This window comes from Moschus berezovskii, chromosome 20, assembly GCF_049115385.1.
Source record: "Moschus berezovskii isolate FMDL1 chromosome 20, NW_MosBer_1.0, whole genome shotgun sequence".
Taxonomy (NCBI): Eukaryota; Metazoa; Chordata; class Mammalia; order Artiodactyla; family Moschidae; genus Moschus; species Moschus berezovskii.
Window position 1 is genome coordinate 16,615,463 of NC_142479.1, and position 72,089 is coordinate 16,687,551.

The following is a 72,089-nucleotide window of genomic DNA, read 5'->3' on the forward strand; positions in this document are numbered from 1 at the left end:
AGTTTCTTGGCTCCTAGTACTCTCTGAAGGCCACATCAACATATGCTTTCGTAACCTACACCGACGCTGACCTGAGAAGCTTCGAGCAACAATTCTCCACTTGTCCATATAGCCAGGGGAGTAAGAGAGGGGAAGGAAGGGGGAAAGAAGGGAACCAAGGAGTTAAAGGGAATATCAGATGATACTGTGCCAGACTTGTTCTATTTCTGTAGAAAGGAGGCTTTTCTTAGGCTATCCCATGCTTGGAAATGGTTTTATTCAGTTATACAGATCAAAGGGACCAAGCAGAAAACGGAAACGGCAATGGCAATGGGAAGCTCCCAGAATGTTTAAAAAGATAAGGACTCTTGCCTTAATAGTGACATATGAACAACTGTCAGCTGAGAGGCCCTGAATCTTACGGACTGTAATATTCCCTAACAGTAAGAAGTGACTAACCCAGCATGAACTGTGCGATGAGAGCTGCCTGAAATCAGGAGAAACCCATCCATAAAAAGAACAGTGAGAGAAGAAAAGTCAGATAGGGCCACAACAAGCACTTTAACTCTTCTTTAGTAAAGAGGCTAAGAAACTAACCTTAGAATCACATCTTAAAAAATAAACGTACAAAACGATGTTGTATAGAATTTAACTTGTTTCATAGATATATAGGTATGCTTCAAAAATAAGTTTTGCTGATTGAATATATATTTTATAACTCCAAAAAAATACACAATGGAGTATTATTCAGCCATTAAAAAGAATACATTTGAATCAGTTCTAATGAGGTGGATGAAACTGGAGCCTATTATACAGAGTGAAGTAAGCCAGAAAGAAAAACACCAATACAGTATACTAACGCATATATATGGAATTTAGAAAGATGCAAATGATAACCCTGTATACGGGACAGCAAAAGAGACACAGATGTATAGAACAGTCTTTGGGACTCTATCGGAGAGGGTGAGGGTGGGATGATTTGGGAGAATGGCATTGAAACACGTATGTTGTCATATGTGAAACGAATCACTAGTTCAGGGTCAATGCATGTTATAGGATGCTCAGGGCTGGCATGCGGGGATGATCCAGAGGGAGGATAAAGGGAGGAGGGAGGTGGGAGGGGGGTTCAGGAGGGGGAACTTATGTAAACCCCGGGCGAATTCATGTCAATGTATGGCAAAACCAACCAATATAATATTGTAAAATAATTTGCTTCCAATAAAAAATAAATTAATTACCAAAAAAAAAGAAAAGAATCTGACCTGTAATATCAACTAGCAATATCAGTATGAAATCAAAAGTCGCTGATAGTCAAATGTCTGGTGTCCAGAACAGGCAAAGGAAGCAGCCCCATCGCTCTCACAGAACTGTGTCACCATCAGCTGTTTTCTATCTAGTTCTGCCACGTTTCATTCTTACTGTGAAACGTGCTTCTAACTCGTCTTTCCACATATTGTGAGTAGAAACTATTAGAATTTGGATTTTCAAATCATGGATGTTCATGGGGGTAGGGGTGTGACAAGAGAATTCTTTCTTAAAAAAAAAAAACAAACCCTAAACTCGAAGTTCTACAAGTGAGAAGGAAAGAGCTCTCAGAAAGAAACACTCACTAAAAGAGAAGGGATAACTGTCCAAGGGTGAGTTGGCCTTTGATGAGCACATCCCATTTTTAATCCTGACACCAGCCATACGCATTCCCTGAAGACATTGCGTTGTTGAGAAAGACTAGAATTTTTAAATGTGGCCTGATTAAAATAAAGGAATTAATAAAACACAAACAAAGAGGGCACTGAAATGTAAAAACGGAATCATCACATTCAACAATGAATAGGCTTAGAATCCCATTATAGCTAGTTTAACAGGCATGATACTATATACGGAGTATTAATAAAAACATTTAATCAGAACTAAACTGGCTTTTGAACTGTGGTGTTGGAGAAGACTCTTGAAAGTCCCTTGGACTGCAAGGAGATCCAACCAGTCCATCCTAAAGGAGATCAGTCCTGGGTGTTCATTGGAAGAACTGATGTTGAAGCTGAAACTCCAATACTTTGGCCAGCTGATGTGAAGAGCTGACTCATTTGAAAAGACCCTGATGCTAGCAAAGATTGAGGGCAGGAAGAGAAGGGGACAACAGAGGATGAGATTGTTGGATGGCATCACCGACTCGATGGACATGGGCTTGGGTGGACTCCGGGAGTTGGTGATGCACAGGGAGGCCTGGCGTGCTATGGTTCATGGGATCTCAAAGAGTCGGACACGACTGAGCGACTGAACTGAACTGAAACTGGCTTTGCTATTATTAGCTATGCAGCATTGGAAATTTTTATTTCCATAAACATAATTTTCCACCTTTAAAAAGAGATGACAGTATTTTTTTTTCATGTTGTATTATGTGGCTCAGTCTCCCAGCAATAGCTAAATGATCCAGAGGTTTACATTTGACACAAGATGGGCTAATCAAATGCTCTGTTCTGAGAATCTGGATATTTTTAACTGAGAGAGAGAGACTGAAAGACTTTGGAATGGAGTGACATTGGTACCATCGTTCAGGAGAAAATACCATACAACCCTGCATCTGCGATACTAGGGTCTCTTTTTCTCCTTGCTCTTCCGTAGGTACACTGAACTCATCATTTGACCCTGTTAGACCCCCAGTGATCCTTCCAGCAATTGTCTGTGGGTTTGTAGTGTTTTTTATGGGTTTGTTGTGTTTTTTATGTGTGGCCTTAGTGGCCATAACTTGCTTTCTGTGTCTTGTAAACAGAAGAATTTTTAATCAAAAAGAAATAGGTATTAGGAAGGAGAATGGTACAAGTAAAAATTTCTGAAGTGAGGAATTGGTCTAAAGTGGGGTCTAAATTGGTCTAGAGCTGGGAAGCCTATAGTGTAATGCACAGCAATTGATTCAACAATCCCTGGTTATCCCAGTCCATGTGGTGTGGGTGGTATGTGACCCAGGCTAGCCAACTGAATCATTAAAACCTAGAGACTCATTCAGTTCAGTTTAGTTCAGTTCAGTCGCTCAGTCGTGTCCGACTCTTTGCGACTCCATGAATCACAGCACGCCAGGCCTCCCTATCCAACACCAATTCCAGGAGTTCACACAAACTCATGTCCATCGAGTCGGTGATGCCATTAAGTGATTCTATTTCTGTGTGAAAAGGCCCATTTACCTAGAAGGAAAAGAATCTTTCTAATTCCCACCCCTGAAATTAGAAGCTTTGTTTCTAATCCCACTGATACACAGATATATGGCCTAAATGCTTCAAACATAGGAGCCAATAAATTCTCTTTGGCTCAAATACCAATTTGAATTGCATTTTCTATAACTTGCTACCAAAAAAGTCTAGACTAATACAGTCCCTGACCCACAGGTAGGCTTATCTAGTCTTGCAGACATAGACAAGCCTGGTAAAATCTGCTCTCTCATCCTGAGTCCTTTGCTGATGAGTCTCATATGTTCTATTCTCACAAAACAATACAGTATAATCAAGTGTTCACTGGAGGTAAGTTTATAAGTATATAAAGTTACATTTATAAGGTCATTCCAAATGAATATAAATATCAATTAGTTTGTTGCTGTGTTATTGTTCAGTTGCTAAGTTGTGTCCAACTCTTTGTGACCCTGTGGACTACATAATGCCAGGCTTCCTTGTCCTTCACTATCTCTTGGAGTTTGCTCAGACTTAAGTCCATGGGGTCAGTGGTGCTACCTAACCATCTCACCCTGTGCTGCCTCCTTCTTTTGCCTTCAGTCTTTCCCAGCATCAGGGTCTTTTCTAAGGAGTCAGTTCTTTGAATCAGGTGGCCAAAGTTTTGGAGTTCCAGCTTCAGCATCAGTCCTTCCAATGAATATTCAGGGTTGATTTCCTTTAAGATTGATTGGTTGGATCTCCTTGCAGTCCAAGAGACTCTCAAGAGTCTTCTCCAACACCACAGTTCAAAAGCATCAATTCTTTGGTGCTCAGCTTTCTTTATGGTCTGACTCTCACATCCGTACATGACTACTGGCAAAACCACAGCTTTGACCATACATACTTTTGTCGGCAAAGTAATGTCTCTGCTTTTTAACATGTTGTTTAACTTTGTCATAGCTTTCCTTCCAAGGAGAAAATGTCTTTTAATTTCATGGCTGGGGTCACCACCCACAGTGATTTTGGAGCCCAAGAAAATAAAACCTGTCGCTGTTTCCACTTGTTCCCCATCTATTTGCCATGAAGTGATGGAAGCAGACGCCATGATCTTAGTTTTCTGAATGTTGAGTTTCAAGCCACTTTGATTAGTTTAAATATTTTTATAAACTATTCCATGAAGAGTACCTGTTTAACAGTGGGAGTCATACACCAGTATTTTTTTAATTTATTTATTTTAATTGGAGGCTAATTACTTTACAATATTGTATTGGTTTTGCCACACACTGACATGAATCAGCCACGGGTGTACATGTGTTCCCCATCCTGAACCCCCCTCTCACCTCCCTCCCCATCCCCTCCCTCTGGGTCATCCCAGTGCACCAGCCCTGAGCACCCTGTCTCATGCATTGAACCTGGACTGGTGATCTGTTGCATATATGATAATATACATGTTTCAATGCTATTCTCTCAAATCATCCCACCCTTGCCTTCTCCCACAGAGTCCAAAAGACTGTTCTATACATCTGCATACACTAGTATTTTTAATGCCCAATCCCTAGTAAAATATGTTAGGCATACTAGTTGCACAAAACGATGAAGTTAAATGGAATTAGAAAAATTCACTGGGGTAGGAGGATTTGAAGTGAGTTTTTGCCAGTACAGAGTCCCTGTAAGCTATGTAAAAATGTTGAATGAGAAAAATCTCCTTTTATAAGAAAGAATAAAAAGCACAATTATATCAACAACACTGAGAAAATTTATGCCAAGGGCTGCAGGCAGTCTGATGCTCTGGGGAGAGTAGAATTGTCTGGACTGGATAAGGAGTGAAAGGAGAAAAGGTATCCACTCAGAAGTTACAGTTAAAGCACCCAGATGCCCTCAAACTGTGACAGTAATCCAGGCAGCGAGGAGGCCCAGTTCTGCCATGAGGTGGAGGCTAGTTTGTGTTCTTGGAGTCCACAGCAACCCCAGGACAGTCCGTGGGGCCCCCAGAGGGTGAACCCACCTCTCTCATGTTCTTCCTCATCACACACTCATGGATCTGGTTAAAGCAGGAAGGCAGAGGCTGGGAAAGACTTTTGAGTAAAACTTTGTCTTAGGAAAAAGCCCTAGTTCGGATATAGTCCCCAGGGGCAGATTTTTCCTAACTGAACTGAAATTTGATAGTCCCATATTTCCAAGTAGCCTAACTAACACAAAGAGCCTAGTTTCCCTATTGGAAAAGTAGACATAGCGCTACTTGCACTGTTTCCCTGGAGTTATTCTAAGACCCAGTGACAAAATTAACTCCTGGTACATGAAAATGCTTTGTAAATGTGAACACAGTTCGTGATTGCAAGTTTTATTTTTGCCCCTCCTTATGCCTGGACTTAGTGTCCCGGCTTTTAGAATCTGGCACTGTGTAAGTCGAGCACTGGTGCTGCATAATTAAGGTGGGCTAACTCTTGCAAGCCACAGACCCCAAATCTTGCTGGCTTATCGGGGCTCATCCCACCTGCTCACTCATGCCTCCTCCCATCATGTACCAGCAGGTGATTTTTCATCCCAGCTCCTTGTATCTCATGGCTCCACCCAACCCTAGGTTCCTGGAGCCCTCTCTTTTCCACCAGCAAATGAAGAAACAGAGTAGGGACAGTGTTTGAGAGAATTCTATGAACAGGTATGTCACACTTCCTTTCACATTCTGTTGTGTAGAACCCAATTACTTTGCCATAGCTAACTACAAAAGTGATCTGGAAATGGTAAGCTTTGGTATCCAGCAGGATGAACAGAACATGAACTGTTGGGAGCGCTAGACACAGACATTCAGCCAAGGCATAATGAATTTATACACTTCTTCAGTTTATATTACATGAAAAGATCCTCCCCATCTATGGACTCCCACAGCTTCTGGTGTGTGTGTGTTTGTGTGTGTGTGCCCTCAGTTGTTCAGCCATATCCGTCTCTTTGTGATGCCATGAACTGTAGCCTCACTAGGATCCTCTGTCCGTGGAATTTTCCAGGCAAACATATTGGAGCGGGTTACCATTTCCTTCTCCAGGGGATCTTCCTGATCCAGGAATCAAACTTGTATCTCTTGAGTTTCCTGTGTTGGAAGGCGAATTTTTTTTCTACTGTGCCACCTGGAAAGCCTCTCTGTAAAACCTAATTAAGTGCACTGTAAGTTTGAGTGAACTCTGGGATTTGGTGATGGACAGGGAGGCCTAGCGTGCTGTGATTCATGGGGTCGCAAAGAGGCGGACACGACTGAGCGACTGAACTGAACTGAACTGAACTGAAGTTACTTGAGTGCAGGAACTTTTTGTCACTTTATTCTCACAATGCTTAAATATAGTGGGTGCTCAAAATATGCTAGTTAAGTTAATAAAACTAGTCAGTTACATGATTCACATCCAAAATCAGCTATGTTTTCTTAAACACCTCCCACAGTGTCACATTGCTGCCAAGAAATGGTTGCCTCGTCAGAAGAGTTATTCCAAAACATAGGGCTTTCTACTCTTCTCTTTCAAACCCAGAGACATCCATGACTAAAACAGAACTTGGTACATAGTAAGCACTAATTATAAATGTGATGGGTGAGTGAGTGAGTGAGTGAATGAGTGAATAATTTACTAAGCTACAGATCCGGGAGTTTTAGAAATCAACTAATTTTGCTATTTGGTCATTCAAGCATTTGGAAATCAGTAACTTTAGCTCTTTTCTATCCTCTTATCTTCTTGCAGGTTTGGATCCCTGATCCATACAGGCCTAACTGACCCACAACGATCTGTTGCATCTAACAGCTAGTAACATTCTAACTTGGCAGACGAAAGACTTCAGTTTTAGTTCTCAATCAAACACTAACTCACTCTAAGCTTTTTATCCACCCAGTAGATCCCAGGCCTGCTCCTTCCTCCTTATTTGTCATTCATTTGGGGCTTTCTCACATACCAGCTGTACCAGCTTATCATCTTATATTAGTTACTGTCATATTTCAGATTATCTCATAACTCTTCATCTTGGAAGAGATTTTCTCCACAAATTAGTTGGGAACAATATGTGAATATGGCCCACATGTTCTTTGTTATTTCTATTTGAGAAGATTTTCCATGCACAAAACAGAAATAGATAAATAGTCCTGAGGTCCATGGATGAATCCCATATTCTATATTCAGCAGACACTTTACACCTGAGCATGTACCAGGTGTAACACAGAGCTATATTAAGTTATAGTCCTTGCCGCCAGGGAGCATCTAGTGGGGAAAGGAAGATGCTAAACAAATACCTACTGTGCATTGCCACAAGTTTATTAAAAAGTATAAAAGAAAAAAGGAGTACAGAAGAAAAATGAAGAAAATAAACTGCCAAGGTTTAAAAAAATCTCAGCTTTAACACTTATTGGCTGCAGGACTTTGACAAGCTACTTAACCTCCCTGACCCTCAGTTTCCTCATCTATAAAATTTTAATAATAACAATAGCCATGTCATAGGGTTGTAAAGAGGATTAAATGTGTTAATATACATAAAATGTTTAGAACTGTGCTTGATCGAAGTAAATTTCTAACAAATGTTATCTATAATTATTAATTATTTTATTGTCACTTTATCATAAAGTACAATAAAGATATGGTAAGTGATATGCCTGAATCAAAGTATATTTCAAATAAACATCTAGAAATAGTTCCTAAAAGCAATATGGTTCTGGAAGTGTTTTAAAAGGCACTGTATGTTTACAGGGCTTTCTGATAGCACAGCCTGCAAGGCAGGAGACCCCAGTTCAATTCCTGGGTTAGGAAGATACACTGCAGAAGGGATAGGTTACCCACTCCAGTATTCTCGGGCTTCCCTTGTGGCTCAGCTGGTAAACAAGCATTATTATTTGCCAAATTTTAATTCTGTTGTTCTGTTCTTATAACTAGAATGAATCCAGCATATACTTATCAAAACTCAGTTTGCACTGACCAAGTATATTACATTGTTCTGTCATTGAAATCGGTCTGATAAGTATCAGAATCACTACTTTTGTGAATTATTACTGTAAGATACTAACTCGTGAAACCTACCGGTTACCAGCAGAGCTTTACTGCTTTCTTTGCTGTGTCTTTGGGTTGCACAGATTCAACCCGAGATTCAGAACTGAGCTGTTTGTGAATCTGACAGGCTGGTAACACTGTTGGGGATCTGTTTATGTGATTTTATGGTGCAGGGTTGATGTGTGGGGGAAGAATTTCATACAGGGAGCCTTGCGTCAAATATAGAGGGGAGAATTAGATTTGGGAGGGAATTGCTAGACATCTGTCTCCCTGCTGGCCAGAAGGACAGGCTTCAAAGTCCTACAGAGAGAGAAAATAAGGCCAGAAACTATAAGTTAACGTCAGATAAGGGATATGTGAGATTCTGGGAACAAATTTTGCTTCTTCAGGACATGTTATGAAGTGAGACAGAATCAGAGTGAGAGCCACTTTTATCACACCTAGCCCATCCCCAAACCTGTGTTCCACTGCCGCACACCCGATACACTTTGACTCCTCCCCTCCCTGGAGGACAGCGAACCCCCAAAGCCCCACTGCCTGGGGGGAGTAGGGGGGCGCTGCCAAGCGCATCAAAAGCTCGACCAGAGAGCAGAGCAGAGCAACCCGCTCCAGCTTGTTGCTGCTCACATGTGTGCAGACGCCCCATATCTGAGGACTAGGAAAGGCTCTGAAAGAGACTGTGATTCTGTAAAATGGGAACTGACGGTCTACACTCACAGGGGAGAACACAGCGTCAGCAGCAGCAAACCATTTCACCACCTAGGAAGCCTCACGAGTGGATCCAAATGCACCTCTCTGCCCTAGGAGCCAGACCTTTTTCAGAATATCATTCTGCCAGCTTACTTCATATTGTGGCCACATCAGCATAATGGCTACTTATGGGGAAAGAAATAACAACAACAAAAAAAAAAAAGAATGGAATTGGAGACCTGCGTGTTACTCTAAACTGAATTACTGCAGCATCCACTATTTGTGCTGCATTCTGCGCATGCGTGCACACGCACACACTGCTTATTTTTTGTACCAGAGGAAGAATGCTCTAACCAACTCAGTTCAGTTCAGTCGCTCAGTTGTGTCCGACTCTGCGACCCCGTGGACTGCAGCACACGAGGCCTCCCTGCCCATCACCAACTCCTGGAGCTTACTCAAACTCATGTCCATCGAATTGCTAATGCCATCCAGCCATCTCATCTTCTGCCCTCCCCTTCTCCTCCTGCCTTCAATTTTTCCCAGCATCAGGGTCTTTTTAAATGAGTCAGTTCTTCCCATCAGGTGGCCAAAGTACTGGAGTTTCAGCTTCAAAATCAGTCCTTCCAATGAATATTCAGGACTGATTTCCTTTAGGATGGACTGGTTGGATCTCCTTGCAGTCCAAGGGGACTCTCAAGAGTCTTCTCCAACACCACAGTTCAAAAGCATCAATTCTTTGGCACTCAGCCTTCTTTATAGTCCAACTCTCACATCCATACATGACTACTGGAAAAACCATAGCCTTGACTAGACAGACCTTTGTTGACAAAGTAATGCCTCTGCTTTTTAGTATGCCATCTAGGTTGGTCATAACTTTCCTTCCAAGGAACAAGTGTCTTTTAATTTCATGGCTGCAGTCACCATCTGCAGTGATTTTGGGGCCCCAAAAATTAAAGTCTGTCACTGTTTCCACTGTTTCCCCATCTAATTTAACCAACTAATGTTTAGCAAAAAAATACCAGAGGATCATTTCCATGTTAACCACCCACTTGACCAAGAGATAGGCCAAGGAGTAAGGCACATTAGGACTGTGATTCCAGAAGTGGTGAAAAGATAGAAGCTGCATCTTACATGTGCCTCCGAATCAGAATTCTTCTATCTCCAAATGGTAGGAATGCTTAATTAAATCCATATTTTTCAAGCACTCCAATCTTTTTAGTGTCATTATTTTTCATCTTTTGCATCTGGGTAAATACTCCTATTTTGGCACAGAAAATGAGAAGGCAGACTCCAGAAACCATTTTGCTGCTAGGAGACCTAGAGGCCTGAAAATGAGTTTTTGACAAATTGGAGAGCCCATCCCCTTGCTCTGCATTTAGACAGCATGGGGCATTTTGTGAGGCGGCTTCCTTCCTTCCATCCCTGAGGCCAGCCCAGACAACATTGTTCAGAGCCCTCCTTGGAACCATGTGATGCCTGGAACCTTACTATTTCAACATGCCTTGGAATCACCCAGGATGGTTGCTGTGACCAAAGCAAGATTTTCAAATTGAAGTCCTTCCATTATTTGGGTTTGCCTACCTCCTAATGATCTATGCTGCTATGCTGCTGAGAGTGCTTTCTCTGCTTTATTCAGCATCATGCTTTTATGCTGACTATACATTCTATGAGTGAAAAGACTACTTTCAGATATGGCTCTGAACAGTTGATCTTAAAAGGCTTAGCCTTAACATTAAAAGGTTAAGTATTTCTATACACTCAGCCTTACTTTGGAATTATAGCTTCATTTGACTCCAGAGATTTTTTAAAGTTTCATGATTGTTAAAGCCTTCAGCTCTCCCATGTGTGCCAAATTAAGCCAAGAAGGGTTGCAATTTACCACCATACTGAATGAGATTTTCCCACTCTGGGTTCTCACAGCACTTCAAACTTCCTTCTAACTCTGCATTTACTAGGTGTCAAAGTCATTTATATCTTCCTTTCCCTCTAGCCAGTAAGTGCCTTAAAGACAATATATTTTAATTATCTTTTTATCCCCAAAATCTAACGAAGCACCTGGCAAGGACCCAATACTCAATATGTATGTTGTTGGCTTAAAATTTCACATGTTCATGACAACTATTTTAATACTCTTGGGCCATGCTCATACTAAAAATGGTATTTCTTCATTTACACCTCATGTCTGTGAACAACCACAGGCCTGCCTGAAACTATGAGAAGATAATAGTTCTAAAAGGGGGACAGAGAAGAATGTTTAGGAAGACAATGGATATCTTATCCATATCACGATTTCCCTGCTTCTTTACGTATACACCCCATCTTTTTTCATGTTTATTCAAGTTCAAATTCTCCATTATCTGCATTAATGAAGGAAAGCTCTAGTATACATGGTGACTCAGAAGGTAAAGAATCTGCCTGTAATGCAGGAGACCTGGGTATGATCCCTGGGTCAGGAAGATCCCCTGCAGAAGGGAACAGCTACCCACTCCAGTGTTCTTGCCTGAGAATTCCGTGGACAGAGGAGGCTGGTGGGCTACAGTCCACAGGGTCTCAAGGAGTCAGACATGACTGACACACACATAGTGTACATAGTTCCAAAGAGCAGATACTCTAAATTACCTCCTTGTCCTTCTGGAGAACGTGCCATACAGAAGCAAAAGTCTTAACTTTAGGGACATAAGACTGAAGTCACACTTCCTACCTACAAGGTGACCCTGGATGAGTCACTCACTGTTCTGAAACTCAGTTTCTTTACCTGCAACACTTACCTTTCCTAGCCATAGGACTCGTGTCTGGATGGCACAATTTGTACTGTATTTTGCAAATCAAAAAACCGGGTACATGTCTAAGATCATGTGAGTATTACATTTGGAATGGAATTTGATAGCAAGGAGTGATGAATAAGTTGACATAGAATTAATAGTCTCTTCCAAATAAATGTTAAAATAAGTTTATAGTTCTCAAGACTAAAACAAGTGACAATGAGGGTAGACAGTCCATTCACCTATTAGGTTCAGGGAGAACTGGCTGGGGTTATAAAAGAGCCATGACTGAACCATTATATGGTTGGTTCCTCTGCAGATAATCAAGAGTTGACTAATTCACAGCAAGGGCACAAGACAGCACCTTGCTCCGCCGTTACCCATATGGTGTAAAAACGAAGGTGGCTTGTGCCAAATGCAGATCCAATTAAAACTTGGAAAGGTTGCTCCATTATCACATTTGCAGTCATAATTAAATTTGTCGCTGAGAAGAGCTGCCAAGCTTGCCTCTCTGTTTTGGAAGGTGGGACATCTGTTAACATTAGCATGGACATGGAGCATGGGAGAAAGTCACAAAAATTCTGCTTCAAAATGAACATTCAAAGTAAACTATAGTTTCTTTTGAAGCTCTGACTACTAAGCCTTCTATTGTTCTATTGCGTCAGTTTCCTTGTTGCCTTTCCTAATTTGTGATTTCTTAATGTGAGTGAAAGTCGCTTAGTCGTGTCCGACTCTTTGCGACCCCATGGACTATAGAGTCCATGGAATTCTCCAGCCCAGAATGCTGGAGGGGGTAGCCTTTCCCTTCTCCAGGGCATTTTCCCAACCCAGGGATTTCTTACTATAAAGGACTTTTCCCTGATATTGCTCACTGCCAGAGTCAAAACTCTTAATGATTAGAATTCAGATCTGACTAAAAGTCAACGAGGAAGGTAATCTATGGTCAGAATTGAAAAGCTTTAAGAAGACTCCCCTTTGATACTTCCTACAGAGGAGCTACCTAGGAAATGCTGGGATTGTATGTGACTTGATTCAACTACATATAGGAGGCAGCAAAGCTGGAGGGCTCTGGAGCACACAGTTAAGTAATAAGAGCGATGTATGTGCATATATCTTACAGGCAACATAAGCTTTCACATTCACAAATTATTTTAAACCAGATGGCAATCTTATGTAGTAGATAGTTATCTTCTCATTTTGCAGAAAAGTAAATTAAAATTCTGAAACATTGAAATGCTGATGATCTCACAGCCAAATGGTAGAAAGGAGAAATGAAATGCAGGTTTTCTAAATCCTACAGCACATATTTGTACTTAATTTATAAGCTACATTAATTTATGTCAATAGAGCCCAACATGCCACATTGAGCTAAATGTTTTCATCTAAACAATTTTTAATATTATGGTACTGAAAGATTAAATTAAAATCCATTTTCCTGCCTACTAGGATGAAACATGAAATTGAACAATATGACCCAAAAGCAACACTCACTATATAGTCCTGACAAATCCTACAATGGACTGTGAAGCACCAGGGCCCTGAAATTTACAATACCAAGAAGGGGAAAGAGAAGAATGTCACAGAAAGAGCTCTGAGACTTGAGCTCTGGTGCTTGAAGCAAAACCTGGGCAAAACATTTCGTTCATTTCAGCATCATTTTGACAATAAGAGGACGAGATATGCAGAAGTCAGTTCTCCCTAAGATCCTTTCCAGGCTTAAAACTATGATTCCCATGAAGGACACTGAACTAGAATTGGATCTTATATTTTCCTGATGTATTATTGTCAGGTCTGAGTTTGAATGACTCTCAACTCATGCAGGTTTCACACTTACCAACCTTTTCCCTATAGCAATTCAGCTCCCAGACTCTCCAACAAATCACAGTGAGTCCTTAATGACAATACACCTGAGCAAGGGAGCAAAAAAATTAAGGTCTGCAATTAATGATGTGACAGTGAGAGAGATCTCAGAGCACCAATTTATGGAGGAGGATTCTCAGAAAAGAAAGCAGCCTGCTAGGCCTGAACAGTTAATCTTAAGTGGTCATTTAATTTTATATGAAAGGTAGCTTGATAAGAAGATGGTAAAAGAAAAATTAAAGCATTCTGTGAACGTATAACTAAATCCAGCCCTTTTGTATGTTTGCATACATATACAGTGAATTCTAGAATTATTATTTTTCATATAAAATAAGGAGATGGAAAACTGAAAATCAAGAGGAGTATGGAATATTTTGAAAGATCAGGATTTTCCAGAAAGGGATTAGTTTGGTATTCCTGACCCCCAAACAGAATGCAGCAAGCTTTTAGTCTATGAAGGACCTTTACACACATGGCTTTGATCCTCGCTGCAATCCTATAAAGAAGAAAGGATGTTATTTCCTCCAATTTAATAGATGGACGGGGTGCATTAATGGTTGTGACCAAAGTCACACATTAGGAAATCTGTTATTCATTTGAAGCCACCAGAAATTAAAATTCCACAAAATATATAATTTCTTCTCATATGCCTGTTTCAGATGACCACTGTAACTTACTAATTTAAGTAGCTCTATTCCCCACCCCAAAGGCAACCAGAGGAAACAACTAAACACTCAAGAACATACATATAAGTAGAGCTAGTATGCAGTATTTCTGAGTCTCTTACAAGTGGTGGGCAAGACAATGTAATATACTGTCCTTTCTGTCAGAGTTTAGCTTATTACAGACAAAATTGTTTTGAATCTACATGACACAATCAGACTACACATGGATAAAAGAATCCTTTATCCTTTAGGCATTTTCTTCTTTCAGTTTTTTATAATAACTACTATTATATACATGTTAGTAACATTACACTTGGATAGCCATTACAGTTCAGTTCAGTCTCTCAGTTGTGTCCAACTCTTTGCGACCCCATGGACTGCAGCATGCCAGGCCTCCCTGTCCATCACCAACTCCTTGAGTTTACGCAAGTTCATGTCCATCACATCAGTGATGCCATCCAACCATCTCATCCTCTGTTGTCCCCTTCTTCTCCTCCTGCCTTCAATCTTTCTCCGCATCAGGGTCTTTTCCAAAGAGTCAGTTCTTCGCATCAGGTGGCCAAAGTATTGGAGTTTCAGCTTCAGCATCAGTCCTTCCAATGAATATTCAGGACTGATTTTTTTTAGGATGGACTGGTTGGATCTCCTTGAAGTCCAAGGGGACTCTCAAGAGTCTTCTCCAATAGCACAGTTCAAAAGCATCAATTTTTCGATGTATTACAGTCGAGTACAATTTAAAAAGGAAAAATATTCCAATATCATATGAACTTAACTCTCTAATAAAGCCTTGTGATACATAATCTGTTGGCATTTCCACATTTGTTTAGTCAGCTCTTAAAAGGTATGAAAACTCAGCTGAATCCTGGAATCATTTTCTGACTTCCAAGTCTATGTTTCCGTCTTAATTACATTTGGTAATTTTTCCACTGGATTGAAAATTCCCTGAGGTTGAGGGCCTCTTTCTCATTGTATCCTTATCTCCTATCACTTGTTGTTCAGCCTAACTCTTTGTGATGCCATGGACTGCAGCACTCTAGGCTCCTCAGTCTTCCACTATCTCCCAAAGTTTGCTCAGATTCATGTGCATTGAGCCAGTGGTGCTATATAACCATCTCATCCTCTGTCTCCCCCACCTCCTTTTGCCTTCAATCTTTCCCAACATCAAGGTCTTTTCCAATGAGTCAACTCTTCCCATCAGGTGGCCAAAGTATTGGAGTTTCAGCAACAGTCCTTCCAAAAAATATTCAAGGTTGATTTCCTTTAGGATGGACTGGTTGGATCTCCTTGAAATCCAAGGGGCTCTGAAGAGTCTTCTCAGCACCACACTTTGGAAGCATCAATTCTTTGGCTCTCAGCTTTCCTCATGATCCAGCTCTCACATCCATACATGACTCATGGAAAAACCGTAACTTTGACTATATGGACCTTTGCCAGCAAAGTGATATCTTTGCTTTTTAATATGCTATCTAGGTTTGTCATAGTTTTCCTTCCAAGGAGGAAGTGCCTTTTAATTTCATGGCTGCAACCAACATCTCCAGTAATTTTGGAGACCAAGAAAAGAAAATCTGTCATTGCTTCCACTTTTTCTCCTTCTATTTGCCATGAAGTGATGGGACCAGGATGTCATAATCTTAGTTTTTTAATGTTGAGTTTCAAGTCAGCTTTTTCACTCTCCCCTTTCACCGTCATCAAGGGCTCTTTAGTTTCTCTTCACTTTCGGGCACTAGAATGGAGTTACCTGCATATCTGAGGTTGCTGATATTTCTCCTGGAAATCTTGATCCCAGCTTATAGTTCATCCAGGCCAGCATTCCGCATGATGTACCCTGCATAGAAGTTAAATTAAGCAGGGTGACAATATACAGCCTTGTCATACTCCTTTCCCAATTTTAAACTATTCTGTTGTTTCATGTCTGATTCTAACTGTTGCTTCTTCACCCACATACAGGTTTCTCAGGAGACAAGTAAAGTGGTTTAGTACTTCTGTCTCTTTAAGAATTTTCCACAGTTTGTTGTGGAACATCCACACCAGTCAAAAGGTTTTGGGGTAGTCAGTGAAGCACAAGTAGGTGTTTATTGGAACTCTCTTGTTTTCTCCATGATGCAGTGATTTTCATCTTTGGTCCCTCTGCCTTTTCTAAACCCAGCTTGTACATCTGAAAGTTATCAGTTCATGTACTGCAGAAACCTAGCTTGGAGGATTTTGAGCACAACCTTGCTAGCATGTGAAATGAGCACAACTGTATGGTACTTTGAACATTCTTTGGCATTGTCCTTCTTTGGGATTTGAGTGAAAACGGATCTTTCTCCAGTCCTGTGGCCATTGCTGAGTTTTAAAAATTTGCTGATATATTGAGTATTTTTTTTCTTTTTTTTTTATTCTTCCTTTTTTTTATTTTTTTTCCAAAAACAGTTTTAGGAATCTTTACCTAAAAACAACCTTTTTTTAAAATGGAGTAACTTTGGTTTTATGAGCAGCAAGCAAAGTACAGAAGCAAAAATGCATTACAGGAGCATTAAGTTCTACATTAGGTCACAGCGTCTAAACCGAAATCACACCCATAATATCATTTTTCAGGGTATCTGGGAAATAGTTATTTCCCAGGATGTCTGAACCATAGCTACTCTATTTTGACTTTTAATTGTAAAAAAAAAAATTTTTTTAATAGCCAAAGGAGATTTCACCATTAATGACGTCAGTGTTTTTCTAGGTATGAGAAGATGCAAGAATTGGAACTCATAAAACCTTTTTCTGAAAAGATCTAACTATCTGAAGGCCTGTTCTGCCAGTTTTTTTTTTTTTTTCACAGCACAGAGTGCCTCATTCCTGATTTTCACCCTGAACTTCTTTCAGGGGGTGTTGAAGGTCAGCAGCTTGCAATGGTCATGATGTAATCTTTGTAGAGGCAGCTGGCAAGTACCAACTTCCAGTCAGCAGGGTCCCTTCATAGTCACATATCTGACCATGTGACACCATTTCATGGCCATTGTGTCCTGCGGTGCTGGGAAGGCTCATTCCCAGGTCTAGGGAAGTGATGGGTCACTCAGTGTGCTAAAATTGGACCAGGCCTTGCAAGTAGCAAAAGTCTGTGGACCACTGTCTTACTAGCCTCCTGGTCCAGGAAAATATTTTCTCTTGTTGCTTTTTCCCATACCCAGAGTCACATTATTACAATTGAGTATTTTAACAGCATCAATTTTTTTTTAAGATTTTAAATAGTTCAGCTGGAATTCCATCACCTCTACTAGCTTTGTTTGTAGTTATGCTTCCTAAGCCTCACTTGACTTATATTCCAGGATGTCCAACTCTAGGTGAGTGACCATACCATCATGTTTATCTGAGTCATTAAGGCCTTTCTCCTATAGTTTCTCTGTGTATTCTTGCCACCTCTTCTTAATCTCTTCTGCTTCTGTTAGGTACTTACCATTTCTGTCCTTTGTCATGCCCATTCTTGCATGAAATAGTCCTTGGATATCTCCAATTTTCTTGAGATATTAAAGTCTTTCCCATTCTATTGTTTTCCTCTATTTCTTTGCATTGTTCATTGAAGAAGGCCTTCTTATCTCTCCTTGCTATTCTCTGGAACTCTGCATTTAATTGGTATATCTTTCCCTTTCTCCCTTCCCTTTCACTTCTCTTCTTTTCTCAGCTATTAGTAAGGCCTTTTAAGACAACCACTTTACCTCCTTGCATTTCTTTTTTTTTTTTTTCTTTTGAGATGGTTTTGGTCATTGCCTCCTATACAATGTTATGAACCTCTGTCCATAGTTCTTCAAGCACTCTGCTTACAAGATCTAATCTCTTGAATCTAATTATCATCTCCACTGTATAAATCCACTGTATAAATTCTAAATCATAAAGGATTTGATTTAGATGGAACCTGAATGGACTAATGGTTTCCCCTACTTTTTCAATTTAAGTATGAATTTTGCAATAAGGAGCTCATGACCTGAGTCACAGTCAGCTCCAGGTCTTGTTTTTACTAACGGTATAGAGCTTCTCCATCTTTGGCTGCAAAGAATATAATCAATCTGATTTCGGCATTGTCCATCTAGTGATGTCCATGTGTAGAGTTATCTTTTGGTTTGTTGGAGAAGGATATATTCTCTGAGCAACGTGTTCTCTTGACAAAATTCTGTTAGCCTTTGCCTTGATTCATTTTGTATTCCAAGGCCATACTTGTCTGTTACTTCAGGTATCCCTTGACCTCCTACTTTCACATTCCAATCCCCTATAATAAAGTCTTTTTTTTTTTGTTTTTTGGTGTTAGTTCTAGAAGGTATGGTAGGTCTTCATAGAACTGTTCAACTTCAGCTTCTTTGGCATTAGTGGTTGGGGCATGGAGTTGGATTACTGTGATGTTGAATGGTTTGCCTTGGAAATGAACCAAAAGCATTCTGTCATTTTTGAGACTGCACCCAAGGAGTGCACTCTGGACTCTTTTGTTTATGAGGACTACTCCATTTCTTCTAAGGGTTTCTTGCCCACAGTAGTAAATTTGCCCACTCCCATCCATTTTAGTTCACTGATTCCTAAGATATCGATGTTCAGTCTTGCCATCTCTTGCTTGATCACATCCAATTTACCTTTATTCATGGATAACATTCCAGGTTCCTATACAATATTGTTCTTTACAGCATTGGACTTTATTTTCACTACCAGATACATCCACAACTGAGCATCATTTCTGCTTTGGCCTAGTCACTTCACTCATTCCAGAGCTATTAGTAATTGCCCTCTGCTCTTCCCCAATAGCATATTCGACACCTTCCAACCTGGGGGCCTCATCTTCTGGTGTCATATCTTTTTGCCTTTTCATACTGCCCATGGGGTTCTCCAGGCAAGAATACTGGAATGGGTTGTTATTTCCTCGTCCAGTGAAACATTTTGTCAGAACTCTCCATTTTGACCCACCCATCTTGGGTAGCCCTGCAGGACATGGCTCATTAAGTTATGCACTTCATTAAGTTATGCAAGCCCTTTTGCTGTGACAAGCCTGTGGTCCATAAAGGGGAGGCTGTGATTCATGAAGGAGCTGTCACTTACAGGTGCTCAATAAGTGAGGCCGAACAGACAGATGAATGTAGGAATTGGAATCTATAGTCCAGGTAACATACTAGAAAATGTACATTTAACAAAACTCACTGCGTTATTATTTGAGCTGACTGGCCAACGTTGTAAAATGTTCAACCGAGTTTATATTTTGTGTTTAAATCAAATACAAACTGCTTTCTTGCTAGACAGAGACACTTAAAATCAAGGACTGGACAAACTCTTCAGGACAATCTGGTCCAACGTATGCCTACAGAAAAGTAAATAGGTGCCTAAATAACCCATGGCATTTTCTGTTTCATTTAAAACTTCATTTCTTTTCCCCCCTTAAAAGAGGAAAATAAAGAAGCTGCAAAGATCACCTTTGTAATACTTCGGTATCTATCTAGAAAAATCCTGCTCCCTAGCCCTGACCCTTGAGAAAACAGACTCCCAAGAGTCCCTGGAAATTGGCCACTTACATAAATCTGTCCCTGTTCAGACTTTCTTCTTCGTTCTTCTTCTGGTGCAGCCTCTTTCCTCTCTCACACACTTTCGACTGCAGAACAGAATGTCCATTTCACACTGTTCAAAATCTCTGTCTCATTTTTCAGTGCTAAAACGATACAGGGCCCTGCAGCTTTTCAGACACTCATTCTTTTAAAGACATTGGCTGCACCAAGTTCATTGGCTGTGGGTTTAATAAACTCTCCCAGTGCTGGTATCTTTCAGCCTGTCAATTTAAAAATCCTTTCCTGAGCACCATAGATCACTGCAGAGAGAGAAGTGCACTCACAAAGAGGAACAGCAGGAAAAGAGCAGAATGCAAAGACTGCAAATGAATGGCTCAAAGGCTGCCACTGATGAAGATAATGAATAGCCCAGATGTAAATCAAGTCACTTTAAAATGCAAAATGAGATACCCCCACTAGAAAAAGGTTGTTTATGTTCTTGCACCTTCAGGGGTAATGAATACAAGACATTAAGTATTACGCAGGTTGTCCACTTAAAAATTCTTAGATTTTCTACTCAGCATTCAACCCCCTGCCTAAAAGACAAACAACGCAAGCAGCTTTGTCGGTGGTCTTGTTCCTTATTTACTTATTTCATTTTACTCTCACATAAAATCAGGACCATTCTTAAATCCAAGCCCCCTTAAGGATAGATGGCCCATCTTATAAATCTGATCCCATTCTCTCCTTACACAACATGTTTTTCAACTTGTCCACATACTGCCTAGCATTGCCTTTTAATTGCATATGTTTAAATGTCTTGTCTCACCCAATAAAATCATAAACTTCTTGAGGGTAAGAATAATGACTTACATTTCTCTTGTCTAACCCACAACAGCTGGTAGAGTGAAAAGCACAGCACAGGTGCTCCATATAAACCCTCTGATATGAATAAAATGAGAAACTTGGAGGCTGAGAAAGTTTGATTCTGTCATTCCTTCTGGACTTAACAGAAATGCCATCTCAGCTTCTCAACTCATGCATTATTGATTTTTACAGGTGCCACCTTTTTATAAGGAGATATGGAGCACGAACAGCCAACCACAGTGTGTTACTCTAATCAGCAACAATTTCAGTCTTATCCTAATCAGAAACCATTGTGTAGGGAGGATGGGTCCTATAAATGACAATCATCTCACCATTGTTAAATGGTGAATGCACCATAATATCATCAAAGCACAAAACTGCCCCAAAGTGTTCTCTTAAGTAATCATACTGAAAGATTAGGCACCAGCAGGTAATTTGGCCTTATCTTTCTTCAGAAAAAGTTAGAAGGGATTTGAAGTAGAATAAATCACCATGAGCAATTGTAAGAACAAACTACACAGGGCTTTTTGAAATCTTCTGTCTTCACACATGTGGGGAAGATAATTTTATAGTCATAATTTTCATAGCATACTCTAGGCTCACAGTTCTGTTAGACTGAATAATACTCTCCTTCCTCCATCAAACACAGTGTACCTGCATTGATTCAGGCATAGGATTTCCCAGAAATAAAAGATATTGACACAGGATTAATTGTAACCTGAGACTAAACCTGTAAATATAGGTTTTGTCAGCCAAAAGGAGAGATCAGAGTATGATAAAAGACATTTTTAGAAAAAGATGGCAAAGTCAAGAACGGATTAGGTTTGGCTAGAGTGTTTCTGATTTTTTTTTAATAATTACTGTCATTCCTGGGAACTATATTATTTACTTATTCAATCTATACTCCTTAAGCATCTATATATTCAATCTATACTTATTCTATCTATACTCATTAAGCCTTTTCCTTCTCCAGGGAATCTTCCCAACCCAGGGATTGAACCCGGGTCTCCCACATTGCAGGAGGATTCTTTACCAGATGATCCACAAGGGAAGCCCAACAATACTGGAGTGGGTAGGCTATTGCTTCTCCAGCAGATCTTCCCGACCCAGGAATCGAACCAGGATCTCCTGCATTGCAGGCGTTTCTTTACCAACTGAGCTATCAGGGAAGCCCAATTAGGCATCTAGTACGTACAAATAATGGTGCTGAGAAATGGAAGGCATACAGAGACAAAGATCTGTCCTGAGCCCGAAGCAGTCTTGTAAGCTAGTAGAAAATAGCACATTATACACAAAGAACATTAAGGCACCATAGGCAATATGTGAGAAGAAACACCAGTGTCTTATATATGATTAGATGATGTTTCACACATCTGCCATAGAAATTCCATAGTTCCACAGAAATTAAGATGCCACAGACTTGTGATATACCAAAGAATCTGTATATATTTACAAAGTTTAGATGACTCATAATTAGTCAAATTTGAGAGAGCTCTAATTAGAGAGATTGTAGTTTAGTTGGTGAGTGAGACAGTTTATAAATAGAATGATCAGTACACGATTAGGAAAATCATAGCTATTCATTTGGTTTTGAGGAACAAAGAAGAGATAAATGTAGGTGTGGGGAACCTTTGCAAATAGAACAAGTTGAGCTAAGCACAAAGGCAGGAAGTCACGAAGTGTATCCAGGAGAGAGAAAAGTCAGTCAAGAGAGGGGATTAGCAGCCAGAAGAGAAGGGGTCTTGTATAAAGCAGAATACAGAGGGTCTTGATTGATAAGATGATGAGTGAGCTCTGGCTTTAATCACCAGGTACTAGGAAACAACTGATAATTTTTCAATACAATCAAAGTATCACTTATGAAAAATTATTTGGCAAACAAGATTTTACAAAATGGATTAATCAAATAATTGGAAGTTTAGAAACAAGGAAGTTGTTGTTTAGTCGCTAAGTCATGTCTGATTCTTTGCAGCCCCACGAACTGCAGCACGCCAGGCTCCCCTGTCCTTCACTATCTCCTGAAGTTTGCTCAAATTCATGTCCATTAAGTTGGTGATGTGAGAAACAAGGAAGAAGATATTGTAATAGCTTGGGTAAAAATGAGATACTGAGCTAAGATAGTGGCAGTGGAAAGTGGAGGCTCTAACAAAGGAGAACTTGGAATGAAAGAATTAGAAAACTTGGTTACTAATTGTACACGGAGGGAAAGGGAGAGGTAGAAAGATGATGAGGCATTGCTAAGCCAGGTAATGGAGGTTACTAAAAACGAAAGAATTCAGAAGTTAAGCTAGTTTGACAGGGCAGATAATGATTTTAATGTTAGATTTGTTGAGTTTAAAGGATTTGAAGAGTATCTGAGTGGAAATATCTGGTATAGACATGGGGGTCCAGGAAATGAGTGGAGCGGGCCACGGACAGAACAATCAAGAATCTTGCAGATACCTGGGATCTAGCGATTGTGCTCCTTCATATTCAGGGTTGGAAACTGAAGTCTGCACAACACACCTGCACACAAATGTTCACAGAAACTTTATTCAGAGCTGCCAGAACTTGGACACAATCAAGATGTCCTTCAGTAAGTGAATGGATAAACTGGTGTATATCCAGACAATGGGATATTATTCAACACAGAAAGGAAATGGATTAACAAGCCATGAAAAGACATGGAGGAAACTAAAATGCATATTACTAAGTGAAAGAAGTCAATCTGAAAGGGCTACATATTGTATGACTCACATACATATTGTGTGTGTGTGTGTGTGTGTATAATATTCTGGAAAATTCTGAAAACCATGAAAAGAGTAAAAAGATCAATGGTTGCCAGGGGCTGGAGAGAGGGAAGGATGAATGGATGGAACATAGAGGATTTTTAGAGTAGTGAAATTACTGTGTATAATACCATAATGGTGGACACATATTATTTTTATACATTTTCTCAGACCCATAGAATATCCAACACCAAACATGAACTCTCATGTAAACTGTGTACTTTGAATGATAAAGATGTAGGTTTATCAGTTGTAATACATATAGTCAGTCCTCTGTGAGGAATGTTGATAATGAGAGGCTATATATATGTGGGGGTAGGGGATATATGGGATTTCTCGTATCTTTCTCTCAACTTCTCTATGAACCTAAAACTGCTCTAAAAATTTAAATCTTTAAAAAAGACACGCACAATACTGATGCCTAAAATGTCAAAGATTCATTTTTCTTGTTACCATTGCCTTTGCTATCTTCACAAATGCAGATACTCATGTTCTTAATAAAGAGTACAAAAGAAAATGCAGAACGAGAAAGGTGAAGGGGCTAAAAAATTAGAGAATTTTCTGGAAAGGCAATAGGCAGGAGGGCAAGAGGCATCAATAAAGGGATCAACTTCCACAAAAAATTTCCCTAAGAAAAATACTTCCTTTACTATAATATAATAAATCCTAGTTACTGATGAAGCTGTGGAGTACTTAGGAAAGTGAAAGTTGCTCAGTTGTATCCAACTCTTTGTGACCCCATGGACTATAGAGTTTCTGGAATTCTCCAGGCCAGAATACTGGAGTGGGTAGCTTTTCCCTTCTCCAGGGGATCTTCCCAACCCAGGGATCGAACCCAGGTCTCCTGCATTGCAGGAGGATTCTTAAGTAGCTGAGCCACAAAGGAAGTCCAAGAACACTTCTAATTGCTGCTAGGAGTGTAAATGAATACAACTGTTTTAGAAAATTGGTTGATATTGTCTAAGGCTGAACTTATCGATCCACTGCTATGTGTGTGTGTAAGTGTGTGCTCAGTTGTGTCTGAGTCTTTGCGACCCCGTGGTCTGTAAACCCCCAGACTCCTCTTCCCATGGGATTTCCCAGGCAAGAACTCTGGAGTGGGTTACCATTTCATTCTCCAGGGGATCTTCCCGACCCAGGGATCGAATCAGAATCTCCTGCATTGGCAGGCAGATACTTTTACCACTGAGCCACCTGGGAAGCTGAACGTATGGATCCAGTTGAACATATGGATCCAGCTGAACATATGGATCCATCACCATGACTCAGCAATTCTATTCCTAGCTACACACCCAATAGAAATGCTATATGTACACACTAAAAAGTCATGTGGGAGAGTTCATTGCAACACTGCTTATACTAGTCAAAACTGGAACGTAAAAAAAATGCCTCCCAACAGTTGTTCAGTCTCTGTGTCATATCTGACTCTTTGCAACCCCATGGACTGCAGCATACCAGCCTTCCCTGTCCTTCACCGTCTCCTGGAGTTTGCTCAGACTCACTGTCCATTGAGTCAGTGATGCCATTCAACAATCTCATCCTCTGTTTATCTCATCTCTCAACAGTAGAATGCATAAACACATTGGGACTAGTAATAGATACTATATGGTAATAAGAAAAAATGAAATATCGCTACACACAACAACCTAAATGCATGTGACAGCATAATAGCAAATGAAAGAAGCCAGACGCAAAAGATTCCCTTAATATAAAGCTCAAAAACAGGTAAATCTATTCTGCAGTGATTCAGATCAGGAGGGTGGTTGATTTTTGGAGGAGGGCAGAGGATTTGAGCAGGAGGAGGACTTCCACAATGCTGTTAAAATTCTATTTCTTAGTCTGGGTAGTGATTACAAGAATAATCACTTTGTAATATGCATCAAGCTGCATATTTATGATTTGTTTCTTTATGTCAGGTATGCTCTAGTTTAGAAGCTTACTTAAAAATTGTATAGGACTGAAGATTAAGGCTGCTTTTCAGCTATGGGTGTCAGAAAATGTTCTCTAAGGTAACATGTAACCTGAGATTTGAAAGACTTCATTATTTACTCTGGAATACACATTTTAATATGTACCTTGATCTATGACATGATTAATTAAGATTTTATATTGATTAAGGAGAGAAGAAACATATTGTTACTGCACCAAAAAACAAAAAAAAGCTGCAGTAAATTGACTCTAATTTCAAAAAGGTAGAATCACCGTCTTTGATATTGAGTAGATCACTAGCTTAAAGCATGTTCTGAGGAGCAAAAGCTGAGACTAAAATAAAATACAAGAATAAGACTGGTCTAGATTTAATGGGTTGGGAATTAGGAAGGTTGGATTTCAGTGACAAATGAAAGCTATCTGCCAAAGGGAAGTAAGAAACACTAAATGTCAGCTCATTCCCTGGTGGATAAGGCTTGTTGATAAGGCTTGTTCAGTCACCCAGTCATGTCCAACTCTGAGACGCCAGGCCTCCCAGACCTCACCAGCTCTCAGAGTTTTCCCAAGTTCATGCTTGCATTGGTGATGCCATCCAGCCATCTCATCCTCTGATGCCCTCTTCTCTTTCTGCCCTCAATCTTGCCCAGCATCAGGGACTTTTCTAACGAGTCATCTGTTCTCATCAGTTGACCAAAATACTGGAGCTTCAGCATCAGTCCTTCCAGTGAATATTCAGGGTTGATTTCCCTGAAGATTGACTGGTTTGACTTCCTTGGGACTGTTCAAGGGACTTTCAGGAGTCTTCTCCAGCACCACAGTTTGAAGACATCAATTCTTTGGTGTTCTGCCTTCTTTACAGTCCAACTCTCACAACTGTGCCTGATCACTGGGAAGACCATAGCCTTGGCTATACAGACCTTTGTTGGCAGAGAAAGGTCTCTGCTCTTCAACACACTGTCTAGGTTTAGCATGGCTTCCCTGCCAAGAAGAAATGGTCTTCTGATTTCATGGCTGCAGTCACCATCCACAGTGATTTTGGAGCCCAAGAAGAGGAAATCTGTCTCTACTTCCACCTTTCCCCCTTCTATTTGCCATGAAGCAATGGGGCCAGGTGCCACGATCTTAGATTTTTTTAGTATTTAGTCTTAAGCTGGCTCTTTCAGTCTGCTCCTTCACCCTCATCAAGAGGCTCTTTAGTTCCTCTTTGATTTCTGCCATTAGAGTGGTATCATCTGCATATCTGAGGTTGTTGATGTTTCTCCCACCTATTCCAGCATGTAACTCATCCAGCCCGGCATTTCTCGTGATGTGCTCAGCATACAGGTTAAACAAATAGGGTGATAACAATCAGCCCTGTCATACACCTTTCTTGATCTTGAACCAATCAGTCATTCCATAAGGGATAAGACTTAGAGTCTGAAATACAGCAGCAGAATCTCCAAGAGGAGTTGCCCTCCCCAGCATTCAGGCTATCTGATAGACAAGAGATTTCACATGCGCCAACATAACATGGAGTAGAGATGAAAAATACCCTCTCCTCAACCCTCCTCCCACTCACACACACACCAAATTTTGGGTGACTGGCAGAGGCCATCTGGAGCACAGTGTCAAGTAAGATACTGAGGCAATGGGCAGCCTCAGCAGAAAGGAGTGCCAGGATGTCTCACCTGTCTATTCTGCCGCTAAGAGGAAGAAATATGAGGTGACCGACTCATCTCAGGCTCCCTGAGACTCTCCCAATTTTAGCACTGAAAGTCTAGGATGTCTGTCACTCTTCCAGGAAACAATTACCTGCCTTTGCCTTCCACGGTCTATTTCAAAGAGCCCAGTTTTTGCAGAAAAATAATCTGCTTAGTTCAGTACAGTTCAGTTCAGTTCAGTCGCTCAGTCATGTCAGACTCTCCGCGACCCCATGAATCACAGCACGCCAGGCCTCCCTGTCCATCACCAACTCCCAGAGTACACTCAAACTCATGTCCACAGAGTTGGTGATGCCATCCAGCCATCTCATTCTCCGTCGTCCCCTTCTCCTCCCGCCCCCAACCCTTCCCAGCATCAGAGTCTTTTCCAGTGAGTCAATTCGTCGCATGAGGTGGCCAAAGTATTGAAGTTTCAGCTTTAGCATCAGTCCCTCCAATGAACATCCAGGATTGATCTCCTTTAGAATGGACTGGTTGGATCTCCTTGCAGTATAAGGGACTCTCAAGAGTCTTCTCCAACACCTGCTTAGTTAAGGCTGCTTATCTCCTTTGTACAAGTAATTTATGATATATTTTGGAAACACCACTTTTTCTCTTAGAATCTCAAGTTCCTTGTATAAAGTGAGGAAAATAAAATCTACTGTATAGGGTTATGAAAGGATGAAAAGGGAACCATGATTATAAAATAAAGAGCATTGCAAGTCACATCATGGAATCTCAATGAAAAATACTAGTTCACTCTTCTTTCTGGAAGAGTCATTGAAATCACTGCTACAGCTAGCACCCTCAGTGAGGCCAAGTCTGTCATAGGATAAATGTATGTAAACAGTCCCGTCCAAATCAGTTTCCCAAATTTTATTCTATAATGCCTTATTAACACACATCAAAAATGGGCTCCAGAACAAAATACTTTCCAGATTCTCTGGGTTAAATAAAGTTAAACAGACTCTAAACTGAGTCTTTCCATCCAAGAGAGGGATGCAGGGAGTAGCTTCTCCAGCTACCTCCAAAATGTGTTTAACCAAGAAACTTCCCCCATCCACTCCCTGTCCCCAACATGAATTATCTCTTAAGACTAGAACTCTTAAAATACACCTCATAAAATGCTGATCCATCTCCACTAAAGGAAAAGCAACGCAGAGCCCAAGTCTGAATGATAAATGAGTCCAAAACCATTTGCTACTCAAGATAGAAAATTATGGGTTAAAGGAATTCAAAGGTTTGAGAGTCAGAGATCTGTGGACAGGTTCACATTTAGATCATTACTGAGGTCTAGGACTCTGTCCCCATCTGCACAATGCAGAGAATGGACTAGAAATTCTCCATATCGCTCTCAATGTTCATCTTTTTAAAAGTATTCCCTTGGAGGCAGCATGATTTAAACACTTTGATTTTATTTTATTTATTTATTTTTTTGGTGCTTTTTAAAAATTTTTTTTTTATTGGAGGCTAATTATTTTACAATATTATATTGGTTGGTTTTGCCATACATTGACATGAATCCACCCCAGGTGTTAAAAAGTTAACTACAGAAGCCTTTGCCATTTGGCTTTTTGCTCCTTGGTTATTATTATTAGTTGTTATCTTTATTTCCTTTTAGATTCTTCACCAGCACACTCCCTTTGTCATGTGACATATATAAATTATGCCACCAGTTTCTGCTACTGACAGTCATTTCTGCTCCTTTAAATAAATTCTCCCTCTTCCACATCTCATGGCATGCTTCTCCTAGCTGAGAACATGAGTTTTCATAAAGCACCTCCACGTACAGATTGCCTGAGCAAGAAAATAAACCTCACAGTTACAGGGACCAGTGGCTCCCATGGCCATGCAGATAATGCACTCCTGAATCTTTTTTTCTCTGGTAAAACTGCAACAAGGACAAAAAAAAAAAAAAAAATAGCATGATATGAATCAATTCTTATGACAGTAATTGTAATGAGGATGGGAAATGGTACAACTTGGGCATTTGACATCCGAAGCTCCACTTGGTAAAAATCTAATCTATTTTTCATTAGAGTTTCCTCACAGAAGATCCTATGGGACAGGTCAGAAGTCCCTGCCTTCCTTGCAATCAGATTAGTCCATCTGGCCTCCTGCCATCTCTAAATGCTGTTCTCTGAATAACAGTCACATGCAGATGGACACTCAAGTGACATTTTTTGGTTTTAGCCAGGGAAGAAAATATAGTCTATTGTGCTGAAAGGTCCTGTTAACAGTGCATGTGGAAAAGCTATTGCTTCCCTGAAAATTATGCAGTGAAATGTTGATGGTATCTAACTAGGGGGCCCAAGAATTCTCAAATCATGCCCCATTACCCTCTTACTAAGCAAGATTTCCAAAGGAGCATAACACAGAAGAAATTACAGCAAATGATTCATAAATTCTCTCTTTGTTTTTAGTTGAACTTTGCCAAATACTCCTTAAAGAAATAATATTTGGTTATATCAAGCAGTTTGGAGGCTTTCCTGATAGCTCAGTTGGTAAAGAATCTGCCTCCAATGCAGGAGACTCTGGTTCCATTCCCAGAGACCCCACGGAGACTGAGCCAGACCTGCCTTTGAGTGTCAGAGTGTCCACTGCGGAGGCAGGGGTCTCTGCCTGTGCCACTGGAGAAGTGTGGAGAAATAACTCCAAAAGAACGAAGAGACAGAACCAAAGCAAAAACAACAGTCAGTTGTGGATTTGACGGGTGATAGAAGTAAAGACTGATGCTGTAAAGAAGAGTATTGCATAGGAACCTGGAATATTAGGTAATGAATCAAGGTAAATTGGAAGTGGTCAAACAGGAGATGGAAAGAGTGAACGTAGACATTCTAGGAATCAGTGAACTAAAATGGACTGGAATGGGTGAATTTAGCTCAGATGACCATTATATCTACAACTGTGGGCAAGAATCCCTTAAAAGAAAGGGAGTAGCCCTCATAGTCAACAAAACAGTCCAAAATGCAGTACTTGTGTGCAATCTCAAAAATGACAGAAAGATCTCTGTTCATTTCCAATGCAAACCATTCAATATCACAGTAATCCAAGTCTATGCCCCAATCACTAATGCTGAAGAAGCTGAAGTTGAGTGGTTCTATAAAGACCTCAAGATCTTCTAGAACCAACACCCAAAAAAGACATCCTTCTCATCATATGGGACTGGAATACAAAGTAGGAAGTCAAGAGATACCTGGAGTAACAAGCAAGTTTGGCCTCGGAGTACAAAATGAATCAGGGCAAAGGCTAACAGAGTTCTGCCAAGAGAATGCACTGGTCATAGCAAACACCCTCTTGCAGCAACACAAGAGTCGACTCTACATATGGACATCACCAGATCGTGAATACCAAAATCAGACTCATTATATTCTTTGCATCCAAAGTTGGAGAAGCTCTATACAGTCAGCAAAAAAAAGACTGGGACCTCACTGTGGCTCAGATCATAAACTCCTTATTGTCAAATTCAGACTTAAGTTGAAGAAAGTAGGGAAAACCACTAGACCATTCAGGTATGACCTAAATCAAATCCCTAACGATTATACAGTGGAAGTGAGAAATAAATTCAAGGGACTAGATCTGATAGACAGAGTGCCTGATGAACTATGGACAGAGTTTCTTGACATTGTACAGGATCAAGACTATTCCTAAGAAAAAGAAATGCAAAAAAAGTAAAATGGTTGTCTGAGGATGCCTTACAAATAGCTGAGAAAAGAAGAGAAGCAAAAGGCAAAGGAGAAAAGGAAAGATATACCCATCTGGATGCAGAGTTCCAAAGAATAGCAAGGAGAGATAAGAAAGCCTTCCCCAGTGATCAGTGCAGAGAAGTAGAGGAAAACAATAGAATGGGGAAGACTAGAGATCACTTCAAGAAAATTAGAGACAACAGGGGAACATTTCATGCAAAGATGGGCACAATAAAGGACAGAAATGGTATGGACCTAACAGAAGCAAAAAAGATTTTTAAAAGTGGCAAGAATACACAGAAAACCTATACAAAAAAAGATCTTTATTATCGATAACCACGATGGTGTGATCACTCACCTAGAGCCAGACATCCTGGAATATGAAGTCAAGAGGGCCTTAGGAAGAATCACTATAAAGAAAGCCAGTGAAAGTGATGGAATTCCACTTGAGCTATTTCAAATCCTGAAAGATAATGCTGCTAAAGTGCTGCACTCAATATGCCCACAAATTTGGAAACTCAGCAGTGATCACAGGACTAGAAAAGGTCAGTTTTCACTCCAATCCCAAAGAAAGGGAATGTCAAAGAATGCTCAAACTACTCTACAATTGCACTCATCTCACACACTAGCAAAGTAATGCTCAAAATTCTCCCAGTCAGGCTTCAGTGGTATGTGAATCAAGAAATTCCAGATGTTCAAGCTGGATTTAGAAAAGGAAGAGGAACCAGAGATCAAATTGCCAACATCTGTTGGATCATTGAAAAAGCAAGAGAGTTCCAGAAAAACATCTACGTCTGCTTTATTGACTATGCCAAAAACTTTGACTGTGTGGATCACAATAAACTGTGGAAAATTCTTAAGGAGATGAGAATACCAGACCACCTGACTTGCCTCCTGAGGAATCTGTATGCAGATCATGAAGCAACAGTTAGAACTGGACATGGAACAATGGACTGTTTCCAAATTGAGAAAGGAGTATGCTAAAGCTGTATATTGTCACCATGCTTATTTAACTTATATGCAAAGTACATCATGAGAAACACTGGATTGGAGGAAGCACAAGATGGAATCAAGATTGCCAAGAGAGATATCAATAATCTGAGATATGCAGATGACACCACCCTTATGGCAAAAAGTGAAGAACTAAAGAGCCTCTTGATGAAAGTGAAAGAGGAAAGTGAAAAAGTTGGCTTAAAACTCAACATTCAGAAAACTAAGATCATGACATCTGGTCCCATCACTTCATAGCAAATAGATGGAGAAACAGTGGAAACAGTACCAGACTTTATTTTCTTGGGCTCCAAAATCACTGCAGATGGTGAGTGAAGCCATGAAATTAAAAGATGCTTACTCCTTGGAAGAAAAGCTATGACCAACCTAGACAGCATATTAAAAAGCAGAGACATTATTTTGCCAACAAAGGTCCATCTAGTCAAATCTATGATGTTTCCAGTAGTCATGTATGGATGTGAGAGTTGAACTATAAAGAAACCTTAGTGCCAAAGAATTGATGCTTTTGAACTGTGGTGTTGGAGGAGACTCTTGAGAGTCCCTTGGACTGCAAGGAGATCCAACCATTCCATCCTAAAGGAAATCAGTCCTGAATATTCATTGGAAGGACTTATAATGAAGCTGAAACTCCAACACTTTGGCCACCTGATGGGAAGAACTGATTCCTTAGAAAAGACCCTGACGCTGGGAAAGATTGAAGGCAGGAGAAGGGGATGACAGAGGATGAGATGGTTGGATGACATCACCAACTTGACGGACATGAGTTTGAGCAATCTCCAGGAGTTGGTGATGGACAGGGAGGCCTGCCGTGCTGCAGTTCATGGGGTCACAAAGAGTCAGGTATGACTGAGCAACTGAATTGAACTGAACTGACCAGTAGTGAACTTCTTATCAGTACTTTGGGCTTGAAGTCATGGGTGAGGAAACTATCGATTGCAGGTCATATCCAGTCCACCTCCTATTTGTCCTTATAAATAAAGTTTTATGTGAACACAGCTTTAAACAAAAACATGCTCATTTGCTTACATCTTATCTATGTCTACTTTGAGTCTATGACAGTAGAATTGAATAGTGGTTAAAAATATCATCTGACCTTCAAAGCCTGAAATATTAGCCTTTAGGCATTTATCAGAATGTCTGAGAAGCAAACTAATAATCAGGGGCACTTTCTTCTTGATCAACCAGCTCACTTCTGTTCATATTACCCCGTTGGGTTTAACAATCAAGCCTGTATTCAATCAGGGGAATAGCTGAGGTTCCCTTCATGGAACATTGGACATGCAGACATTCATGAGGTTTTGTTTACTCTTTCTCTCTCATAAAATGTTTTTACCATAAATTTTTTTACTTCTCTGATTTACCCTTGGGACATATACAAAGCCATGTGTCATAATACTAGTCATAATAATAGACAAAATTTGGGGGAAGAAAACTATATATGTAGCAATAGGAAAAGGGCAGAGCCACATAAAACAGCATTAAGTATTTTCAAAGAATAGATATTATTCATATTAAAATTCCAAATAAAACGTGAGACATAAAATTATGTTTTTAAAACTTTAAAAGCAAACACATATATGCAAGCACATATGTTCAAAGGTAGTTATTGTGTGATATGATTTCCTTCTCTTTTTCTTTTTTTGAACATTTCAGATTTTCCATCATAAGCATGAGTTACATTTAACATACTCAGATGGCTTTAAGACACTGGCTCAAGGAGCTACTTGAAGGGCCCAGCCTGGAGTGTCATATGTGAGGTATTAAGTTGCCATCCATTTCAACCACAATTTTGAAAGCTTTGATTTTAACAGAGGGCTCCAGAGCTAAGAAAAAGTTGAAAATCACTATTACTTAGAGTGTTCTCAAAACTTTTTTGAAGTAGTTTTCAAAACCTCTTCTCTTGCATGAGTGGATAAGAATATATTTTTCCTTGGGTACTTGAATTAATGATAAAGGAGGGTTCTATAAGCGTTCAGATCCTCGAGCTGATGTGACAGAATCCTAAGGGAGTGGGGCCAAACTGGTATAGAATTCAGAAACCCTGACATCTTAAAATGGTGAAATGAGGTCACAGAAATGTCCTTCCTTCGTAGTCATGATAAGAGGGAAATGGAAAGTAAGAGAACAGGGCAGCTCATCACTTTACAACCCAGGAAGCCCTTTCTGGGGTAGAGGAGGGACTGCTACCTATTAAACGGGCTGCTTGATGCGTACATTTTCTCTTTTTTTCTTCTATTTTTACCAACATTTTTTATTTTACTTTTTATTTTTCACCTGCTTTTAATTATCTTTGTGATAAAAGGGAAAAAAACTTAAGAAATAAAACCCTCAAGTATTGCTTTGATAGGCAGATTTGCCTCAATACACCATCCAGACTAAGCCCCAACAAAGTCCCAGATAATGAAATGCATCCTCTGGGTTGACAAGTCAGTGTTGCATAAAATTGAGAAGCAATTTGCCTTCGCTGTTGCTCTCAGTAGGTAACTGTTGCCTCAGGAACACGCCAGCTATGCTAAATGCCATTTCCCAATACTGGGCTCATGAGCCAACCTCAGAAAGTGTCACTGTGGCAACCTAGGAAGAAAGGGCGTGTGGTTTCACAGGGAAAGCAAATGAGATGTTGGCCATCGGCCAACACTTGCTATTTTGCTGAGGCTTCCATTGGTCATTCATAGTAAATATTACCTTCACTCTTTCACACACACACCATATACACACATGCACACACACACAAACACAATCATTCCCTTGGAGACTCCTTTCCTCCATTCAAGTCTTAACAGTTATTTTGTTCTTGCAATGAGTAGTCAGTGCTATACATTAGAATATCTCAGTAGTGATCAACTCTATATTCTGGGATCCTGGCATACAGAGGAAGTTCAATAAATATTTGTTCAAAGAATTCAGAACAGAATTGCACAGGTGGTGTTATTATTGGTCCTCCTGGCCTGGCCCTTTGGTCTGGCTAAAAAACATTCCTTAGTAGATGCTACAATATTAACTCAGGTCAAAAATAAGTATCATATGTGACTTGCCCACAAGTGAAAAGTACAAAGCAGGAAAGATCCAAAGCAGGAGGTACTCTCAAGTCCAAGCAGGTAGGTCGAATTAGGATGTTCCATTTAAGACTAGAAGAGCTACAGTGGTTGGATAAAGTTTCGTAAGGACTCTGTTTTATAGGAGCACCAGGAAGGTCAAACTTACCATGACAAGTAAGGCCCCTTGTCATTGATGGCTTATAGGAAAATGATTTGAAAAAAAAAAAGGAAATAAAGATAAAAACATAATCTCAGCCCTCTGCATCAATACCTAGAAGAAATGCTGAGACTGTGGGTGAGAACCAGTCTGTTCCTTCTGCCTCAGATCAAACTTTCTCTGGTGTTGGATGGAGTGAGTATAAACTTAAAAAAAGGAATTAGGTGTAGTAGGTTTAGAGAGATAGCAAAGGATAGGGAAGCCTGGGGTGCAGAAGTCCATGGGTCCCAAAGAGTTGGACATGATTGACCAACTGAACAACAAAACTTAGAGAACACAGGGAGACAGAAAGCAGTCAAACAGGCAAGGTGTGGAGTCCAAGGACATTCAGTTGGAAATGGTTGAGTATCCCTGTAGATAACCAGTAGTACCAATAATTCTGTGATTACATTTGTTGTTGTTCAGCCGCTAAGTTGTGTCTGACTCTTTGTGGCCCCATGGACTGCAGCACACCAGGCTTCTCTGTTCCTCACTACCTCCTGGAGTTTTCTCAAGTTTATGTCCATTGAATCAATGATGCCATCCAAACATCTCATCCTCTGCTGCCCTCTTCTCCTTTTGCCTTCAGTCTTTCTCGGCATCAGGGTCTTTTCCAATGAGTCAGCTGTTCACATCACATGGGCAAAGTATTGGAGCTTCAGCTTCAGCATCAGTCCTTCCAAGGGACTCTCAGGAGTCTTCTCCAGCACCACAGTTCTTCAGTGCTCAGCCTTCGTTATGTTCCAACTCTCACATCCATACATGACTACTGAAATTTTATATATATATATATAAATATATTTATATATATATATATATATATATATATAAAACTGACAATACAGCTCTTTGTTGGCAAAGTGATGTCTCTGCTTTTAATACACTGTCTAGGCTTGCTATAGCTTTCCTTCCAAGAAGCAAGCGACTTCTAATTTCACGGCTGCAGTCACCATCCACAGTGATTTTGGAGCCCAAGAGAAGAAAATCTGCCTCTCTTCCCACTTTTTCCCATTCTATTTTCCATGAAGAGATGGGACCAGATGCCATTATCTTAGTTTTTTGAATGTTTAATTTTAAGTCAGTTTTTTCTCTCTCCTCCTTTACCTTCATCAAGAGTCTCTTCAGTTCCTCTTTACTTTCTGCCCTTAGAGTGGTGTCATCCGCATATCTGAGGTTGTTATTTCTCCTGGCAATCTTAATTACAGCTTCTAATTCACCCAGCCCGGCATTTCACATGATGTACTCTGAATATAAGTTAAATAAACGTGGTGACAATATATAACCTTGTGAACCTTTACCTCCTTTACCCATTGGGAAACAGTCTGTTGTTGCATGTAAGGTTCTAAGTGTTGCTTCTTGACCTGCATACAGGTTTCTCAGGAGATAGGTAGGATGGTCTGGTATTTAAGAATTTCCCACAATTTGTTGTGATCCACACAGTCAAAGGCTTTTGCATAATCAATGAAACTGAAGTAGATATTTTTCTGGAATTCCCTTGCTTTCTCTATGATCCAACGAATGTTAGCAATTCGATTTCTGGTTCCTCTGTCTTTTCTAAGCCCTGCGTGTACATCTGGAAGTTCTAGATTCAAATGCTGCAGAAGTCTAGACTGAAGGATTTTGAGCTAAACCTTACTAACATGGGAAGTGAGCACAATTGTCCAGTAGTTGGAGCATTCTTTAACGCTGCCCTTCTTTGGAATAGGGATGAAAATTGACCTTTTCCAGTCCTGTGGCCACTGCTGAGTTTTCCAAATTTGCTGGCATATTGAGTGCAGCACTTTAAGAGCATCATTTTGTAGGATTTTAAATAGCTCAGCTGGAATTTCATCACGTCCACTAGTTTTGTGTGTAGTAACGCTTCCTAAGGCTCACTTGACTTCACACTCCAGGATGTCTGGCTCTAGGTGAGTGACCACACGATCATGGTTATCTGGGTCATTAAGACCTTTCTTTGTACAATTCTAGCCCCTTCCTCTAATTTCTTCTGCCTTTGTTCAGTTCTTACCATTTCTGTCCTTAACCATGCTCATTTTTGCATGAAATGTTCCTTTGATAGCTCTAATTTTCTTGAAGAGATCTCTAGTCTTTTCCATTCTATTGTTTTTCTCTATTTCTTTGTACTGTTCACTTAAGAAGGCCTTCTTATCTCTCCTTGCTATTCTCTGGAACTCTGCATTTAGTGGGTATATCTTTCTCTTTCTCCATTGCTTTTCACTTCTCTTCTTTCCTCAGCTATTTGTAAGGCCTCCTCAGACAACCACTGTGCCTTCTTGCATTTCTTTTTCATTGAGATGGTTTTAGTGTCTGCCTCCTGTATAATGTTATGAACCTCTGTCTGTAGTGCTTCATGCAGTCTATCTACCAGATCTAATCCTTTCAATCTATTCATCACCTCCACTGTATCATCATAAGGGATTTTATGTAGGTCATACCAGAATGGACTAGTTGTTTCCCTGACTTTCTTTAATTTAAATCTGAATTTTTCTATAAGGAACTGATGACCTGAGCCACAGTCAGCTCCAGGTCTTGTTTTTGCTGAATGTATAGAGTTCCTCCAACTTTGAATGCAAAGAATGTAATCAATCTGATTTTGGTGTTGGCCATATGGTGATGTCCATCTGTAGAGTCTTCCCTTGTGTTGTTGGACAAGGGTGTTTCCTATGACCAGTGTGTTCTCTTGGCAAAATTTTGTTAGCCTTTGTACTCTAAGACCAAACTTGCCTGTTACTCCAGGTATGTCTTGACTTCCTACTTTTGTGTTCCAGTCCCCTGTGATGAAAAGGACATCTATTTTGGTGTTAGTTCTAGAAGGTCTTGTAAGTCTTCATAGAACTGTACAACTTCAACTTCTTTGGCATCAGTGGTTGGGCATACATACTCTTGGATTACTGTAATATTGAACGGTTTGCCTTGGAAACAAATCACATGTTTATCTTTTTTAGGAACAGCTTCACTACCCATATCTATCTTTCCCAAAAAATAAACTTGCATGCCATATAAAGTTGGTTTCTCAGTAAAAGCTCAGAACCTAGTAGGTAAATGAACTCTAAGACTTTTGTTAATTCATTTACTTTAATATTTTTCTTACTGCCCCTGTTATTTCATTTCACAAAAAAATAGTGAATTACTTTGTTATTTTACCCTATTGTTACTAACGATGAAATTTAAGTTTGAAGTGTGCTCACAAAATAGTAGAGACTGGATCTAAATAAAGATTTCTCAGATACCAAAACCTACTTCTCAAGTTCAGTTCAGTTCAGTCACTCAGTCGTGTCCAACTCTTTGTGACCCTGTGAATCGCAGCACGCCAGGCCTCCCTGTCTGTCACCAACTCCCTGAGTTCACCCAAAGTCATGTCCATTGTGTTGGTGATGCCATCCAACCATCTCATCCTCTGTTGTCCCCTTCTCCTTGGGTCCTCAATCTTTCCCAGCATCAGGGTCTTTTCCAATGAGTTAGTTCTTTATATCAGGTGGCCAAAGTATTGGAGTTTCAGCTTCAAAATCTGGCCCTCCAATGAACACCCAGGACTGATCTCCTTTAGGATGGACTGGCTGGATCTCCTTGCAGTCCAAGGGACTCTCAAGAGTCTTCTCCAACACCACAGTTCAAAAGCATCAATTCTTCAACACTCAGCCTTCTTTATAGTCCAACTCTCACATCTATACATGATTACTGGGAAAACAATAGCCTTGACCAAACGGACCTTTGTTGACAAAGTAATGTCTCTGCTTTTTAATATGCTCTCTAGATTGGTCATAACTTTCCTTCCAAGGAGTAAGCGTCTTTTAATTTCATGGCTGCAATCAGCATCTGCAGTGATTTTGGAGCCCAGAAAAATAAAGTCAGCCACTGTTTCCACTCTTTCCCCATCTATTTGCTATGAAGTGATGGGACCAGATGCCATGATCTTAGTTTTCTGAATGTTGAGCTTCAAGCCAACATTTTCACTCTCCTCTTTCACTTGCATCAAGAGGCTTTTTAGTTCTTCTTCACTTTCTGCCATGAGGATGGTGTCATCTGCATATCTGAGGTTATTGATATTTCTCCCAGCAATCTTGATTCCAACTGTGCTTCCTCAAGCCCAGTGTTTCTCATGATGTACTCTGCATATAAGTTTAATAAGCAGGGTGACAATATACAGCCTTGACATACTCCTTTTCCTATTTGGAACCAGTCTGTTGTTCCATGTCCAGTTCTAACTGTTGCTTCCTGATCTGCATACAGGTTTCTCAAGAGGCAGGTCAGGTGGTCTGGTATTCCCAACTCTTTCCAAATTTTCCACAGTTTATTGTGATCCACACAGTCAAAGGCTTTGGCATAGTCAATAAAGCAGAAATAGATGTTTTTCTGGAAATTTCTTGCTTTTTCGATGATCCAGCAGATGTTGGCAATTTGATCTCTGGTTCTTCTGCCTTTTCTACAACCAGCTTGAACATCTGGAAGTTCATGGTTTACATATTGCTGAAGAAATGCTCCTCTAAAAACTGTTGGAATCTTATTAACCGGCCACTTGGAATTTTACATTCTCAATAGAAAATTAGAACAATTTAAAATATATATAGGGAAACAAGCAGTGGAGACATAGGGCAAAGAAGTCAATGTGAACTCAGAGATGCCCACGGCCTCCTTAAGGGATTAAAATAATACACTGAGCTGTGATAAATCAAAAGGGTTTCTCTCACACACCCCCAGCCTCATCTCTTTTTAACCTTAACAAGATGAATCTACATCACCAAAAGATGAGCCATTCATAGCTAATAATATTTATATTAATATTAATAAAATATTATCAGAGCATCTAACTATTTTATGTGTATCAGGGTTTTTTATCTTGATTTTCTGTTTGCACCTGAATTTCTGTCTTCTTTCTCTTTATACTGTCTTCAAAAAATAAATTCAATGACATTATGAACATCATTTTTAAGTGTTATACAATGTTTCATTCTAATGGGGATAGAGTTCTTTTAGAAATGAATTCTGAAATATCCTCTTACCATTATGGCTTACATTAGAAAGTATTTGAAAAACAGAGAGTTTTGCAGAAGTTGTTAAGGGGATCATCATATGAAAATTCCAATAGACACCTGTATTTCAAGTGATAACAGAAAACTATTTTGAGAAATGTGAAAGTTGCTTTCTGTTTAGAAATATATCAGTGTTTTAAAAACTATCTTTAGGATTTAAAAAGAAAAAGAGCAGAGAGAAGAAACAGACATAGAAAAATCTTCACTCATCAAAAACAAATTGACAAAGGCAAATCTAACAGCTCCCCAGGCCCCTCACAATGCTGTTTACATAATGGGGACTCAATAAATATAAAATAAACAGATAACAAATCACAGAATTCTTAAGTAGACAACAGGAAGTACTAGCTTTCTCTATTAGGAAGCTAAATACCTCATTAAAAAGTGAACAGTGAGGACCCCACCTTAAATATTTGATATATTATTTGGTGAATGTTTGTGTGTGTGTGTGTGTGTGTACATATATACATAAAGTTTACCCTTGAACAAGGTAAGGGTTAAGGGTATTAATTCTCCATGTAGTCAGAAATTTGTGTATAACTTATAGTCAGCCCTTTGCATCCTTGGATTCAACCAACTGCAGATTGTGTAGTACTGTAGTGTTTACTATTGGAAAAAAATCCCCATATAAGTGGATCTGCACAGTTCAGACTTGTGTTTTTCAAGTCAACTGTACATGCATATATATGGACACACACATTCATGTATATATTTTTAAAGTAATTTATTTTCTGGTATTCAAACTAAGAAGAAAATGATCTTAACCACCTGCAATGCCACCACCAAGAAAAACACTGCTTTCTTGACATTTTGCTGTATAGTGCCAACTTCCATCTCTGTCATTATACGTATACATATATATACACATAAACACATATATACATGGGCTTCCCTGGTGGCACAGATGGTAAAGAATCTGCCTGCAGTGTGGGAGACCTGGGTTCCATCCCTGGGTTGGGAAGATCCCCTGGAGGAGGGCATGGCAAGTCTCCAGTATTCTTGCCTGGAGAATCCCCATGGACAGAGGAGTCTGGTGGGCTACAGTCCCTGGGGTTACAAAGGGTCAGACACAACGGAGTGACTAAGCACAGCATAACATATAGATATACATATAAAAGAGAGTAAGATTATACATACATCCATAGAGCATATACATAGAAATCAAACAGTACATAGACTTTTTATTCAGCTTTTATACACAACATTTTAACTGAGAATTCCCCAAGAAGATAAAAATAGTCATAAACATTTTTAATGACTGTATAGGGTAATAAGTATCATACTCTATGAAACTATTTTACATTCATTTGTTTTTTGGGAATGATTATTACTTGTAATTTTTCACAATTATCATTAAAAATGCAATGAATAATCTTCTACATGAACCAAGGATTATATTTGTTATCATTTCTTTAGATAGAGATTTGTAAGTGAACTACTTTAGAAATGATTTAAGGTGGTTTTTAACTTTAAATACAGACGTGTTTTGCTTACAGGAGTAATATATGCTGTGGTAGGCAGAATAATGAAACCTAAAGATGTGACTAGGGCAGAAAAGTCAGGAAGATGCAACCTACTGAAGGGAGGAGGCCCTTGCCAAGTTTTAGGAGTGGCCTGCAGAAGCTGGATAAGACAGAATAATAAATTCTCCCCTTGAGTCTCCAAAAAAGGGACACGGTCCAGTCATTTTAGCCCATAGTGACCCACGTCAGACTCAGAACATACAATCTACAGCTCTGAGATAACTGCAATGTAACAGACAGTTGTTGTTTCAGGTTGATGTTTGACCTTTGTAGTACTTCGTTTCACCAACAATAAAAACTAACACACGTGATCTACAGAGCATCTGGAATATGGGAAACAAGCCCAAAGAAGGTAGGCATCTGTAACACTAGAATCCAGAACTTTTAAAAAATAGTGAAATGTAGATTCCTTTCTTTCTGGTTAGCGTTTTTTAACTGACAATACATATAATTTTCTTTTTTTAAATTAAGGGTACACTGAATTCTCTAATTCTCTCCTAACAGTAAACTCATTAAACAAATTTTGTTAAAAACTCATTTAAAACATTATTTGACTGTTTCAATAATCTATCATTTGTATGCACTATAACTAACTTATTATACATTCAGTTCAGTTCAGTTCAGTTCAGTCGCTCAGTCGTGTCTGACTCTTTGCAACCCCATGAATCACAGCACACCAGGCCTCCCTGTCCATCACCGACTCCCAGAGTTCACTCAAACTCATGTCCATCGAGTCGGTGATGCCACCCAGCCATCTCATTCTCTGTTGTCCCCGTCTCCTCCCAAGACTATTTTCAAATATTTGTGGTTATTAATTATTATTTTCTTTTTTAATCCTAACACTTTAACTTAAAAACTTTAAATATATTGAAAAGTGGAAAGAATCATTCTGCGAATAGCATACCAAACTCCTAGGTTGACTGTTAATTAAACATTAACTAATTTATGCCTGATTAAGAATTGATGCTTTTGAACTGTGGTGTTGGAGAAGACTCTTGAGAGTCCCTTGTACCGCAAGGAGATGCAACCAGTCCATTCTAAGGGAGATCGATCCTGGGTATTCATTGGAAGGACTGACGCTAAAGCTGAAACTGCAATACTTTGGCCACCTCATGCGACGAGTTGACTCACTGGAAAAGACTCTGATGCTGGGAAGGGTTGGGGGCGGGAGGAGAAGGGGACGACAGAGAATGAGATGGCTGGATGGCATCACCGACTCTGTGGACATGAGTTTGGGTGAACTCCGGGAGTTGGTGATGGACAGGAAGGCCTGGCGTGCTGTGATTCATGGGGTCGCGGAGAGTCGGACACGACTGAGCGACTGAACTGAACTGAACTGATATTTAGCTGAGAATATATCCATCCACTTATTCTTCCTCTATGCTGCTGCTGCTAAGTCACTTCAGTCGTGTCCGACCCTTAGTGACCCCACGGACTGCAGCCTACCAGGCTCCTCCATCCATGGGATTTTCTAGGCAAGCGTACTGGAGTGGCTTGCCATTGCCTTCTCCTTTATACATCCTTCAATACATTTTGATGCATTTTGGAATTAACTGTAAGCCTCACCTCTAAACATTTTAGCATATATTTAATTAACTAGCACTGAGTAAAAATTTCTTAATTAACATACTTATAAATATATCTTTTCTGAATTATTATTTTCTTAAAATAGTATTTTGGAAAGACAATAACTGGATCAAAATTTAAGAATATTTAAGGCTTTCAAACGTATAAGCAAATGGTTTGCAAAAAAGTTTGGTCAAGTTATATTTCTACCAGTAGTACACAAAAATATCCATTTAATTGTCTCCTTGTGAATATTAAGCATTATAGTCTTCACTAATGTAATAAAATAAAAATTGTATTTATTTTTGTACTTTGAATTTGTTTGATTTTTTTATGATATGAAGCATTTTCCCATCTTTTTCATTTACATATTCCTCTTTCAATTTTCTAATTCAGGCATATGCCTATTATCCCATTCAAATTATAGGGTTTTTCTCATCAATTTGTGTGAGCTTTATGGTCTTCCCTGGTGGCTCAGAGGTTAAAGCATCTGCCTGCAATCCGGGAGACCCGGGTTCGATCCCTGGGTCAGGAAGATCCCCTGGCGAAGGAAATGGCAACCCACTCCTGTACTCTTGCCTGGAGAATCCCATGGTGGAAGGAGCCTGGTAGGCTATAGTCCACAGGGTCGTAAAGAGTCAGACATGACTGAGCTACTTCACTTTCTTTTTGCATATTAGAATTATTAACAAAACAGTGTGAACAGCTTTAAGGAACTTGATACATATTTTCAACTCCCAAAAATGAATATTGTTAGTGGTTTAGGTGCTAAGTCATGTCCAACTCTTGCAACCACGTGGACTGTAGCCCACCAGGCTCCTCTGACTATGTAATTTCCCAAGCAAGAATACTGGAGTGGGTTGCCATTTCCTTCTCCAGGAGATCTCCCTGACCCAGGGATCAAACCTGCATTTTCTGTATTGCAGCCAGATTTTTTACTGCTGAGCCACCAGGGAATATTACATATGGCATAATGAGACATTAGACAAACTCATAAAATCTCTATCTTCCAAATGATCAAATCTCTACATCTCAATAACTATCATTCAAGAAGAAAATAAAAATAAGCAACACTTTCACTCTAAGATAAAAAACAAACAACAAACCAAAAAACAAGCAAAGGATACTCTGATACTGGCCCCTAAAATGATAAAATTTTGAACATTTCTTATAAATCTGGACTCTAACAATTATTTTCTTGGGTTTTCGTTATACTGTAGTGTGAATATGTGGCACCACCTCTCTGAATGGCATAACCATGTGAAAGAGTTTCATCTCGCACTATAAGATCAACATAAATTTGGCAACCATGCAGTTTTGCACTGTTTCCCTAAAATGCTTTTTATGTTCCTTATCCTCCTGGAGTCTGAGTCTCCAGTAAATTCTGCCAGAGGCTTCCCAAGTGGCCCAGTGGTAAAGAGTCCACCTGACAATGCAGGAGACACAAGAGAGGTGGGCTCAATCCCTGAGTCAGGAAAATCCCCTGGAGAAGGAAATGGCAACACTCCAGTATTCTTGAGTGGAAAAGCCCACAGACAGAGGAGCCTGGTGGGCTACAGTCCATGGTGTTGCAAAGACTCGGACATGACTGACCACACACATACACATACACACACACACACAGAGTTACTAATGGAAGAGTTTTCATATCAGACTATCCCTTTTGCAAATAAAACTTAACAAACTCTGGACAAAATTTTTTTTAAATGACAGAATGACTGAAATTTTTTAAATGACTGAAACCACAGTAAAGCAACCAAAATCAAATAGAACATGGCAGAACATGGAAGGCATTTGACTCTTGAAAGTCTCACCATATTAAGTGAGATACATGTTTATATAATTTGTTCCATAAGGGTACTCCATAGCTGCAGGTATGAAGTGGCTACAATTTTCAAAGAAAGACATAGATTATTTTGTTTTGATTTGGTTTTGACCTAAGGAATCAAGAAAGGGAGTTTGGAATTGCAAGAGAGGTTGGAAATTAAAGGGGCAAATTGCCAATAAAAAAGATATCCAGATCTTCCCAAGTTTGCATGTGAGATTTTCTGCAAATGCTCAGCTAATCCCTGAACTGCACATACATGAGAGAGAGATGCCAAGGATACCAGAGTGGAAACAGCAGCTAGAAACCTAGAAGAGCTGAATAAGGTGCTCCTGCTGCTGCTGCTAAGTCACTTCAGTCGTGTCCAACCCATAGCGACTCCATGGACTGCAGCCTACCAGGCTTCTCCGTCCATGGGATTTTCCAGGCAAGAGTACTGGAGTGGGGTGCCATTGCCTTCTTGGAATAAGGGGAAAATGTATAATTCTTTATCTTAAATTTGGAGGAAGTTGGAAAATGCCTCAAGCTTTTTCTGGAAACAAGACTAGCCACTTAAAGGAAAGGAAACATTTCAGAACTAAAGAATTAGCACTAGGGAAATTACAGCAAGAAAGAGACCTGATCTTGTAGATTAAAAAACTAAGCCTTCACAGGTACAGGATGAGCAATCGGTAATTTAACTGCCTAATAAAGCAAAATTCAACATTCTTTGGTGGAAGATAACAGAATCCAGTCTCTATAAAGTGTCATTTAAAATATCCACTAGTCAACGAAAATTTATTGGATTTGGTAGGGGAGGGGTAGTACAGGGGAAGGACCAGAACATGTAAAGTCGGGAAAAACGTCATTCAAGAAAAATATACTCAGAACAAATCAGATTTGCTATTTTCAGATAAGATAATAACTAAGGTAAAAACAATATACAGTTTATATAAAAAGACAAAGATATAAGTTAATATATTGAGAATTTAATAAGACATTTCCAGAGTATAACAAAAAAATACAGTTGATCCCTGAACAACACAGGGGTTAGGGGCACTGACCCCACACAGCTGGAAATCCTCATATACCTTTCCATTTTGCCAACTGTATCCACAGTTCTGCATCCATGGATTTATCCAACTGTGGGTCATGTAGTACTCTGTGTGCGTGCGTGCTAAGTCGCTTTAGTCATGTCTGACTCTTTGTGACCCTATGTTCTGTAGCCACCAGGCTCCACCGTCCAAGGGATTCTCCAGGCAAGAGCACTGTAGGGGATTACCATGCCCTCCTCCAGGGGATCTTCCTGACCCCAAGATTGAATTCCTGTCTCTTTACCTTATTTGCACTAGCAGGAAGATTCTTTACCACTAGCGCCACCTGGGAAGCCCTAGTTCTGTAATATGTCCGTTCCGTTCCATCGCTCAGTCGTGTCCAACTCTTTGCGACCCCGTGGACTGTAGCCTACCAGGCTTCTCTATCCATGGGATTCTCCAGGCAAGAATACTGGAGTGGGTTACCGTTTCCTTCTCCAGGGGATCTTCCGGACCCAGGGATCGAACCTGGGTCTTCCTCATTGGAGGCAGACGCTTTAACCTCTGAGCCACCAGGGAAGCCCTATTTACTGGAAAATATCCACTATGTATAAGTGGACCTACACAGTTCAAATCCATGTTGTTCAAGGGGCAACTATAAATCTAAAAACTAAATAATATAATATCTGGAACCAAACTTTTTTTAATAAAGATTTTAAAAATAACCAAGGGGAAAAAAAAAACATTACATGCAGGGGAATAATGACAAAACAACAGTTGACTTTGTGTTAAAAACAATTAAGGACACAAAATAATAGAATAATATTTGTAAAGTCAGCCTGGAGTTCTATATCTTATGAAAATACCCCTCGAAAATGAAGATAAAATAAAGATGCTTTCAGGAAAAAGAAAAAAGGAAGTAAAGAGAATGTATTATTGCCAATAGACTCACTGAAAGTTAGTGAGTTTATTCCATCAAAAAAAAAAGGATCTAAAGAAAGTTTACATATTAGGCATATTTTTAAAAATATTTTTGCTTGATGGTTCCCTTTGGTTCTTTTATATAATTGTAGTGTTTCACATAGACATAGCTTTCCCTTCTTTGTTCCAATGTATAAATTGACAATGACAAAAGATGTGATTATGAGACTTATTATGCTATATCTATATCTACTATTTTATTTTGTCCTAGCCAAAAAAAAACTAGGTTTTATTATTACTCACTTGCTATATACTGTGACAATCTTTATTATTTTACCACTATTTGAGATGATGAAACGTAATTTACCCAAGATAGTTTTTACTGTCACTCCCATTTTACAGACTGCAGAATTGTGAATTTAGAAAGATTAGGCAATTTGCCTAAGTGAAAACGCTAGTAAGTTGCTAGCTAAAATGAAATTGCAGCTTGTTGACTGCTGAGCCATGCTTTTAATCACAGCATTCTATGTAGCCTGAATCTATCCTACAAACTTCATTCCAGTGCAGAGATCAGGGAAATAATCACTGACAGTTTCCTATAACGCTTGTGTAGTTCATTACATTAAAATCTAACGTTTTTTGGCTATATGATGTGAGATGCAGTTTTAACTGTATATTAAGTGTTTACATGCTTGAGGGTCTGGGTCATCTTGTCTTTTCACTGATCATTCTGTCAACCTCTGTGCCAGTAGCCTACTCTTAATGACTGGGGCCTTATGGAAAAGATATTGACAGCTGAGCATCACAAAATTGTTCAGTTTTCCTCACTGTGACTTTTTAAAAAAACTTATGACAAAAAATCAAATCCTGCCTGAGGTAGGTTACACAAATTTCAGCCCTAATAACAAGTTTCCTTCAGCTAGTACAAGAAGTGGGGGGATTTTTGTGGAATCGACCCGTGCATTTGCATTTTTGACCCCCCTGCTGCCATCTAATCTTCAGCAAAGTGACATTTTGTTACACAGTTCAGATTGCTAATGTGGAAGAGAGATTTTCATCATCATTCAGCTCCCTGGGATAAGAGCAGCAATTGGGCAGTGCAGATTTATTAGAGACAGCAAGAGCAAAAGCTGCAGAACACACTGCTCAATTCTTCCCTCATAATTCTTGAAAATTTTCAGTCATTATATCTTTTTCACTCATAAATTTGGTTTTAATAGAAGAGTCATGAACGAGCTTCTGTCTTTTTCTTATCATCCAATGAAAGACCATTTCCTAGTCTGGAATGTAAATGAGGGCACACAAATCTTGCTCTCAGATAGCGAGATTTATTGACTAATATTATCTGTTCCCTTCTTCCAAAATTATGAACATTTTCTAGAACACTATGTAGACAGTCTTTGCCTTTATACTTACAAAAGCTATAAATGGCGCTTGGAAGTCAAGCTTGCTTTTTGAGCTATCTAATAAACATTTCAGAAAAGGTCATCTTTCCCAAAGGGGAAATCCGCAGATCGACAGCATGTGGGGACTTGGCATGTTGTGACAACTTGGATGTCTCTTCCACTGATATGTGTCACCATCCTATGGAGGCAGGATTTCAGTGGTCAAAAATGATACCTGTGGCTTCACTGCACCCAAAGCTACCAGGGACAATTCACTTCCAACCTGCTTGTCCTGTATCAAAAGGGCAGGAAAGATTTATCTGCATGACCACTCTGAGACTATGGAGAGTCCATGACAAGATGTGAAAGAAAAGAAAGAAAGTGAAGTCCCTCAGTCGTGTCTGACTCTTTGCAACCCCATGGATTGTAGCCTACCAGGCTCTTCCGTCCATGGGATTTTCCAGGCAAGAATACTGGAGTGGGGTGCCGTTTCCCTCTCCGGGGGAAATGTGAAGACAAGATGTGAAGCTGTTCTCCAAATTCTAGAGTCAACATCTACAGGATATTTTTGCAGTATTTCTTATGCTCCTTGTTACAGTCAGCTTTCCTCCCTGTCTTCCTCTCCTCTTTTGCATTTCTTCTCCACTCTACACCTTTTTCTTCTGGTAGACATGACCTAACATCTCCTTTTCCTCATCTCTACTTTATTTTCTACTCCCAAAGCTGTAAACTTCTTTCACATTGTATATCCTTCATCTTGTTTCCTACTGTTAATCTTTGTCATTCTGCTTATTCAGATAGAATCTAGCCTTAAGAAAGAGCTCGAGTATAGCAATTCCTGACTTCTCCCCCTCACACTGGTAACTACTAAATATATAGCTTGAACCACACTAGTTTTCCCTTTAGTTTTATCAATTTTACCATATAGTAGAATTTGTCAACCCACTTCCCATATTACCAATATGTTAAGGTCATAAAAACAAAGATATGGAAGATCTGAGCAATGAAACATATAGAAATCAGCACCTATTGATTTTTTAATTAATTTATTTTAATTGAAGGCTAATTACTTTACAATATTGTGGTGGCTTTGCCATACATTGACATGAATCAGCCACAGGTGTACATGCGTCCCGCGATCCTGATCCCCCTCCCACCTCTCTCCCTACCCCATCCCTCTGGGTTGCCCCAGTGCAACTTTGAGTGCCCTGTTTCATGCATCAAACTTGCACTAGTCATCTATTTTACATATGGTAATATACATGTTTCAATGCTATTCTCTCATATCGTCCCACCCTTGCCTCCTCCCACAGAGTCCAAAAGTCTGTCTTTTATATCTAGGTCTCTTTTGCTGTCTTGCATATAGGGCTGTCATTATGGTCTTTCTAAATTCTATATATATGCATTAATATACTGTATTGGTGTTTCTCTTTCTGGCTTACTTCACTCTGTATAATGGGCTCCAGTTTCATCCACCACACTAGAACTGACTCAAAAGTGTTCTTTTTTAAGGCTGAGTAATATTCCATTGTGTATATGTACCATAACTTCTTTACCTATTCGTCTGTCAATGGACATCTAGGTTGCTTCCATGTCCTGGCTATTGTAAACAGTGCTGCGATGAACAATGTGGGTACACGTGTCTCTTTCAATTCTGGTTTCCTCGGTGTGAATGCCCAGCAGTGGAATTCCTCGGTCATATGGCAATTCTATTTTCAGATTTTTAAGGAATCTCCTGTTCTCCATAGTGGCTGTTCAGTTCAATTCAGTCACTCAGTCGTGTCTGACTCTGCGACCCCATGGACTGCAGCATGCTGGGCTTCCCTGTCCCTCACCAACTCCCGGAGCTTGCTTAAACTCATGTCCATACAGTCGGTGATGCCATCCAACCATCTCATCCTCTGTCATCCCCTTCTCCTTCCACCTTCAATCTTCAGTCTTACAGTGTCTGTACTAGTTTGCATTTCCACCAACAGTGTAAGAGGGTTCCCTTTTCTCCACACCCTCTCCAGCATTTATTGTTTGTAGACTTTTTGACGGCAGGCATTCTGACCAGCATGAGATGGTACCTCATTGTGGTTTTGATTTGCTTTTCTCTCATAATGAGCGATGTTGAGCTTGTTAGCCATTTGTATGTCTTCTTTGGAGAAATGTCTGTTTAGTTCTTTGGCCTATTTTTTGATTGGGTCTTTTTTTTTTTTTTTTTCTGGTATTGAGCTACATGAACTGCTTGTATATTTTGGAGATTAATTCTTTGTCAGTTGCTTTGTTTGCTATTATTTTCTCCAATTCTGAAGGCTGCCTTTTCACCTTGCTTATAGTTTCCTTCACTGTGCAAAGCTATTAAGTTTAATTAGGTTCCATTTGTTTATTTTTGTTTTTATTTCCATTATTCTGGGAGGTGGGTCATAGACGATCTTCCTGTGATTTATGTCAGAGAGTGTTTTACCTATGTTTTCCTCTAAGAGTTTTATAGTTTCTGGTCTTATATTTAGATCTTTAATCCATTTTGAGTTTATTTTTGTGTACGGTGTTAGAAAGTGTTCTAGTTTCATTCTTTTACAGGTGGTTGACCAGTTTTCCCAACACCACTTGTTAAACAGATTATCTTTTCTCCATTGCATATTTTTGCCTCCTTTGTCAAACATAATGTATCCATAGAGCACCTGTTGATTTTAAAACATATATTCTTTCCATGCATACAAGGGACATTTAAGAAATTATCATTTACAGGCCATAAATCAAGTCTCAAAAGACTTCAAAGAACTAACATTATACAGATTATATTTTCTTTCTGCAATGCAATTAAATACAATATCAATAATAAAAAGTTAATAATTTCCAAATATCTGGAAATTTTTAAATATCTCTTTTAAAATAACTGAAAAGTTGAAAGGGAAATCATAACTGAAAAATCAAAATACTTAGAAGAAACTATTGTGTATCAAAATCTGTGGAATATAGCTAAAGTTGTTTTTAGAGGGAAATTTTAGCCTTAAAATAAGCTTATATTAGAAAATTAAAAAGTTGAAATTAGTAAGTGAAGCATAATAAAATTAGAAAATGTAATTAAGTTAAAAGTGAAAATAAATGAAATGCAGAACAAAGTCATTACAGAGCATCACCGAAGACAAATTCAACCCTTTAAAGAGATAAGCTAACTAATTCTCTGGAAAATTAATTCAGAAAAAGAGACAGAGAAGAAACAAACTAAAATGTGAACAAAAAGAAATAACTGCAATTACATTAAAGATTTTTTAAAATGCTAAGAAAGTACTAAGAAAAACTATGTCAAACATTTTGAAAACTTAAATGAAGTGAAAATATACTAGCAAAAATAATAACATCAAAACCATCAGGGAGATGTAGACAGTTTCATAACTATCTTAAAATTTTCACAAAAAATCCACACTCAGGTAATATTACAGAATATTTCCACCAAACTTCCAAGAAATATATAATTTCAAAATTCATAAAAGCAGAAAACAGAAAAATGAGAATTTTTAAGATGCTATTTTTTCAAATGTTCATCAGTTTTCCAATATGGCTATGTGAAGAAATAAGACATAGTTACACATTGGTCAGTTTGCAATAATTCTCTGTCCTTGGATTTTTTTTTCATTCTCCTAAATTCTTAATTATCAACTTTATCTCTCTTTTTCCATATTTGTACACAGAAACCTGACAGCATAGTGTTTTATTAAACCTGCAAATTTGATGTATATAAATACCAACTTTTCAAAATAAATTCAGGGATTAAGAGTTAAATCTCAGGCTTTTAGTGTAGGAAAATAGAAAAAAAGTTAAAATATTATCTGTCAGATCCTTGGGGAAATGATTATTTACTCTATTTGAAGTAATCTAAAAAACCCATAAAGAGAATAGAAGACTTGCTTGACTGTCTAAAATTAAAAGGCATTTACATTAAAAAATAAAACAAGAAGGAAACCAAAAATTGAAAAAATGTTTACAGATGGTTGTTAATATATATTACAAAAATATATCTCAAACCACCAGTAGATAAAATGGGCAACTGATAGCAGCAATTTAGTCACATAAAAGAAAATTCTAATAAAAAAATATGGAAAATGTTCAACCTCACTATTAATAAAAATGTAAAGCCAATCTTGAGATAACTATACTTATTAAATTACTCAACAGAACGTCAGCCCTCCCCTGGATGGGGCAGGAGCAGCCGGTCCAAAGCGATGACATGAGCAGTGGCAGACCTCGGAGCTCCAGCAGGCATGATTCACTAACGTCAAGATGTGTTGAACTCTGAAAAAGAAAATTCTGTGGCGACACGGTACTGAATGAAATGAAACTTTTTTTTGCATGGAAAAAAATTTTTTAAAAAAATAGATAAATAATTCAAACTATTCAAAAGTTTAAAATCCTCTAAAAAAGTGGGACTATTCTATTGACCCTGGTATTCCTATGCGCATGTGACACTGTAAAGCAGCACAATAATTTTGTGAGTCTCCTAGAAGATGGGTCCTGGGGCTTCCCAGGTGGCACTAGTGATAAAGAATGCACCTACCAATGCAAGAGACGTGAGAGACATGAGTTCGATCCATGCGTCAGGAAAATCCCTTGGAGGAGGGCACGCAACCCACTCCAGTATTCTTACCAGGAGAATACCATGGACAGAGGAGCCTGGCGGGTTAGACCATAGCGTCACAAAGAGTTGGACACAACTGAAGCGACTTAGCACAGCAGCACAGCATAGAAGATGGATCCTAAAGAAATAATAGAACAAAATAATAACAAAAAGCTAAATCTATGAAGATAGTGCACTAATATCTATAACAGCAAATATTTGAAAAATATTTAAATGCTTATGTAAGTGATGGCACATTAAATTGGTGAAATAATGAATATACTGTTATAAAGAAAATGTGAGCACTACAGACCATTGTAGAGAGTAGTGATGATAGCATAATATAAGTAAAAACAGCTTATAAGTCTGATCACTGGAACAAGATGGCAGAGGAGTAGGTGAACATGTAGTACATCTCTCTCCATGGATATATCAGGAATACACCTTCAGACACAGAGGGGCATGAGGAGCACCAGCTAAGAACAGACAGGAGTCCCTGAACAATGGGAAAGAGTGTATAGACCCAAGCAAAACTCGGTAGGTTGAAGGAACTGGGGGAAAACCAGGAGTGTGAGTAGGACTGGATCTGCTCTCTGCGGGTGGGGAACTGAAGCAGGAGTCCAATCCCCATATCAGGGCAATTGTCTGAGTCAGGGGAGGAACATTTAAGGCTGAGAATGAAACAGCTGATCTGTGGCGGCCTAAATGGAATGAGAATCAGACAGTCCTTGCTACAGCCATACATACCACAGACAGGGACACAAATCCCCTGGAAGGTACAGTGGCTGGGAGCTGGAGTTTGGGGACTGTGAAGCAATCCCAGGGTGAGGATTGCTGTTGACTGCGAGAGACAGATGGAGGGGATGTAAGAGAGGAGACTGTGGTGGGAAATGCCTGTGGAGGAAAGCCAGGCAGCCGTGGAAGCAAGGAGATACTGCTGAGTCATGCATAGGGGGTGGAGCCATCACCATAGACTCTGTCCCCACGACAGCTACGGGAGCTGAACTATAGAGAGACTGGTCCATCAAATGCCTGATGCACTGAACTACAGAATAGGACCACACCCGGGCTGCCCCTTTAAGTGCCTGACACACCAATCTACAGAGTAGGAACCCACCCAAGGGAATCCCTCTATGTGCCTGATGTGTCAAACAACAGAGAAGGATGCCAGGCAAGGAAGCCCTCTAAGAGCCTGAACGGGCAGAGCTACAGAGAAAGACTGGCCATAGAGTCCTTCTGATCACCAGCTATGTGAGTTTCGATAAAAGACTCTGATAGGGCCATAACCCCTGCAGCAGAGGCAGTCCAAGTCTCTACACATTTGGCGCCACCAGGGTCCCAGCAAGCCAAGCAGCTGCGCGACCTTCACGCTCAACTCTCACTGGGGCAGAGCTGCCAGGCCAAAAAAAAAAAAATTGCCTATGCATACAGAGTCACTTTGGTGGTATCTCTTTGGTGACTCTTTGCAACCCTGTAGACTGTGGCCTGCCAGGCTTCTCTGTCAGGGGGGGTTCTCCAGGCAAAAATACTGGAGCATATTGGCCAATATTGGTCACCATACCCTTCTAGAGCACTATATTCCCTTCTGCCCTAGCCGTCAACCTCCCTGAGCACCTGGTGCTGCCAGAACCCCTGCCACCCAAGCAGCTGCACCACCTCCACACCTGGCCCTCACAGGGGGCAAACCCAAGTCCTCCAGGGCAGCCTCAGGAGCAAACCCCAGCAGACGACCCCCATGCAGAGGTGGAAATAAAACCTCAGTTGAAGCCCAGGGGCAGTGTGGCTAAGGAAGAAGACTCCAAACCTTCCCACCAGCTATACAAGCTGCAGATTAAACCCACATGATCAACTAGGCAGACTGTGTGTCTATGGAATATATAAAAAGACACTGAGAGCTCCCACAAAAGAAAATGCTCTAGTTCTGATAGCTGTGGACATTGGAGGCAAGAACACACAGGAGGAAGACCAGATTAGACTCTGAGCTGCCCCCACAGCAGGTCCAGAGACCAGCACAGTGTTAGAGGACATCCTAGGGAGGTGAGGTGAACTGTGACTCCCAGTGAGGGAAAGGACTCTGACAGCAGTGACTCAAGAAAAACACTGATTATTCTTATGTTTTGACTTATTCTGTACATTGTTTTTTTTTTCTTTTTTTTCCCCTTTTCCCCCCTCTGTTAGAGTTGTCCATTTTATTGGCACTATGAAATGTATTAAGCTTTTGAGTTTTTTCTTTTTTTTCTCAGTCACATTTTTTTATTGTTGTTATAAACCTCTGCCTCTATGTTGGGCTTTTGCAGTTCTGGGGATATTTCCTTTTATTTTTTTAATTTTCACTTTTTTTAACTTTAATTTTTTAAACATATTACTATTTTTTCTACACTTACTCCATTGTTTGTGTTTCCTACTGATCTTTTCCCCTTGCAGTTAATCTTTAATGTATATAAATCTTCTTTATCTACTTCTGTTTAACTTTGCATATATATTTTTTCTTTCTTTTCTTTCTTTCCTTTCCTCTCAACATATTTGTTAGTTTTATTTTCATTGCTTTATTCCCCATTGGCACCTTGCTTTAGTTTTGTTTTCCAGTCTGTGCTTTAGCTGGTTTTGTTCTTAACTGGTAAATATAATTTCTGACTTCCTTTGTTCACTGGATCAATCTACTGTACTTTATCTTTGTTAGACTGTTTTGACTTTGCTCATGGGTGTATATATGTGTGTGTATATTCCATTATTTTAATTATTATTTGCCTGATTTTGTAACTGCCATTTGTCTGGGGCTTATTGTGGTTTCTAGTTTATGGTTATTTGTTTTAATCTCACTTAATGCCATAACAAACTATTTGTGGACTCTTCATTCCTGACCAGAGATCAAGCCCTGAGCCTTTGGAGTGGGAGCACTGATTCCAAGACCCTAGACTACCAGAGAACTAACCCTATGGAGTATCAAATAGTGGGAACTCACACAAAGGAAACTACTTGAATACAAGACCCAGCATCACCCAACCACCAGTAGCACCCTGTGCAGGACACCTCATCTAAACAACAAACAAAACAGATACAAACCCAGTCATCAGCAGACAGGATTACCACCTCACTCAGCCTTGTCCATCAGAGGAAAAACAAACAAACAAACAAAAACTCAGCAAAAATCTCAGCCTATATGAAGCTTACACAAACCACTGGACCAACTTTAGGAGGGCAGAAACCAAAAGGAAGAAAGAATTCAACCTTGAAGGCTGGGAAAAGGAGACCTCAAACACAATAAATTAAAAAAATAATGAAAAGGCAGAGAAATACTACACAAATGAAGGAACAAACTAGAAACAAAGAAGTCCAAATAACTGAAGAGGAAATAGGAAAATTACCTGAAAAAGAATTTAGAATAATGATAGTAAAGATGATCAAAAATCTTGAAAACAAAATTGAGAAAATGCCAGAATCAATTTACAAAGACCTAGAAGAATTAAATAATAAACATGCAGAGGCAAACAACACAATTAACATAACTAAAAATACTCTAAAAGGAATCAATAACAGAATATCTGAAGCAGAAGAACGAATCAGTAAGCTGGAAGATAAAATGGTGGAAATAACTTCTAAAGAGCAGAATAAAATAAAAAGAATGAAAAGAAATGAGGATAGTCTCAGAGACATCTGGGACAATATAAAATGCACCAACATTCAAATTATAGGGGTCTCAGAAGAAGAAGAGAAAAAGAAAGGGTATGAGAAAATGTTTGAAGAGATGATAGTTGAAATATTCCCCAATGGAAAAAGAAAGTCAATCAAGTCCAAAAGGCACAAAGAGTCCCATATAGAGTAAGAGTCTCCCAAGAAGAAACAGGCCAAGAAACATACTAATCAAACTAACAAAGACTAAACACAAAAAAAGAATACTAAATGTAGCAAGAGAGAAGCAACAAGTAACATACAAGGGAAACCCCATATGCTTAACAGCTGATCTTTCAGCAGAAACTCTGCAGGTCAGAAGGGAATGGCAGGATATATTTAGAGTTCTGAAAGGGAAAAATCTACAACCAAGATTACTGTACCTGGCAAGAATCTCACTCAAATTTGATGGAGAAATAAAAAGCTTTTCAGACAAGCAAAAGTTAAGAGAATTCAGTACCACCAAATCAGCTTTACAACAAATGTTAAAGGGACTTACTTATATAGTCAAGAAATATGAGAGGAGAAATAAGATTTACAAAATCAACCCCCAAACAATTAAGAAAATGGCAATAGGAACATATATATCAATAATTACTTTAAATGTAAATGGATTAAATGCTCCAACCAAAAGACACAGACTGGCTGAATGGATACAAAAACAAGACCCATATATATGCTGTCTACAAGAAAGCCACTTCAGACCTAAAAACACATATGGACTGAAGGTGAGAAGATGGAAAAATATATTCCATGAAAATGGGAAGCAAAAGAAAGCCAGAGTAGTAATCCTCATATCAGACAAAATAGATCTTAAAATAAAGATTACAAGAGACAAGGAAGGACACTACATAATGATCAAGGGATCACTCCAAGAGGAAGTCCCAATTGTAAATATCTATCCACCGAACATAGGAGCACCTCAATACATAAGACAAACACCAACAAACATAAAGGGAGAAATTGACAGTAACACAATAATAGTAGGAGACTTTAACACCCCCTTCACACCAATGGATAGATTATCAAAACAGAAAATAAGGAAACACAAGTCTTAAATTATCGGGGACCAGCCTCGATATGGCCCAGGGTATCCTCGGGATGAATGGCATCGGCGTCAGAGAGAGAGAGAGAGAGACAGGAGCTGATGATTCCTTGGTTTATGCAGGAAACCAATAAAACCCCAGCACGGGATTTGCTCTGTTTACATAGGCCGCAGGCGCCCTCTCGAATCACTGGAGGTACCCCACCAGGGCACCCCCTCGAGTGGGTCTTAGAAGCCCAGGCAGATAAGTAAATGCAGAGGGCCCAGCGCTCCAAGGATCTCAACCAGAAAAAGGAGAATAGAGAAAAGGATGGAAAAAGAGAAAGAATGACATGGGGAGACCAAGCTTCAGTGAGCAAGGCCCAAAACTTTATTTTCCAGTGCTGTTTTTATACCCTAAGTTGTACACATAAAAAATAGAGAAAGAGAGGTATAGAGTCACGCCAAAATCACGCAGGGTCAGCAGTCTTGACCCTTATCAGGATCAGGGCTTATTTTTGTATGTCTCATGATATACAAAAGTTTTAGGTGGTTTACATCATCTTCTGGCCAGGGGGCCTGCTAACAGTTTATGGCCCTCTCTCCTAACAAAGGTTAGTTAGCTAGAAAAAGGCTTATATTCTTTTAAGTTGATTTTCCTAAAGTCAGGTGCTAATCTCCAAAGACACATGACAAAGTTACATTCCTATAAGGCACAGGTGTAGTGAGCTACAAGAAAGGAATTTATTAACTTAAGATCTGATGTGGTTAAATCAAAGGCTACTACTTATATTCTCTATATGTGATTAATATATTTCCAAGGATACAATAGATAGAGGAAACTTTGCAGCAAGCATTGATTTAACAATGAAATCTTTTTTAGTACTATTCTAATGATTTTAACTTCTCCAACAGATTCCTGTATTTTAGAATATTAGGCTTTCTGTCCTTGCATGGCTGGGAGGCTGTAAACAGTCACATTCATAGTTGTAAGAGCCCGGACAAACTTGTCATGCAAGTTAGAAAGCTATCAGAGGGGCTTAGATCGGAACATTCCTATTAAGCCGAGGAGAACTTTTTAACTACAGCTCTGAATTAATGTTTTCAGAGAAAGGTGGTTGGGGGAAAGCCCCCGTAAGTATTAGAGGACTTGATAAGAGGCGTAAGATAGCAAGGCAGTCAGACTCCGGTTTTCTTTGGGGTAGATGCTCAGGTAAGTCCAGGGGGTTCCTCGAGTCCTGATTAGCCTTTGCCCGTCAGGCCTCTTCCCCAATTGACCTTTGCCACGGGTAGGATATCCCTCGCTGGCTCCCGGCATTAAATGATATATTAGATGAAATGGATCTCATTGATTCTTCAGGACATTCCATCCAAAACAGAAGAATACACCTTCTTCTCAAGTGCACATGGAACATTCTCCAGGATAGACTAATCTTGGGTCACAAATCAAAGATAGTAAATTTAAGGAAACTGCAATAATTTCAAGCATCTTCTCCAACCATAACACTATGAAACTAGATATCAGAAACACAGATACATAGAGATTAAACAACACGATTCTGAATAATCAACAGGTTATTGAAGAAATCAAAAGGAAAATTTTAAAAAAATCTAGAAATAAATGACAATGAAAACACGACAACACAAAACCTATGGGAGGCAGTAAAAGCAGTTCTAAGAGGGAAGTTTATAGCAATACAATCCTACCTCAAGAAACAAGAAAAACATTGAAAGGACAACCTTACTTTACACCTAAAGCAACCAGAAAAAGAACAACAACAACAAAAATCTTAGTAGAAGGAAAGAACTCATAAAGATCCGAGCTGAAATAAATGAAAAGAAATGAAAGAAACAATAGTAAAGATTAATAAAACTAAAACCTGGTTCTTTGAGAAGATAAATAAAATTGACAAACCTTTAGCCAGACTCATCAAGAAAAAATGAGAGAAGAATCAAATCAAAAAATTAGAAATGATAAAGGAGAGGTTACAACAGACAATGCAGAAATACAAAGGATTATGAGACTATTATGAACAATTATATGACAATAAAATGGATAACGTGGAAGAAATGGAGAGATTCTTAGAAAAGTTCAATCTTCCAAGTCTGGACGAGGAAGAAACAGAAATCATTAACAACTCAATTATAAGCAATAAAATTGAAGCTGTAACCAAAAATCTCCCAAAAAACAAAAGCCCAGGACCAGCTGGCTTCACAGGAGAATTCTATCAAACATTTAGAGAAGAGCTAATGCCTATCCTTCTAAAACTCTTAAAAAATTGCAGAGGAAGGAACACTTCCAAACTCAATCTACAAGGCCACCATCAACCTGATACCAAAACCAGACAAAGACACACAAAAAAAGAGAACTACAGGCTAATATCACTGGTGAACATAGATGCAAAAATCCTCAACAAAATTTTAGCAAACAGAATTCGGCAACACATCAAAAAGCTCATAAACCATGATCAAGTTGGGTTTATACCAGGAATGCAAGGATTCTTCAATATATGCAAATTAATCAATGTGATACACCATATTAACAAATTGAAAGATAAAAACTATATGATAATCTCAAGAGATGCAATCTCAAAAAGCCTTTGACAAAATTCAGCACCCATTTATGATTAAAACTCTTCAAAAAATGGGCATAGAAGGAACCCACCTCAACATTGTAAAGGCCATATATGATAAGTCTATAGCAAACATTATTCTTAATGGTGAAAAACTGAAAGCATTCCCCGTAAGATCAGGAACAAGACAAGAATGTTCACTCTCACCACTATTATTCAACACAGTTCTGGAAGTCCTAGCTGCAGCAATCAGGGAAGTAAAAGAAATAAAAGGAATCCAGATCAGAAAAGAAGAAAAGTTCTCACTGTTTGCAGATGATATGATACTGTACATAGAAAATCCTAAAGACAGTGTCAGAAAATTACTAGAGCTAATCAATGAATTTAGAAAAGTTGCAGGATACAAAATCAATACACAGAAATCACTGGTATTTCTATATACTAACAATGAAAAATCAGAAAGAGAAATTAAGGAATCAATCCCATTAACCATTTCAACAAAAAAAATTAAATATCTAGGAATAAACTTATCTAAAGAGACAAAAGAAGTGTACACAGAAAACTATAAGACACTAATGAAAGAAATCAAAGATGACATAAACAGATGGAGAGATATTCCATGTTCCTGGGTAGGAAGAATCAATATTGTGAAAATGACTATACTATCAAATGCATTCTACAGATTCAATGCAATCCCTATCAAATTACCAATGGCATTTTTCACAGAACTAGAACAAAAAATTTCACAATTCACATGGAAACACAAAACACCCTGCATAGCCAAATCAGTCTTGAGAAAGAAGAACGGAGCTAGAGGAATCAACCTTCCTGACTTCATATTATACTACAAAGTTACAGGCATCAAGACAGTATGGTACTGGCACAAAAACAGAAATATAGACCAACAGAACAAGATAGAAAGCCCAGAAATAAACCCATGCCCTATGGGTACCTTATTTTTGACAAAGGAGGCAAGAATATACAATGAGGAAAGACAGCCTCTTCAATAAATGTTGCTGGGAAATCTGGACAGCTACATATAAAAGAATGAAATTTGAACACTTCCTAACATCGTACACAAAGATAGACTCAAAAAGGATTAAAGACCTAAATGTAAGACCAGAAACTATAAAACTCTTAGAGGAAAACATAGGCAGAACACTCAATGACCTAAATCAAAGCAAGATCCTCTATGACCCACCTCCTCAGTTCAATTCAGTTCAGTCACTCAGTCATGTTCAACACTTTGCAACCCCATGGACTGCAGCACACCAGGCCTCACTGTCCATCACCAACTTCTGGAGTTCACCCAAACTCATGCCTATTGAGTCGGTGATGTCATCCAACCATCTCATCTTCTGTTATCCCCTTTTCCTCTTCCCTTCAATCTTTCTCAGCATTAGGATATTTTCAAATGAGTTGTCTCTTCACATCAGGTGGCCAAAGTATTGGAGTTTCAGCTTCAGCATAAGTCTTTCCAATGGATATTCAGGACTGATTTCCTTTAGGATGAACTGGTTTGATCTCCTCACAGTCCAAGGGATTCTCAAGAGTCTTCTCCAACACCACAGTTCAAAAGCATCAATTCTTTGGTGCTCAGTTTTCTTTATATTCCAACTCTCACATCCATACATAACTACTGGAAAAACCATAGCCTTTGACTAGACAAAACTTTGTTGGCAAAGTAATGTCTCTGCTATTTAATATGTTGTCTAGGTTGGTCTTAACTTTCCTTCCAAGAAGTAAGCGTCTTTTAATTTCATGGCTGCAATCACAATCTGCACTCACCATTTTGCTCCCCCCCCCAAAAAAAATAAAGTCTTGCCAATGTTTCCACTGTTTTTCCATCTATTTGCCATGAAGTGATGGGACCAGATGTCATGATCTTTGTTTTTAGAATGTTGAACTTTAAGCCAACTTTTTCACTCTCCTATTTCACTTTCAGCAAAAGGCTCTTTAGTTCTTCTTCACTTTCTGTCTTATGGATGGTGTCATCTGCATATCCGAGGTTACTGATATTTCTACAGAAATCTTGATTCCAGCTTGTGCTTCATCCAGCCCAGAATTTCTCATGATATACTCTGCGTATAAGTTAAATAAGCAGGGTGACAATATACAGCCTTGTACTTGTTTCCCAATTTGGAACCAGTCTGTTGTTCCATATCCAGTGCTAACTGTTGCTTCCTGACCTGCATACAGATTTCTCAGGAGGCAGGTCAGGGGGTCTGGTGTTCCCATCTCCTTAAAAATTTTCCACAGTTTGTGGTGATCCACACAGTCAAAGGCTTTAGCATAGACAATAAAGTGGAAGCAGATGTTTTTTGAACTCTCTTCCTTTTTTGATGATCCAGCAGATGTTGGCAACTTGATCTCTGGTTCTTCTGCTTTTTCTAGATTCAGCTTGAACATTTGAAAGTTCAGGGTTCACATACTGCTGAAGCCTGACTTGGAGAATTTTGAGCATTACTTTGCCAGCATGTGAGATCAGTTCAATTGTGTGGTAGTTTGAGCATTCTTTGGCATTGTCTTTCTTTGGGATTGGAATGAATACTGACCTTTTCCAGTTCTGTGGTCACTGCTGAGTTTTCCAAATTTGCTGGCATATGGAGGGCAGCACTTTCACAGCATCATCTTTGAAACAGCTCAACTGGAATTCCATCACCTCCATTAGCTTTGCTCGTAGTGATGCTTCCTAAGGCCCACTTGACTTCACATTCCAGGATGTCTGGCTCTAGGTGAGTGATCACACCACTGTGATTATCTGGGCCATGAAGATCTTTTTTGTATAGTTCTTCTGTGTATTCTTGGCACCTCTTCGTAATATCTTCTGCTTCTGTGTGGTCCATACCATTTCTGTTCTTTATCGAGCCTATCTTTGCATGAAATTTTCCTTTTATATCTCCAATTTTCTTGGTGAGATTTCTAGTCTTTCCCATTCTATTGTTTTCCTCTATTTCTTTGCATTGATCACTGAGGAAGGCTTTCTTATCTCTCTGTGTTATTCTTTGGAACTCTGCATTCAAATGGGTACATCTTTCCTTTTCTCCTTTACTTTTTGCTTCCCTTCTTTTCACAGCTATTTGTTAGGCCTCCTCAGACAGCCATTTTGCTTTTTTGCATTCCTTTTCCATGGGGATGGTCTTGGTCCCTGTCTCCTGTACAATGTCACGAACCTCCATCCATAGTTCATCAGGCACTCTGACTATCAGATCTAGTCCCTTAAATCTATTTCTCACTTCCACTGTATAGTCATAAGGGATTTGATTTAGGTCATACCTCAATGGTCTAGTGGTTTTCCCTACTTTCTTCAATTTAAGTCTGAATTTGACAATAAGGAGTTCATGATCTAAGCCACAGTCAGCTCCCGGTCTTGTTTTGCTGACTGTATAGAGCTTCTCCATTTTTGGCTGCAAAGAATATGATCAATCTGATTTCAGTGTTGACCATCTGGTGATGTCCATATGTAGAGTCTTCTCTTGTGCTGTTGGAAGAGGTTATTTGCTATGACCAGTGTGTTCTCTTGGCAAAACTCTATTAGATTTTGCCCTGCTTCATTCTGTACTCCAAGACCAAATTTACCTGTTACTCTGGGAGTTTCTTGACTTCCCATTTTTGCATTCCAATCCCCTATAACGTAAAGGACATCTTTTTTGGGTGTTAGTTCTAGAAGGTCTTGTAGGTCTTCATAGAACCATTCAACTTCAGCTTCTTCAGCATTACTGGTCAGGGCATAGACTTGGATTACCGTGATATTGAATGGTTTGCCTTAGAAATTAACAGAGATCATTCTGTCGTTTTTAAGATTGCATCTAAGTACTGCATTTTGGACTCTTTTGTTGACTATAATGGCTACTCCATTTCTGCTAAGGGATTCTTGCCCACAGGAGTAGATATAATGGTCATCTGAGTTAAATTCACCCACTCCAGTCCATTTTAGTTCGCTGATTCCTAAAATGTTGATGTTCACTCCTGCCATCTCCAGTTTGACCACTTCCAATTTGCCTTGATTCATGGACCTAACATTCCAGGTTCCTATACAATATTGCTGTTTACAGCATCAGACCTTGCTTCCATCACCAGTCACATCCATAACTGGATGTTGTTTTTGCTTTGTCTCCATCTCTTCATTCTTTCTGGAGTTATTTCTCCATTGATCTCCAGTATCTTATTGGGCACCTACTGACCTGGGGAGTTCATCTTTCAGTGTCCTATCTTTTTGTCTTTTCATACTGTTCATGGGGTCCTCGAGGTAAGAATACTGAAGTGGTTTGCCATTCCCTTCTCCAGTGGACCACATTTTGTCAGAACTCTCCACCACAACCCATTCATCTTGGGTGGCCCTACATGGCATGGCTCATAGTTTCATGGAAACACAGCATGGCTCATATTTCATGGAAATAAAAACAAAAGTAAACAAGTGGGACCTGATTAAACTTAAAAGTTTTTGCATAGCAAAGGAAACTATAAGCAAGGTGAAAAGACAACCCTCAGAATGGGAGCAAATAGTAGCAAATGGAACAACTGACAAAGGGTTAATTTTCTAAATATACAAGCAGCTCATACAACTCAATTCCAGAAAAACATACAACCCAATCAAAAAGTGGAAAAAAGACCTAAATAGACATTTCTCCAAAGAAGACATACAAATAAATGGCTAACAAACACATGAAAAAATGCTCAATATCGCTCATTATTAGAGAAATGCAAATCAAAACCACAATGAGATATCGCCTGACACCAATCAGAATGGTCATCATCAAAAAGTCTACAAACAATAAATACTGGAGAGGGTGTGGAGAAAAGGGAATGCTCTTGCATTGTTGGTGGGAATGCAAATTGATATAGTCACTGTGGAAGACGGTATGGAGATTCCTTAAAAATCTAGGAATAAAATCACCATATGACCCAGTAATCCCATTCCCAGGCATATGCCCTGAGGAAACCAAAATTGTAAAAGACACATGTTCATTGCAGCACTATTTACAGTAGCTAGAACATGGAAGTGACCTAGACATCCATCCACAGATGGATGGATAAAGAAGTTGTTACATATACACAATGGAATATAAAAAGGAATAAAAAACTATAAAAAGGAACACACTTGAGTCAGCTCTGATGAGGTGGATGAACCTAGTGCCCATTATACAGTGTGAAGTGAGTCAGAAAGAAAAAGATAAACATCATATTCTAACGTACATATATGGAATCTAGAAAATGGTACTGAAGAATCTCCTTACAGGGCAGCAGTGGAGAAACAGACATAGAGAATAGACTTATGGACATGGGGAGAGAGGAGGAGAGGTTGAGATGTATGGAAACAGTACCATGGAAACTTACATTACCGTATGTAAAATAGATAGCCAACAAGGGAGGCATGGTGGACAAGGGAAATCTCATCACAAAGATAACAACTATAAATTAACATATGCATGTGGAATTGAAAGGGCATTTGAAAACTAGGAAATCAATAATTAAATTAGAATAATACATAGTAAATGTCTTATATTTTATTATTTAAGCTTTCTTTTATTTTATTGTAATGTTACCTTTCAAATGTAAAAAAAAAAAAAAAAATGTTTTAATAAGCAAGGAGTGATGCAATCTAAGCCTTTCAAATCCAGGGACTTTAGTGTGAACATTTATCTCAGTAAGTGGATTTGAAAGATGACCATTAAACTTCCAATGGATTTATTTAACGATAATGTCAAGGCATTTGACTACAGTTATATGCTTCTTAGTAGCTCATCACTATCAGTAATTTTCCAGTACATTTTTCCTTTTCATTTAGTCAGATTCATGTACAAGCCAAATAAATTCCAAAAGGCAATTTGAGTCCAAAATTATGGTTATTCTCATTTTACAGGTGATAAAACTGAGGTCCAAAGAGGTAATACATAGATGAAAGATGTAATAAATAGATGAATCAAAATATGCAGATTTATATATAAGTATCTTTCTATATGGGCTTCCCTGGTGGCTCAGATGGTAAAGAATCTGCCTGTGATGCGGCAGACCTGGGTTTGATCCCTGGGTTGGAAAGACCCCCTAAAGGAGGGCATGGCATCCCACTCCAGTATTCTTGCCTGGAGAGTTCCATGTATAAAAGAGCCTGAAGGGCTATAGTCCATGGGGTTGCAAAGAGATGGACATGTCTGAGTGACTAACATTTATTTATTTATTTATCTTTATATATAAGTATTTATATGTGTAACGAGCCCTCCATAGTTTGATATAAATACATCTCAAATGAAGTAGGAAGCTATATTGCCAGGTTTCAAGCACAGGTCTTCCAGTTCAAAATATCATTTTCTTTTGCAAAGAGGTAGGCATACTCAGTGAGACATGCATTTTTCTGGTCTTTGGGAAATGAATATGTATGAACACCAGGAAGTGTAACAGTATAGTTAAACTGTCATTTGAAACCCAAAGTGGACTTTAACTGCTCCTGTGTTTGTGGAGGTAGGGAAGCAGGGTAGAGAGTATGGTTTAAATCATAGCACTTGAAAATATATCTATATGCTCATTAAGGGCTTCCCTGATGCCTCAGCAGTAAACAACCTGCCTACAATGCAAGAGACCTGGGTTTAGTCCCTGGGTCAGGAAGATCCCCTGGAGGAGGGAACAGCTACCCACTCCAGTATTCTTGCCTGGAAAATTCTGTGGACAGAGGAGCCTGACTAGGGGTCACAAAGAGCCAGACACTGCTGAATGACTAACACTTATACTTAAGCTCATGAGGGGCTTCCCAAGGGGCGTTAGTGGTAAAAAAAAAAAACCTGCATGCCAATGCAGGAGACATTGGAGATGTGAGTTGGATCCCTGGATTGGAAAGATCCCCTGGGGGAGGATAAGGCAACCCACTTCAGTATTCTAGTATTCTTGCCTGGAGACTCCCATGGACAGAGGAGCCTGGTAGCCATGGTCCACAAGGTCACAAAGAATCAGACATGACTGAAGCAGTTTAGCATGCATGCATGCACACTCACTAAGAGAAGGCCAAAAGGAAACTGAAGCTTTAAAGCCTCTGCCAGTCCTTCTGTTGGACTAAAAAAAAGTTTAGCTTACTCTTGATTTTAGCAGAGCCCATTAATGGGTTTTTGGATATGCAAAAGTAGACCTAAACTCAGTAGAAGGATGAAAAGATAAATCATTCTGTATAATAAAGTGAAGGAAATTAAATCTAGAGAAGGGAAAGGAGATTATGTAGCAATGTGATGGATAGATTCTTAAAAGCATCTAATACTAAATATTTGTCTGCAAGATGATAACTTTCATCATCATGTACCTTCCTGAAGATTGTGAGCATGCACACACACACACACACACACACACACCTTCCATAAAGAATTTAAGAAATAAAGAAAAAAAGCTCAGTTTCATCCCTGATTAACTGTGTAGCCAAAGTACTGTCAAAGGAGGTAAGTTGTAATTGTATTGAAACATCAAAAAAAAAAAAGAACATAAGTCCCTGAGAACCTAAAAAAAAAAAAAAAAAAAAGTGTTGGCCAGTCAAAATGACTATCATCAAAAAATCCACAAACAATAAATCCCAGAGATGGTGTGGAGAAAAAGAACCCTCCTACATTTGTACAGCTACTATGGAGAACAGTATGAAGCTTCCTTAAAAACTAAAAATAGAGCTACCATAGGACCCTACAATCCCACTCTGGGATAAGGGAATATATCTGGAGATAAAGGATATATGTACCCCAATGTTCATTGCAGCACTGTTTACAATAGCAGAGACATGGAAGCAACCTAAACGTCCATCAACAGAGGAATAGATAAAGAAGATGTGGTACATATATACAACAGAATATTACACAGCCATTAAAAAGAAGGAAATAATACCATTTGCAGCAATATGGATGGACTTAGAGAGTGTCATACTGAGTGAAGTAAGTCAGAGAAGGGAAACATCACATGACATCCATTACATGCAGAATTTAAAAAGATATGATACAAATAAATGTATTTCCAAAACAGATTCAGAGTTAGAGAGCAAACTTATGTTTGCTGGGGGAACCCTAGGGGGAAGGGATAGTTAGGGAATTTGGGATGGACATGTACACACTGCTTTATTTAAAATAACCAATAAGAAGCTCGGTTTTTTTTTTTAGTGTTAGTTCTAGTGTTCATCTTCTTTGGCATTAGTATTTGGGGCACAGACTTGGATTACTATGATACTGAATGGTTTGCCTTGGAAACAAACCGAGATTATTCTGTAGTTCTTGCGATTGCACTCAAGTACACAATAAACTGTGGAAATTCTGAAAGAAATGGGAATACCAGACCACCTGACCTGCCTCTTGAGAAACCTGTATGCAGGTCAGGAAGCAACAGTTAGAACTGGACATGGAACAACAGACTGGTTCCAAATAGGAAAAGGAGTACATCAAGGTTGTATATTGTCACCCTGCTTATTTAACTTATATGCAGAGTACATCATGAGGAACGCTGGGCTGGAAGAAGCACAAGCTGGAATCAAGATTGCTGGGAGAAATATCAATAACCTCAGATATGCAGATGACACCACCCTTATGGCAGAAAGTGAAGAGGAACTCGAAAGCCTCTTGATGAAAGTGAAAGAGGAGAGTGAAAAGGTTGGCTTGAAGCTCAACATTCAGAAAACAAAAATCATGGCATCTGGTCCCATCACTTCATGGGAAATAGATGGGGAAACAGTGGAAACAGTGTCAGACTTTATTTTTTGGGGCTCCAAAATTACTGCAGATGCTGATTGCAGCCACGAAATTAAAAGACACTTACTCCTTGGAAGGAAAGTTATGACCAACCTAGATAGAATATTCAAAAGCAGAGACATTACTTTGCCAACAAAGGTCTGTCTAGTCAAGGCTATGGTTTTTCCTGTGGTCATGTATGGATGTGAGAGTCGGACTGTGAAGAAAGCTGATCGCCGAAGAATTGATGCTTTTGAACTGTGGTGTTGGAGAAGACTCTTGAGAGTCCCTTGGACTGCAAGGAGATCCAACCAGTCCATTCTAAAAAGATCAATCCTGGGTGTTCATTGGAAGGACTGATGCTAAAGCTGAAACTGCAATACTTTGGCCACCTCATGAGACGAGTTGACTCACTGGAAAAGACTCTGATGCTGGGAGGGATTGGGGGCGGGAGGAGAAGGGGATGACAGAGAATGAGATGGCTGGATGGCGTCACCAACTCGATGGACATGAGTTTGAGTGAACTCCAGGAGTTGGTGATGGACAGGGAGGCCTGGCGTGCTGTGATTCATGGGGTCACAAAGAGTCAGACACGACTGAGCGACTGAACTGAACTGAACTGAAATTAAATTAGCCAATTCCCACCCATTTTAGTTAATTGATTCCAAAATGTTGAAGTTTTCTCTTGCCATCTCCTATTTGACCACTTCCAATTTACCTTGACTCATGTACCTAACATTCTAGGTTCCTAAGTAATATTGCTCTTTACAGCATCTGACTTTATTTTCACCACCACTCACATCCATACCTGGGCATTGTTTCCACTTTGGCTCAGTCTCTTCATTTCTCCTGTAACTAATTCTCTCCTCTTCTCCAGTAGCGTATTGGACAGCTAGTGACCTGGGGGTTCATCTTTCAGTGTCATATCTTTTTGCCTTTTTCATACTGTTCATGGATTTCTCAAGGCAAGAATGCTGAAGTGGTTTGCCAATCCCTTCTCCAGTGGACCATGTTTTGTCAGAGTAGGAAGTCAAGAGATACCTAGAGTAACAGGCAAATTTGTCCTTCAAGTGCAAAATGAAGCAGGGCAAAGGCTAACAGAATTCTGCCAAGAGAACACACTGATCATAGCAAACACCCTCTTTCAACAATACAAGAGGTGACTCTACACATGGACATCACCAGATGGTCGATGCTGAAATCAGATTGATTACATTTTTGCAACCAAAGATGGAGCAGCTTTATACAGTCAGCCAAACAAGACCAGGAGCTGATTATGCCTCAGATCATGAAGTCCTTATTGCAAAATTCAGACTTAAATTGAAGAAAGTATGGAAAAACCATTAGGCCATTCAGGGATGACCTAACTCAAATCCCTTATGATTATACACTGGAAGTGAAAAGTAGATTTTAGGGATTAGATCTGATAGACAGAGTGCCTGATGAACTATGGACAGAGGTTAATTTGGTGGTGACCAAAACCATCCCCAAGAAAAAGAAATGCAAAAAGGTAAAATGATTGATCAAATAGCTGAGAAAAGAAGAGAAGTGGAAGGCAAGGGAGAAAAGGAAGCATATACTCATTTGAACACAGAGTTTCAAAGAATAGCAAGGGGAGATAAGAAAGCATTCCTCAGTGATCAGTGCAAAGAAATAGAGGAAAGCAATAGAATGGGAAAGACTAGAGATCTCTTCAAGAAAATTAGAGATACCATGGGAACATTCCATGCAAAGATGGGAACAATAAAGGACAGAAATGGTATGGACCTAATAGAAGCAGAAGATATTAAGAAGAGGTGGTAAGAATACATGCGACTGTACAAAAAAGGCCTTCATGACCAGGACAGCCATGATGCTGCGGTCACTCACCTAGCACCAGACATCCTGGAATGTGAAGTCAAGTGGGCCTTAGGAAGCATCACTACAAACAAAGCTAGTGGAGGTGATGGAATTCCAGTTGAGCTATTTTAAATCCTAAAAGGTGATGTTGTGAAAGTGCTGCACTCAATATGCCACAGTACTGGAAAACGTCAGTTTTCATTCCAATCCCAAAGATGGGCAATGTCAAAGAATGTTCAAACTACTGCACAATTGAACTCATTTCACATGCTAGCAAAGCAATAATCAAAACCCTTCAAACTAGGCTTCAACAATATGTGAACTGAGAACGTCCAGAAGTACAAGCTGGATTTAGAAAAGCCAGAGGAACCAGAGATCAAATTGCCAATGTCCGTTGGATTACTGAAAAAGCAAGAGAATTACAGAAAAACATCTATTCTGCTTCATTGACTATACTAAGGCCTTTGACTATGTGGATCACAATAAACTGTGAAAAATTCTTAACTAGATGGGAATACCAGACTACCTGACCTACCTCCTGAGAAACCTGTATGCAGGTCAAGAAACAATAGAACTGGACATGGAGCAATGGACTGGTTCAAGATTGGGAAAGGAGTGCGTCAAGGCTGTATATTGTCACCCTGCTTGTTTAACTTATATGCAGGGTATATCATGAAAAACACTGGGCTGGATGAACCCCAAGCTGGAATCAAGATTTCCAGGAGAAATAGTAACCTCAGATATGCAGATAACACCAACTTTATGGCAAAAAGCTAACAGGACCCAAAGAATCTCTTGATAAAAGAGGAGAGTGAAAAAGTTGGCTTAGAATGCAACATTCAAAAAACAAAGATCATGGCATCTGGTCCCACCACTTCATGGCAAATAGATGGGGAAACAATGGAAATAGTGACAGACTTTCTTTTTTGGGGTTCCAAAATCACTGCAGGTAGTGACTTTAGCCATGAAATTACAAGATGCTTGCTCCTTTCAAGAAAAGCTGTAACAAACCTAGACAGTGTGTTAAAAAGCAGAGACATCACTTTGCTAACAAAGGTCCATCTAGTCAAAGTTATGATTTTTCCAGTAGTCATGTATGGATGTGAGAGTTGGACCATAAAGAAGACTGAGTACTGAAGAATTGATGCTTTAGAACTGTGGTGCTGGAGGAGATGTTTGAGAGACCAGTCCATCCTAAAGGAAATCAGTCCTGAATACTTTTTGGAAGGACTGATGCTGAAGCTGAAACTCTAATACTTTGGCCACCCGAAGCAAAAATCCAACTCACTGGAAAAGACCCTGATGCTGGGGAAGATTGAGGGCAAGAGGAGAAGGGGGCGACAGAGGATGAACTTGCTGGATGGCATCATCAATGCAATGGACATGAGTCTGAGCAAACTCCAGGAGATGGTTAAGGACAGGGAAGTCTGGCATGCTGCAGTTCATGGAGTCACGAAGAGTCGGATGTGACTGAGCAACTGAACTACAACAATTAACAAGGACTCATTGTATAGCACAAGGAACTCTGTTCAATGTTTTGTGGTGGCCTGGATGGGAGGGGAGTTGGGAGGAGAATGGATACATGTATATGTATTGCTGAGTCCCTTTGCTGTCCACCTGAAACTATCACGACTTCGTTAATGAGCTATAAAAAGGTTAAATATGTTTAATAAAAAAA